We start from the raw sequence: 71,828 nt of genomic DNA, 5'->3' as shown, positions 1-71,828 counted from the left end.
GAACATTCCTTCCTTCTGAGATCCGTGGAATAATAACTTTCTTTGCTTCAAAGCAAGTTGCTTACCTTTCTGTTGTGCTCCCAGTGTCCTTACAACAATAACCTACAGCAATGTTCTATTTTCCTTTCCATTCCCCAACTAATGAATACTACAATGTCGATTCTATTTCTGAATACTTTAGTGTGTGCCTGCGCACGCACGTGTGTGTGTGTGTGTGTACCTCACTCGCCACTCGAAGTTCTGTTCCCCATCACTGGAACACTGCCTGTTCTTTCAGGACCTGCCATCATCTGCGGATGGGCATTCAATGATTGTATTGTGTGTGTGTGTGTGTTTCATTCAGAATCAGATCCGCTATCGTTGCTATAAGAGAAAATCTATGGGTTCACATCCAGTGCATTTGTAGATTTGCTGTTCTCGCCATGGGTGCATACATGGGACATTGTGTGTGTGTGTGTGTGTGTGTGTGTGTGTGTGCGCGCGTCTGTGTGTATGGGGATATTGTCTGTATCGGCTTTTGGTACTAATCTGTCCCTGCGGGAATTTGCGGAAAAAGTCATTGAAAACTTGCGCAAGAAATTGCGGCAGAAAACAACAAAAAATGCGGCGGAAAGATGCGGAACTTGCCAGGAACTCGCGGAATTATTGGCAGGAAATTGCGGATTTTGGCCAAATCACGAAATTTGTTGCATCCTTAGAATCGCTATTTGCGTACTGTGCAAATAATCCACGTACAGGATCATAGAAAGCACTGTATACTGCGTGAAAAGTGCAGAAAAATGTAAAAAGAAGTGCAGAAAACAACAAAAAATGCGGGAAATCGGGGACTTTTCAGAAATTTGCGGGTTTTGGCCAAAATCGCGAAATTTGTTGCATCTGTGGAATCGCGATTTCCTGGAGGGACAGACTAATGTTCAGGTCTGTGCTTGCATGTGTGAACATGAAATTGTTCGGTTCTGTGCATGCTATTGCTATGTTGTATATTATTGTATGTATGTGTGCATTTCCACGAACAGTGTAGATGAGCGTGGACAGTGCATTCATCCCTCATCAACCACTTCCCTTTTCAGACTTGGGCTTACGAGAGGTTTTTCTGCGTACCTCTCATTTTTGTTTGTTTCTCTCTGATACTGTATCGATGCCGGTACCTGTACCTCGATGTGTTCCTCTATCTGCAGTCGCCTTTAACCTCCGGTCAAGTTAACGTTTATTGTGCTCTATTTATCGTGCGAATCAAAATGAACATTAACCCTCATGCCACACAAGAGAGACGAGCCTGTGGGGTGTCGCAAGCGTTTATTCCAGCATGAACAATCATGAGCCTGTGATCGGTAATCAAGTATGACGTACATGTACTCAGTATGAGGTCATGATTATAAATGATGTACACATATCACGCATCAGAGAGGCAAGGACAGCAGAAGCGACCCGCGGGGTCGTGCGCCGTCGGAACGGCTACGTGTACTACTAGGTTGCTATGGCAGCGGAACACTAAATCTGAGTACACATGAATAGTTCAATGGTGCCGATGTGCGTGCACTATGCGGCGCCCATCGGCAGCACCCGTGCCTCCTGCCTTTTAAACGGTGCGGGAGGGTGGGAAACAATTTCTGCGGCGGGCAGGCACAACAAACAACTGGTGAATGTCTTTACGTGTTCCTGCCTTGCGAGGGTGGCCTTGGGTGAGCTTGCACCCAAGGCGGATAGGTGGCTTATACGGCATGCCGTACGCGCATCGCGGTTGCGAATGCTTGCGTGGGGCCCCGCGCGGGAGCCCGGCAGTGCGTACGACTTTTGCGGAGGTCGTATGAGACTTAGCCGGTTTTGGCGTGTCTGCGGACGGCATCTCCATGCGGGAGATGCGGCTCTGTGACATGTAGGTTAACTACGGTTTGCGCAACGCAAACCAACATTTAACCCTCATGCCACACAAGAGAGACGAGCCTGTGGGGTGTCGCAAGCGTTTATTCCAGCATGAATAATCATGAGCCTGTGATCGGTAATCAAGTATGACGTACATGTACTCAGTATGAGGTCATGATTATTATGATGTACACATATCACGCATCAGAGAGGCAAGGACAGCAGAAGCGACCCGCGGGGTCGTGCGCCGTCGGAACGGCTACGTGTACTACTAGGTTGCCATGGCAGCGGAACACTAAATCTTAGTACACATGAATAGTTCAATGGTGCCGATGTGCGTGCACTATGCGGCGCCCATCGGCAGCACCCGTGCCTCCAATAAAGGTACCGAGTGGCTTGCGACACGCAGGCTCTAGTAGTGCTGTGGCATGCCTGCGGCCTGTGAATGTACGTACGATATGCCCCGCTGGACCAGCGGCCTGCAGCCGTCAGGGCATACTCTGGGGCGCCTCGATCTGCCGTGTGTGTAGCTCCCCCGGCGCGTAAGGAATGACCGCTGATGCTTGGACAGCATTTGTGTAGGACAGCATTGATGTCGTTCGGCGTGAGATGGTGAGCATCCTGAAACTTGAAGAGGGGTTGCTCGTCATTGCTCCATTTGCTGGACCGAATGAAGCCTGCAGGGCTCGGACGGGACATAGTGTGGGGTCAGCGTAGCGGTGCAGCGCTACTTCCCCGCCTGCTGTTAATTGAGACGTCTTCGTCCTCTGGAGCTGCAGAGTGGCCTCCTGCTGGGCTAGTTGGAGGTGTTTGCGCCTCAGCGTCTTGAAGCCGCCGAGACCGTGTGGTGACAGCGACGTGTACTCACTCACACGCAGCAGGCCGTGGAAGGCTGTCGTCAGAGCAGCCCATAGCATCAGTCTGTCTGCCGGGGAGTACAAGGACAGATCCAAGAACTGACGGAGAGCCTTCAGCTGGTGGACGGTGATCGCTTGGCGCTGAGGGTGTGCTGACGGATGCCTGGGGAGCGACGCTCTCTCCCTCTCTAAGGCCTTGAGCAGGGCAGTGATGCGGCTTGAGGATGTAACCCCGACCGGGCCTCCCATGCGGAGGAGGTGGTATTTGACCGCGGCCAGGTAGACTCTCAGAGTGCTGGCACTGACTGAGTGAGATATTGCGGCAGCAAACAGCATGACGTTGTTCTGATCTGGGTGATGTGCGTCGCGGCGCATGCGACCCATGAACTCCAGGAATGCACGCCAGCCTGGGGCGTACGTGCGCTGTGCGCCAGTGGCTACCCAGTTGGCAATCAGGTGCTCTGCTCGCGCTGAGAGAGCGGCGGCTAGCGAGCCTAGGAGGACACAGGCACAAGCGCATGCAACACAAATGCATGCAACACAAATGCACACACGCATACGCCTGCACACGTGCACATTCCCTAAACAGGCAGCATGGCACGGCGGCCAAGCTGCGGTGTATGCATGCTGCGCCGAGTCGCCGAACGGCGGCCCGCTTCCCGGAACACACTGGCCCGGCGGCGTGGCTGCGGATTGTAAGCAGGGGACCCGTGGGTTATGCTAGTGGGAGATCTCCCCCCTGACCTCGGCGGGGCGTTCCTGCACTGGTTTGGCCGAGGTTCTCCCTCATCCCGTGGGGCTAATGCAAATGCGACCCGAGAGCCCCCCTCCTCCCCAGCCCCGCGGGCTGGGAGCCTCGGCTATTGGCCTAATCCATAGATACTTAGCCTTGCGGGTGGGCGCATGGAGTGGCACGTAAGCGTTGGCTTGCGTAGCCGTGGCTTGCGGCGGTAAGTGATTCTCCGGCGGGAGGTGGACATCCGGAGGGACGTTATGCAAGCGGGGCTGGCGACCCTGGACAGACACACAGAACAATAGACAGCGGGCGGCGAAGCCTTGGCTCGGCGGAGCCGTAGCTTGCAGCGGTAGTGTCTGTAAGCGATTCTCCAGCGGGAGGTGGACATCTGGCGGGATGTTATGCGAGCAGGGCTAGCGACCCTGGATAGACACACAGAACAATAGACAGCGGGCGGCGAAGCCTTGGCTCGACGGAGCCGTAGCTTGCAGCGGTAGTGTCTGTAAGTGATCGTCCGGAAGGAGGTGGACATCCGGCGGGATGTTATGCGAGTAGGGCTGGCGACCTTGGACAGACACACAGAACAATAGACAGCAGGCAGCGAAGCATTGGCTCGGTGGAGCCGTAGCTTGCAGCGGTAGTGTCTGTAAGCGATTCTCCAGCGGAAGGTGGACATCCGGCGGGATGTTATGCGAGCCGGGTTAGCGACCCTGGATAGACACATAAAACAACAGACAGCGGGCGGCGAAGCCTTGGCTCGGCGGAGCCGTAGCTTGCAGCGGTAGTGTCTGTAAGCGATCCTCCGGCGGGAGGTGGACATCCGGCGGGATGTTATGCGAGTGGGGCTAGCGACTCTGGATAGACACACAGAACAATAGACAGCGGGCGGCGAAGCGTTGGCTCGCGGAGCCGTTGCTTGCGGCGGTGGTGTCTGCAGGCGATCCTCCAGCGGGAGGTGGACATCCGGCGGGATGTTATGCGTGCGGCTTGCGAGCCTGGATATACACGCAGAGCACAAGACAGCGAGCAGGTCAGGCTCGCAGAGCCGTGCCCCTAGTATACGGGCAAACATACAACCTGCTAGGTAGGCTTAACGCCCTCTACAATTTGCCTCGGTAGCACGGCAACGCGGTGCCTGGCCCTTATTTTGTTTGCGCCATACGAGCCACGTGTGTCGCGTACATATGGAGCGCCCCCGAGTACAGCGGTCGCCGGTTCGGGGCCTGCGGGGTGTCGGCCACCATTCCTCCCAAAAAAAGGGGTGTTCTAAGGGGCCGGATAAGCCCGGTAAGCCCACAGAGTGGTAAGGTAGACCATGAAGGGTTCGCCCCGGCAGGGCATGGATAATCATTGACAGCGGAAACTGTAGGTGGGGGCTTGAATTGGCGGCTGGAGCGCTTGGCCAACTGCAGACGGATGCGACTATCCGTTGTCGGATTGGGCACTTGCGAGTGATGATGGGGCAGTCTCCGCGTCGGAACCAGACGGTGGAAGCGCTGGAACTGGGCCGGGAGAGTGCGTCTGCGATGCTGTTGACGCCGGCGACGTGACGGACGAGCAGGCAGAAGTTGTGGCGAGCGGCGAGTTGCATGGTGCTGCATATCAGGGCCATGACCCCGGCGTGTCGGCAGGTGCCGGACTCCCAGGCAGTGCACCCTGCTGAATTATCGCGGTGCAAGAGGTCCAGTCCTGCGTACATGGTCTGCTATCGTGTCGATCGTAATTAGAGAGAAATGGTAGGCCTGCTTGTCAATGAACGACTTGACGCTGTTCCCCTCGGGGGCGGACAGGTGCATGATGAGCCGGTGGCTGCCCGACTTCTTGGGGACCACGCCTACGCCAGGGGGCGCAGATGGACGAGTGGCGACGCGTTGAAGGGGCCAGGGGTGTGGCCGCGACTGCATTCCGTGGCCAGGTCCTGGTCGACGACCTCGGGGTGTGCTGCCACTGAAGACAAGTTCGGGCTGCGTACGGACACATCACGGGGTCCAGTGAACCCGATACAACAGCCGGCACGTAAATTGCTAATTAGAGAATGAACAAATGCAGGATTCGGGTGCGCCAGCAATTCAGTGTGTAATGCATCAATATTGATAGGGGTGTTGGGGTGTAATGCAGCAATGTTCATAGGGTGTTAGGGGGCGGGTGAATGCAAGAAAGTAGTGCCGGGGCTGATTGCTGTTCTCTCTTATTTCTTGGCTGGGCAGGCTGACACGGCGTGCGAGCCTGAGCAGAAGAGGCAGGCGTGTCGAAAGCGACATGGGCCGCTGCAGGCGCCGTGATTGTAGCGGCGGCAGATTTCAGTTGATTTAGTGCTTGCACTCTCTTTCGCCTGCTTGCCGCGAAAGGCCGAGGTGCACGCTCCGGCCAAGTGCCACCTTCTTGCAAATGTTGCAATTGGGGAGGGCTCTGCCAGGGATCGGCCTGGGTCCTTTTACAGGGCCTGGCGTGCCCGCGTGTCATGGTCCACGACTGCCGAGACAGGCTGCCTGTACCATACGTATTTGACGCTGCATCAGTGCAGCGGCGCAGCGAGGGTGATCGCGGATGGCGATCAGGCTAAAAATAGACCATGCCTCGGCCCAAGTGGCAAGGTTCTCAATTTTTCCTTTCGGTGCGCTTGTCACCGAAAGTGCCCCTTCCTCGTCTATACGGAACCTCTTAGGCAAGTTAGGGGCTGGCTCCCCGGCAGAAATAGGTTTGGGCGGGAGCAGTATTGCCAGATCTATGTACTCGATTCGTCTTATCCGATCGACTGTCTCCAACGAGACGTGCGAAATACAGGAGGGGTTACCCATGTGTGTATAGTGCATGAATTCATCAGCACACATACTGTCTTCTTGCTCCGTGGCGTTCTCCGGTGCGTTGCCGCTGAGGGCTGCTGCCACGATCTGCTGGATAGACTCCCTTTGTGCCTGCGAGAAAGCCATGGTGGGTGTAAGACTATCGCTGAGAGCGGAAGCTTAGAGGAGACAATTTCAAACAATTTCTGCGGCGGGCAGGCACAACAAACAACTGGTGAATGTCTTTACGTGTTCCTGCCTTGCGAGGGTGGCCTTGGGTGAGCTTGCACCCAAGGCGGATAGGTGGCTTATACGGCATGCCGTACGCGCATCGCGGTTGCGAATGCTTGCGTGGGGCCCCGCGCGGGAGCCCGGCAGTGCGTACGACTTTTGCGGAGGTCGTATGAGACTTAGCCGGTTTTGGCGTGTCTGCGGACGGCATCTCCATGCGGGAGATGCGGCTCTGTGACATGTAGGTTAACTATGGTTTGCGCAACGCAAACCAACATATAATAACACAAGTCGTGCTAGAGTGACGACATGTGCGTATAGTAGGATTGATGCGATGGGACGTTATAATTAGGTGGAACAGAACACACAATGGGCAGATTGATTGGGCATCATTGATTGTGCTCAGTCTAAACAGTGAACATAATAATTATCTCCAGTGACAGACTGTAGCGGCTAGCCTCCAATAGGTAGCTGGCACTAGTCGCTACTGCTTGTTTGACAGGTGCCGCCAGAACCCCTGTTGTGTAATGCTATAGATGCACATGCCCTATTCTGGGGCATACTGAGGTACTTTGATTTTGTTGACTGCATATAGACAGCATCCAATAGTAGTACTCGTAGACCTTGGCTCTTTGTAGGTCAACCACCATCGCATGGATCGATCGGTGACTATGCACTTGGAGGTTGGAATAGCTCGCGCTGAACAGATCTTGCCATGGCCCTGGGAGTGAACTCGCTTACTCGACTATCCCGGTTTTAGTTAACCAGCATGAGTGGTGCAATTTTTCCATACCATGTTGCGAGCTCACAGTTGTTTGGGCAGGTTTTGAGCTGCACCACGAAACAAAGCGAAATAACGGCGTGACTGTAGAGCAAGGAAGCGGCGAGACGGCACTTCCAGGACGAGACAGGCACTGGAGATGTGTTCACAGCACGAGCAACCTCTCAAACCCTGCCGGTACTCCACAGTTACAAGATAATGTCGGACTGGACGACGCACCAATGCAAACCTGCTACATCCACCCAGGCAGATAGCTGCCAAACCAGGCCAATGTCGACCCACTGCATACCGGTATATGTATGTCAATGTTGTTGTTGTTGTTGTTTATTTATTTTACATCGCATGGCAAACGGGCGGTTCTGCCCAATATTATGAAAGCGATGACAACCAGTAAGAAGAGTCAGAAATGAAGAGAAAATAAATGAAAATAAAAATACGAAAACGGAAGTAGCAATGAGGGGAGGCAGGGTCAAGACGAGCAGAAAAAATGGATCTCAAATTTACAAATCGGGTCATCGTAGCATGATTCTATCGAGTCTCATCAGCAGGTTACGAAAGCCATTACATTTAACCGAAGTAGAATACGCGTAGCATGCGTTTGAATTCACGGACAGATACTATGGACTTCATGCAGTCGGGCAGGCCATTCCAGAGTCGGCAGCTGGCTAGAAGCGGTCGGCATGCGCCAGAAGCACTGTGTGCCAGGGGGAGGGGAAGGTTGCGTCCCAATTGACCTCGAGTGGTAATGCCTGTCGGCGGGCCTTGCAATACAATTCGGGACGACAACAGCTCACTGACGATTCCAGAACGGATTCTAAATGTCAGGAGTCGGAGCTTGCATTCCCCTCGTTCCAGCACTGGGCAGACACCCAGCCTGGTGTATAGGGGAAGAGTGTGGGCCAATGGGTGCTCATCGGCCACGCAACGGATGCAACGTTTATCCAGTTTGGCTACTGTGTTCCGCTGCTCAGCGGACAGTCCTGGGAGAAACTCATTCGACGCATATAGAATATCCGGTATGACAAGGGCAGAGTAATACAGCATCGCCTGCCGCACTGTTAGGCAGTGCCGGATCTGGCGGAGGATCCGCAGCTTCATAGCCGTGCGTCGGACGATAGAGGTGACTTGCGGTGACCAGCGAAGATTTTCGTCCAGAGTGACTCCGAGGTAGCGAGCCGTACTGGTCTGGGCAAGAGGCGTGCCAGTGCAAGTAATGTGGAGGTCGAGGTGTGCCTGCCGTCCAGCTTTGATTGCAAGCACTTGCGTCTTTCCGGTGTTGAGGATAAGCCCTTTGGCATCCAGTAGCCTGGCGACAGCCGACACTGCTGCGGAAAGGGTGATGTTGATGGCGTGAGCGCTAGCGTGGCTCAGGTACAGCATGATGTCGTCCGCGAACATTAGTGTACGCACCGGGTCAGCTACTGATGCGACACATCTCGTGTAGATCGCGAATAATATCGGACCAAGCACGCTTCCTTGGGGGACACCGCACGTGCAAGCTGTTTCCTCTGAGCGTGTACCGTTGGCAGTGACCACACACTGGCGTCGTGCGCTGAGGTAGTCCGCAAACCAGTCCAGTGCCGTAGAGGAGACACCAAGTTCGAAGAGATCCTGGAGCAAGGTCTGATGTTGGACCTTGTCGAAAGCTTTGCTCATATCAATGAGCACCACGCCGGTATGCAGGTGCTGGTCTGCGGCTTCGTAAAATTGATCCACAGCCAACAAGACTGCGTCCTCTGTGGAGTGGTGAGCTCGGTAAGCGAATTGCTCGGCAGGAAGGAGGTCATGTTCGGTTAGGAGCACACAGAGCCTTTTATGCACAATCCTTTCCAGGATCTTTGAAACAACAGGGAGCAAAGATATAGGGCGGTAGTTCTTAGCAGTTTCGGGGTCTCCTGCCTTGAAAATGGGGCGAATATGGGCCAATTTCAGCATCATCGGAACCTTTCCCATGGCCAGTGACGCGTTCATCAAGATAGTCAGTGACGGAGCCAGGACCCGAGCGCAGTGTCGCAACACATAGCAGGGAATTCCGTCGCTACCCGTGGCCTTCCTCTCGTCTACCTTCAGTAGGAGAGCAAGCACTTCTTCGCATGTGGCTGGTTCGAAGCGGTTCAAGCCATCTGCTATACCCGGTCCCTCAGGTTGGGATAGGACATCAGGTCGCTGCGGATCGCTGACAACTGAACTGAATTGGGCATTGAGGGCAGAAGCAGTGAGCCGAGTAGGAGTTGACGATTTCTTCCGACCGCAGAGGTCGTTGAGGACCTTCCAAGCTTTCCGGGGGTTGGATTGACACGTGTCCAGTAGTTGTGTGTAGTAGGATGATTTCAGCTGACGAGCAAGCTGCTTTGCTGCTTTGCGGGCATCTGAAAATGTGTCGTAAAGTTCCGTGTCCGTAGGTTTTCGGAGCCAACGATGGTGGGCATGATTTCGTTCGTGGACTGCATCATGGTAAACGGCCGTTTTCCATGGGGATCTTGTGAGAATCTGATGTCTAGAGCTGGATAAGCGGTGCTCCTGGACAGGAGCATGCCTGTCAAGGAGTGAGGTGACCTTGTCATACCATAGCTGCCACATATCTTCCAAGGATTTCGCCGTGCTGAAATCTTCTAGACGAGAGTTGACCAAGTCCTGGCAGAGCTGCGGAAGATTTATTCCTCTGGTGTTTCGGCTAGATCTGAGTACTGGCACGGTTGGCATTTCGAAGGCAAGGGTAGCCAAGATGGGGAGGTGGTCACTGAGGCTATGCGGGAGAACGCGGCAAGAGCCCACTGCACCGTCCTCAGCCAATAGGAACTCTATGGTGGTTCTGGACCCACCACGTCCAACACGCGTCGATTCAGTGACGTGGTTCAAAATACAAAAGTTACCGCAGAAGTGTTGAAGATGCGTCAGCTGGGCGACTCTGGAAGACGATGTGTCGATATTGAAATCTCCGACCAAAGCAATAGGCGTGCCGGCCCTGGGCGCGTGGACTGAGTCCACAGCGTCAGTCAGCTTGTCCCAGTACGAGACGAGCGACCCAGGAGGTCGGTAGACTGTGCCGAGGATTAGCTTACCATTGAGGCCGTGAACGAGGAGAAAGAGAAGTTCAAGATCACCACGAGCAAAGTCCTCTAGCCGAGTAACATGAAGTGAGCTCCGTACATAGGCCGCTACTCCACCACCGAAGCCAGGTCTGTCTTGACGGATAAGTTTATAGTTTGGGATGTTGACAAGGCTGTCCGGGGTCTCTGAGGTCAGGAATGTCTCGGCAAGACACATTATGTCTATGTTGTGCTTGTGGATGAATTCCTCGACCTCGTCCTTCTTGTTAAAGGGGCACTCCGGCTTCATTTTCGACGCCGAGTTTTCGATGCCAAGACGAAGGTAGGTGAAAGAGAAGACCCCTCGAACAAGAACGAGTCTCCAGAAGCGATCGAGTCGAGCAGGAAGACGACTTTTGAATTTCGGCCGAGCGAGCGCTGATGACGTAATGAGGGATTAGCTTGCCAGTGGAAATGCATCTGCGCACATACATTCCACACACTTTTTGGCCAATTTTCAATCGAAGAAGAGGTTGTTTGCTATGTTCTCCCAAAGCCGTGAGCGATCCCGTCTTCTATACCCTTCCAGGTACCCTGAAGGTCCTCCAGAGGAGAATTTATCTCCATCGAAGCGTTGTTGATCCGCTAAATTCGTCTCGAGACATATTCACCTATACCTAGTGCAGTGCTGATAAATGTAGAATGTTGAATCTGTGATAATTGTCGACGATGGAGGGAGAGGCTGATAGCCGCTGTCGCAGGGAGAGTGAAGCTGCTGGAAGTAACAACGGGGAGCCCGTTTGTATCACCTGAACAACCAGACTTCAAAGCAGCTTGACCAAATCGGAGGGTGCCTCGTTGCTGATCGTGAATATTACACCGACATGATTTACTACAAGTATACTGGTGAGTTTTTATCTTGTTTTGTTCTTATGCTAGTACCCTGGCCTGGAGTGCTCGTTAGCAAATTCCTATTCCCTGGCGTTTTCTAAACATTCCGTGTAGGACTGAATACGTGATCAAGTATTCCGATTTGGGTAGATGTGGAATTTGGACAATTATTTTATTAAAAAAAATTCCAAATAGACCGTTTGTAGAGAAATGGTTGCCCAAATACAACAAAATTTATTCTGCAGTTCTACAACTAACTTGTACTGAAATCCAGTCAAAGTAAAAATGATTCTTCATGACAGTTGGGGTCAATGAAATCTGATCCAGGCATAACGAATGGTGACGCCTGCCACCCCGGGAACGAATGCCCATTTGGTGGGGGATACCAAAGTACTCGAAAGTAGTGCGTGTTTCAATGTGGCATGGAAGTTTTATATGATCTCTGGTCAATGCAACATATGATAGCCATCATGAATTGCAGGCCTCGAACGCAACTCCGACCAGAATTGGCAGTTCCCTAAGTTAGATGCTTTATAATTCCATGGCCCCAGCTGTAGTTATAGAGGTTTTTTTGCACATTATTCTTATAGTCGATAGGTTTATACTGATGGCCACAAACAACGGCAGTTCAAACTTCACTGATGTGTTCATGAGCTGAGAGATTTCTCTCCACTATTTCTGTTGTGCACACAGGTCTGTCCAATATGCATTGACCGTATTGGGTATGGTACCTGCTCTGAGAAGGGAATCGCTGGAGCCACAGTCCAACTATACAGGCTTTCAAGAAACAGAGAGGAGCCATCTTTGCAAGCTGATACCTGATGTGTACCGACAGAATTCTCACGAAATACCTTACAGACTACGCCTGGGGTATACTTCATAGTACTCCTTCGACTACTGTCCAGAATCAAGTCGACTGAAGCAAGTTCAAACAACTCTGGCTTCAAACTAGCCGTCGATTAAACAAACAAAACATTCTCTCATATACTAGAGCACTCTGACAACTCACGACCTATTCCTAACGATTGCCACCACTTATAAATATGTAGAATACTGATTGGAATGTGCTCATAATCTCAACAATTCAGTGCTATAATTATTTGAACTATGTGTTCCTTCCATAAATGTTGTATCCACATATAATCCACAGTGCTGCAAAGTTTCAGAGTTCTCAGGGTATCAAAAAAATTATTTCAAATACAGTGAAATTGTTCGTGTACATTATAGCGTAACTTGTAGTTCCCTGGTCCTTTTCTTTGCTATAATTCTTTTCTTTGCTTTGCTCTCTAGCCGCCAGCGAGTCCAACAGTGAAATTGTTAGTTCATATTTATGTGTGTGTGTGTGGGGGGGGGGGGGGGGGGGGAGGGTTGAACATAATTCTATATAAGGGACCTGCAACTGTAATACCACAGTACAGTAGATAGCAAATATGTAGAAAACAAAAATGCATGTTCCCATCATTGTACATGGACGGGCGCAGCAGGCCGAAGCTATCAGCAAGAACAGGATTTACAATCGCCTAGAGATACTTGAGCTATTCCAGTATTCTCCGTGAGCTGTCCGATTCCACAATGGTTCATGCCACCATTATTTCTGGTAGTATCCATGTGCATAATTCCAAGACCATCTCGGATTCTTCAGCAATTTGTGCCACGGCAAAAGACAACGCTTGACTCGGTCACTGGGGCTGTCAAACTTCGCATCACAAATGAACTTCAATTTCTCATCTGGTTCAAGTATATGTACTGCCATGACTTGACCATGCTTCATCCACAGCTAGGCGAAGATTGTGGCGTTGAAGTCCATAGCGCACCTTCTTGCCGCCATGCAGGAGAATGTTGAGAGAAGTGAACATATTTTTACTAAAAAAACAACAGCCACTGAAGAGGATAGCATTAGCAATAGCTTTGGGTGAATTTCCTGCAGGTACACGTTGTTGGTAGGTCTACTGGTCGGTCTCCATATCGTCAAGTTCAGAAATCACCTGTACTACACATCTTGTAGAAGGGATCCTGATCGAAAAAGTTTCTGATCATAAAATTCACTAAACTGAGGGCGAGACAAATAGTCAGTACTCCCCGATTCCGTCTAGCTGCTTTGATCAAGTGATGCTAACAAGCTCCCCGTTGTTACTTCCAGCAGCTTCACTTTCCCTGCGACAGCGGCTATCAACCTTTCTGTCCATCGTCGACAATTATCACCGATTCAACATTAATTTTTACATTTGTCAGCACTGCACTGGGTGAATATGTCTCGAGACGAATTTAGCGGATCAACAACGCTTTGCTGGAGATAAATTCTCCTCTGGAGGACCTTCAGGGTACCTGGAACGGTATAGAAGACGGGATCGCTCACGACGTTGAGAGAACATAGAAAACAACCTCCTCTTCGATTGAAAATTGGCCAAAAAGTATGTGAAATGTATGTGCGCAGATGCATTTCCACTGGCAAGCTAATCCCTCATTACGTCATCAGCGCTCGCTCGGCGAAATTCAAAAGTCGTCTTCCTGCTCGACTCGATCGCTTCTGGAGACTCGTTCTTGTTCGAGGGGTCTTCTCTTTCACCAACCTTCGTCTTGGCATCGAAAACTCGGCGTCGAAAATGAAGCCGGAGTGCCCCTTTAAGCAAGTGACAGATGTTGAGAAAACTAATCTGGAGGCCCGCTATCTCAGACTGAGAAGCACTACTAGCACTGGTGATCGGGGGTGGTTGAGATCTAGTACCTAAACTATGATGCTGATGCAAAGGGTTACGGGATTGAGTGAAAAGACCCGGAAAAAAGGGGGCGGCATTAGGATTAAGGTCAGACATAGGTGAGAATAATGGTAAGAAAGTTATAGCGTGGATATACTAGAATAGTTACCTTGCAGGACACTGTGGCCGTTAGCAGCTTTCTCTGCGGCAGCGGATCATCATGTTGACTGCTGCGGTTGTCGGCTGGGGATACTGCTCACGGGTGAGGACGCGGGGATGGAATGTGTGTTTACCTGAGGCCAGGGTAAAACCTTCCTCATCCGGAGACGCATGGGCCGCTTTGCCCCGGGATGCCAGCCGGAACGCTGGTATAACAGGTGTAGTTTGGCTACTGGGAATCCTGGATCCCTGCTTCTGCTCTGGTTGCTGCTGCTGTTCCTGCTGCTGCTTAGGCAGTGGTAGCCGCGGCTGCTGGGGATCGGCCTGCTGCCCTTGGGCTGGTGCATGACGTGCCTCGCTGTGGGGAGTTGCCGCACCAGTAATGCCATGTGCGTCCACTGTTCCAGCAGTGATGTCCGCGGACGCCACTTGCTGCTGCTGCTGCTGCTGCTGCGTGTCGTCACTGAGACCCATTTCCGGACTGGAAGTTTTCTCCTAGCCATGCTTCTTTCCCTTCGTACTCAGTACGGGGCAGTCCCTTGCCTCATGACTTGGCTTGTTGCAGTGCCAGCATGTTTTAGCCCGTCCTTTGTGCCATGTACGCAGTTTCAGCTGGCCGACTGCTACACACGAAGGTACGACTGTACGCGGTAGAATGGTGACGTACCTGGTGCCGGTTTCAATTTCGAAGTTCTCAACCCAGAATTTTCCTCGCTGAGGGACCCCTATCACTGAGCCAAATTTCAGGAATGAGGTTGCGACAGCACTATCCGACAGGGAATGGGGGCATCCAAATACATGGACGCTGACAACGTCAGCACCACTGATAGTTAATTGAACGGGCTTACCAGCAACAGAGATGCCTTGGGAAAGCACACGATCCCGGACCGCCAGGCTCGAGACAGTTACTGAACAAAATCCACGACGGCCGCGGAGGTCGATCTGCAGGATGTCAGAGACCGCAATTCCGCTGCTCATGAGGTTGTCTATATAGAACATGTGCTGGCTTGGCCAGTCATCTTCAAGCTTGAAGGCAAATGCAGTAGAGACTGCAGCTCGGTTTTGGCCTCCCGCCTCCTTTTTTGAAAAAAAAATGTCAAACAGATCCTGCAGGAGAAGACTGGGATGATATTGGCGTCCAGTGTACGGACACCAGTCACATTTCCTGCGTCTTTTGCAGCATACAGGATATACTCATCACTATAAAGTCCACTACTTCGTGATTTTTATTTGTAGAATACATGACAGTCGTATTCAGCCGGTGTGCCTCGCAGGACTGCGAGATGCTGCAGAAGACCAGGTTCGACCTTTCTGGACCGCCATTCACCGACGGTGGGCTACACGATGCTGGAGGAACTAGATTCCAGTGAAAACCCAAGATTCCTTTGCTCCTGAACGCTCCGACATGTTGTGATATCTGCCAGGTGCGCAGTAACTAGTATTTTCATCGCTACAGCGAGGACGACGCCGATCGGCAAACTCTCGCTCACAGCCATCACCAGCCTCTCAAAACCATCACTTGGCATCCCCCAGAGGTACAGGAGAAAGCCAAAACAACTCACAACAAACAAAAGCTAAGGACGATGGAAAGAGAGCATGTCAAAAAGAAGACGAACAGTATGAAGTTCAAATGGGTTTGAACACTCGTACCACCAACTATACCACTTTCAATAAATCGTGACGCCATTTTGTTTTTAAAACACGCATACGGTCCATTCACAATTCTCAAGCATTCTTGGCGCAACTATTTTCGTTCTCAGTCGACTTCTCGGTTTGACAAGGAGATGCGCGCGCTCTAACGTTCAAATCAGTGACTACAGTAGTATGCGCCTGTGCAGAAGACTACGACGCTGCAAGCTTACTTTCTCAAACCCGCGGGGGTGACATACATTTTTGTTGTGATTTTGACTTTCATTTCAAAGTGAGAAGAGCTAGAGCTAGCGCCACATCAACCCATCGCCTGGTCCAATCCACTAGTCACGTCACTAAACATGGTGCTTAGGCCAAACAAAGCATGATTTCCTTAGCCTCATAGGGTGGGTACCAGCCATAGTGCACAAATCAAAGTTTCAAAAGTTTATTTCCAGGTCTTACTGAGGTCGAGTCGAGCGAAGTTCCGGCGGAGTAGGCGAGTTGTTACTTGCTGCCAAGTCGGCGTGCCCGCCCTGAGTCCTTACTCACTGTAGATATAGGGGAGATGCTTGGGATACGTGATCTTGGCTGCCAGTGCCACAGCCGTAGATCTACGCGCCGCTGACCAGTCGCCAAACGTGCAAGATCATCATCACCCATGTCGGCACTCTGCGTGGCCTATTTATCTGCTGGTGGTGTTGTCAACTCCGCAGCCTGCAGCTTGCCAGCTTCAACGGTTTGTTCTACGCGTTCTTCACTGGTTCAGGTAAGCATTGCTGCCATTGCACAAAATACTTTGTGTACCCTATGGGGAGATACTGTACCTCAAAAAGCAAGGTTGTTTGAAACAAAGGTAGAATAACAATCACTGCGAGTTCCACATGCACTTCTGAGAGGAACTACAACAGACTTCTACTTGGCACCACCAAAGGAAAGCATGGGATAGCAGCGGCGGGTTTAGGTGGTGGTGGGGGGGGGGAGGGCGCCCCCCCCCTCTCAAAGTTTCGACCTAGGTTTCGAAAAATAAAAGGCAGGGCTATCTAGGCTCGGGGCGGGCGCGCGCGGCCTGAAACGACCGTCCAAAAGCGGTTGCACGTTAGATCTACGGTGCTGGAGCTGGTGTTGATTGTACACACTGTACAGTGTACAGAGTACTAGAGTGCTGGCAACTGAAATCCCGCCCCTTAGCGATGCGTTCACATTCTAGCGGTCTCTATTTCGTAGTTTTACTATCGCGTGTTGGGTCTTTGCGATGTGAGCGCACCGCTCAGGGGGTCGGATTTCAGTTGCCAGAACTGTAGTACACAGTCGACTAGCCGACTACTAGTACACTACACTGAGTAGTAAACAGTCTACAGAGTACAGTCAGTGAGCATGCACGCGCACGGCTACAGAAACACGGTGACCTGACTGTGTACACTGTACTGTTGTACAGTGTGATCCCTGCGCGTGCTGGGACGCGCTGGACCCGTCTTCAACGTACAAACATCGAAGAAAAGTCTTCGAGTCAACCAAAACACGATTCGAATGCCGAGGGCTCAGGCGTTCATCCTCGTTCGAATCGTGTTTCGGTTGACTGGAAGACTTTTCTTCGATGTCTCAGCGACATCCCAAAAGGCCAAGCTCTAGCCAGCAGAGCCTGGAATTTTTGCAAAGCGTTCCTGTGGCTGCGCAACTCCTGCTGCCGCTCCAACAGGAAACAGGGGGAGTGATGAATTGAAGTCGCTGTTTTTCCAGTTGAACTTTCAGAGCGGACTGACAGTCACACTCCGCCAGACGTGGAAGCACCTGTTGTCAGCGACTAGCCAGAACATGAAGAACAGCGCACAGTGGCAAGTGGACATAGTACCGCTGCCTATGTAAAGGATGCTTTGAGCGGTGAGAAATTGTTGGACTCGCATACATAATTGCAGTTGATTCACTCGCATAACGGCCAACAATTAATTAAAAAAAAATTTGAAGTTTTCAAGGACTACGTACAATTATGTTGCTGCGTGTACAGAAATACTGCTCGTGGTGTGTGAGATTTACGGCTCCTTGACATCGGTTTTCAAAACGGCTGCGTTGGGACAGTAGCATGATGTCATCTATCCCCACCCCATCCCGGCCGCAACCCTCCCCCTCAGGCGAATCCTGGACACACCACTGGATAGGCAACATCAGAAGATAGCACATGCACCCGAGCGCACTGACGTGTGAGTGCGTGCATGCGCTTGTGTACACGCGCTCATGCCCACGCACACATGCAAGCTGAAGTGTGTACCCACACATGAATGTGAGTGTGCATGTATGCATGTACCTTTGGTCCTTTGACGCCCATCACCGGAGGCTATGACAGGGATGCTAAAACAGAAACTATAGCAACTTTTGCTGGGATTGCACCATACAACAGCTTGCAAGGCTGAAGAATTGACCGCCACCACCAAGGTCGGCTGAGCAGCAGGGCCCCGCCGCCACTTCCCGCATTCATTCGGGAACATAGTGGACTTTCAAAAAAACTTTTCAGCCTGGTCTTCACCACACAGCAATGAAGTGGCTTTTCTGGCCAGTGAATCCCTACCTTTTAGTCCTTTTTATTTTTCCCCCGGGCACATCACATACTCCGGCATGCACTGACTGTTGGTAACCACCCAGGAGAATGAAAGAAAAGCCAGGAGGAGACGTGTGTGACAATCGTCGGGAATCGAACCCGCTGCACCATATGGCACACACACACACACACACACACACACACACACGAGCGCACACGAGCGCACACACACCATTGGACCATTTGACGCCCGCCTCCGGCGATGATAGCGATGCTACAGCAGAAGCCATAGCAACTCGTGCTGGGATTGCACCATTCAACAGCTTGCAAGGCTGAAGAACACCCCCCCCCCCCCCCACACACACACAGTCACACACACTTGCACGTGTAATTGCTCACTGCTAAAACTGGTCATGCGGGTCTCCTTCGGAGAGGGAGAGAGAGAGACTCAAAAGCCAGTCTTGGAAAGACGACTATCGAACTGCCCCGCAGCCAACACCCCTGAAATCTCCAAACTATGGGTGGATTTGGAAATGATCCCCCCCCCCCCCCCCCCCCCCCCCCCCTGTGGACTCACCACACCTCAGTAAACGCGTGAGCACTGTACAAGGTGCAGAAATGGATTGACGACATCAGGTTATCCATCTCGCATTCCAAATACAATTAGCCCTCCCCTCCCCCTTCTCCTCCCCCACTAAAGGTAATACTTGCTACTAGTGTGAGTGGCTTAATCAGAGTGGATCTGATGTAAGCTTCACTAGCACCACTGATTGCACAAGCGTAGCCAGAAGAAATCCATGGGCAAGAGGTATGTGTACTTGAACAAAAAAATGACATAATAATGAACCATGTACCATGAAACCAACAAAGGCAGGAGGTACAGCCTTACACCTTCAAGCAGCCGAGCCTGTTGGTGGTAGACCCAGCACTATCAGGCATAAGGGCACCCACCAACCGAACTATCTGGCACACACACACACACACACACACACACAAACATGCACACACACACACACACACGCACACACACACTCGTACACACACACACACGCACACACACACATACACATACACACACACACACACACACACACACACACATACACATACACACATACACACACACACACACACATACACACACACACATACACATACACACATAATAAACACATGCACACACACGCGTACAGGTATACATGCATTTGTACACATTGAACGACTAAAAATATTTTAAGTACAGTAGGGTGGAATTGGAAAAGAAGCTGGAAACGACTTGCAAGGAGGGTTTGCAATCACAAATGACGAAGGACGAACGTCATTATTGTACTTTTAATTTGTTCTACGCGCAGGTGAAAACAAATCATTCCGGGATTAAGGGCTTGGGGCAGGCACAAGCGTTAACAACAAAGGAACTGAGTGTGCCCTTGTGCGCATGGTAATACGCGTGTATAGCTTCGTAACAATCTTCAGCATGGTCGCGTTTCGCGAAGCCTGTTCGTCGCATCCAATACTGAAAAAGCACTGGGTCCCCACTTTCCATCAGGAATTTCGCGAGCAGCTGCGAGATTGTTTCGTAACCCGCTCCTCTCAGGTTGTCTCGAGTCTTTGGCCCAATGCCTGGTACTTTTTCGACCGACATGGTCATAGCGACATTCACCGGAGTTTCCATTAAACGAGTGCGTTTCACAGCGCTAAGCAGCAAAGACAAGAAACAGCAACCAAAGATTGCAGCAAAAAAGGTTCTCAACCCTTCTGGCCAATTGCTATGAAGTGCAGTAACTGTTGTAGTATGTGAAAGCCAAGGTTACTCCTTCACCCTGGATCCATGCATAACAGACCTTTAAAAAAGAGAATGTCTTAGAATACCAAAGTATGTGTGCAAATGGATCTCTCCGATTTCGCTCAAGATTTGCAGGTATGTTCCCTTTGGGGTGTAGCTCGACTGTGCAAAGCCCTTGAAAAAGTGTCTGAAGGGAACCTTGAAACTTGCATACCCCTCGCAAATGGCCGAAAAATCACAATATTTATGGGTCTACAAACGAGTCACGGCGCCACAGCGTACACGAATAAGCCACAAACAAAACTCCATCAAGCCAACTTTGCCTCACTTTAGAAGAGCAACGCCAGTATCCCAGAAGACGAGGACCATCACCCCCTGACGCCACAAATGATCATCTAGAAAATAGTCAATTTACAAGCGCTGATAAAACAGCCAGCTACATTCTCAATCGATATGCGAAATAAGCGCTTGAAAAGTTGAGAGGGCATGCGATTAATGCCCTACGCTTAGCTTGTCAATTGTACGGGACGTGAAAAGTGTACACGGAATTTAGGCTTGTCAAAATATAAATTAATGCTTATGTGATCAGGTGCTGCACGTGCATAAATGGAATGCATGCAGTTCCACTGTTACTGGTTTTAGCACTTCCTTCGGCGTTCAGTTTGCTGAAAAACTAACGCCGTAAATCTGACAACCAGTTACCTGGCAGGATAGAAGAAACAGCTTATCGCGGCTGAAGTGATTTGTCGCTGTCTTATTACCGTTGATGTGTTCCAGGATGTACTGGTGACCGGCGTTACCCCCCCCCCCCCAGCAAATGACATTCGTCCTTTCCATAAATTTCCATCTAATCCTGAACTGTGAAGGAAATGGACTGCTGCTATTCGACAGGAGGAAAGGGATGGAGAGTTTTTTACCGACACTACAGTGGTGTGTTCTGACCTTTTCTTGACAGAAGATTATCTACGGGGAGAAAATCGCTGAGCAAGGCTGGTGAAACATTTTGTAACTGCCGTTTTCTGGTCCACAAAGACAACAGCGGCTCATGCTAACCGGCGTCGCTCTACCTCGTGTCGTGAACTACTGCTCGGGAGCTGCCTGAAGACGTACCACTCGTACCTAGTGACTGTCCATACCCTGGAGGACGCATTCGACAGTATTCAATGCAATCTGGGTGACTGCAAGGATAAAGTAGCAGAATTGAGCGAAATGACTAAAAGTCGCATGTTTGGAGTTCTAGTATTCAGATTCAAAGACACAAGGCATCATATCAGTAACCTTGCACGACAAACTCGTTCGACGTTTCAAGCACTGTCTCAAGATAACATTTGGCTACCCAACAGCCACCATTTGTCACCGCCACAAAATGTTCCAGTCGACATCCGTTATAATCTTAGTCCTTACAATAGTTCACCTTATTTTGCCTTGTCTATAAACGTGTGCATGGCAGCCACAGCCTCCTCTTGGCAGGGTTTCCTTTGTGTTCAGGTCAATTATTAACCTTATGGCCTTGACCAGGGGATAGTACACCCTTTCACTCAGGACTTGAGTCACTTTTGAACCAACGGTCGCAGCAAAAATTGTTGATGGCGCAAGAAGAAGCTTGTCGATTGGAGTGACAAGTGATCATCGCTGCTTTTCCTTGTCCGTTTCAACAATACACTTCCTTCTGCAGCGTTGGGAGTAGTATTGGAGTAGAAATGGCCGAGGAGACGTCGCGGAGAGGTGAGCTTTCCAGCTCAGGTATGAATTTGGATATATTTCAACATGGTCGAGTGGAAAAATTCAAAAAGTTTACTTCAAGAAACCCAAAAAGGAAGATGGGGGACATGTCCTCGGTGCTAGAAGAGGTGTTCTACTATCTGCCGGTGTATAGTTCGTGCTAATTGAGGACGTAGCTGTCTTTTATCGGCACTTGTAACTTGGCCATTTTAAAGACGATCATTCGTGGCGTCAGGGGGTGATGGCCCTCGTCTTCTGGCATGGTGACGTTCATGTACGCTGTGGTGTGACTCTTTTGTAGACCCAAAGATAATGTGATTTTTCGGCCATTTTTAGGGGTATGCTAGTTCTTAGGTTCCTTCAAAACCATTTTTCAAGGGTTTTGCACTGTCGATCTATTCCCCAGGGGGAACCTACCTCCAAATTTTGAGCGAAATCGGAGAGATCCACTTGCACACATACTTTGGTATTCTCAGACATGCGCTCTTTAAAACCAGTAAGAGGAATCGCTTTCTGAACTACAAGCACGAAATCACGATTGAATTCGTAGCTAACTGGATAGACTACAGGGGCGTAGCTGGTTCCCTTTGGGAGGGGGGGGGGGTGCAGGGCCGCATAATATGTGTATGACAGGTGCATGTCACTCATCGTCAGTATGTGCATGCTGAATCTAGGTCGAAATGTTTAGGGGAGTGCACTTCCCCCATGCGGGCTACTCGCCTGGACTGCATCAGAAACATTGACTATTGTCGTCTTCAACTCGCTAAACAACTGCTCATCCCTATGGTTTAATGAGTGGGTGTGTGGAATATTTTCTCCTAGGTCACGCCTTGTCACATGCTTGTGTGCGTACACGTACAATTGTGGCAGCGAAATTAGTAAACAAAATGAGGTGTACTTACTTGTTTCCAGTCTCCTCGGCAGTATGTTCTTCGCCGCTGTTAGGTTCGGTAGACAAGAGACAAGTAGTTTATTAGTTAGAATACACGAAGTAGAAATATTGACAAGATTCAATCTGTAAACGACAGAGAAGACTTTCAAAGATATGCGTGCGTGCATACACAGTAGGGCTAAAGTTGTACGACATTACGTCATAACATAACACGCCCCTTCGAAAATAAAATTCCATGGGTGTCAACCGGACACAAAATAACAAACGAAGTAACATAATAATAATTATACTCTCACGCCCCTTCTGAGATAAAACCTGGTTTTGTCTCAACAACAATCAAAAAATCAAAAAATAAATATAGTCATAACAGACTCATAACAAGAAAACTCGAAAAGGAAGATGAGGGACATGTCCTCGGTGCTGGAAGAGGTGTTCTACTGTAGCGTATAGCGTATTCCCGTACGTTAGCATAACCCGTACGTTACTGTATTCCCGTACGTTAGCATATCCCCGTACTGTATCCCCATACGTTAGCGTATCCCCGTACACTAGCGTACGGAGTCTGCCTTTGCATAAAAGCTGCTGCTCACGATTCTTTTATTGCCAGTCAGTTAATTTAATAGCCAGTTAGTTAATTTAATAGCCAGTCAGTTAATTTAGTTGCCAATCAGTTAATTTAGTTGCCAGTTAGTTAATTTCGTTGCCAGTACATTTCAATTGCCAGTTACAGTGTGTTCACTGAGACCCGTGTGCATTTGCCTCCGAGAGAGACTGCGGCCCGCTACAAATTGGTGGCAGCGGTGGTTAAAGTCAACTTTGTCAGATTCGACCCCACCTGTTTTATGTGCTACAAATTGGTGGCAGCGGTAAATTCATTTTGTTTTATTCTATACCTAACTGTGTTACTTTACACGTTTCTCGGACCCCATGGCTCAACCCGCTACAGCTCCGTGCGACGAATCAAGATGAGAATCATGTTTCTTGCCTTCCTGGGCTTGGCCCTGCTTATTAGCCTGAAGCACAGTCAGGGTGCTAGCGTGGATCACCCTTCTCTCCGCACGGCACACACTGGAGACTCCGATGGCGATTCCAAGCGACCCGCTACCTACATGTATACTACCGGTGGTGATGGCGAAGCTGATGCAGACGACGACAGGCAGGCTGCTGACCAAGACAAGGAGTTTATTCCCCAAACCCAGCAGCGTTTGATTTTCGCCCGCACGCAGTTGGCAGACGGCCGAACCCTGAGTGACTTCAATGTTCAGCACGAGTCCACTATTCACTTGGTACTTCGTCTCCGTGGTGGAATGCAGAATTTCGTCACCACTCTTCCTGGCTAGACCATCACTCTTTACGTCGCGCCAAGCGATGCTATCGACAATGTGAAGACCATGATTCAAGACGAGGAGGGAGGTCATCTGTCTGACGCCGAGCTAGCCGCTCTGAGTGACCGGCTCAACCAAGATGAAGATAAAACCTGGCTCGCCCTCCGCCATAGCTCCAGCCGCCGCCGTGGTTACTTACGCTGATTCCAGGTATGGCATTTTCTTTCCTGTCTTCCTTCAGTCTTCCTATTCTCTTCAGTCTTCCTTTATGCGAGTGTGTGAATCCAGTTTAGTTTGGTAGGCGTCCGATCATGGTGAGCCACGGTCTACCCAGCTAACCTGGGACAATGTGTGTGACAATGTCCCGTATAGTGAATAGTGATAATTAATTAATTATATAGTATAGTGTATTCAGTTCGGTTTTTGAACTGCGATGTTCCTGGCGGGTTGTGCCAGCGTTGTGCAGCAAGAGTGCTGTGGTTTTTCAGGTCCTATTTTGAGGACAGTTCTTTCCCCTTTTTGACCCCGTGAGATCGTGTGAACCTGGTGTGCTTCTACTTTATGATTTGTTTATCAGTTCATTCTTCTGTCTATTCCAAACGTTATCATTTCCGATATTATTTGCCATACTCCGGTTGACGCTCTCCCAGTAATTCGCGATTTACTATAATGTTCACGACTCCATACCTGTATTATATTATTCAAGTCGTCCATCCATTCTGCCTATCTCTTATCGTCGAGTTTATTCCGACGCGACCATGCATGCCGCCAGTTTTTTTCTAAATAGCAGCCAGTTGTTGATGTCCAGCTATCACCTACATGTAGTATTCGAATCACGAGGACGTGATTGTATTTGAGAGGGGAGGTGTAGCGTATAGCGTATTCCCGTACGTTAGCATAACCCGTACGTTACTGTATTCCCGTACGTTAGCATATCCCCGTACTGTATCCCCATACGTTAGCGTATCCCCGTACACTAGCGTACGGAGTCTGCCTTTGCATAAAAGCTGCTGCTCACGATTCTTTTATTGCCAGTCAGTTAATTTAATAGCCAGTTAGTTAATTTAATAGCCAGTCAGTTAATTTAGTTGCCAATCAGTTAATTTAGTTGCCAGTTAGTTAATTTCGTTGCCAGTACATTTCAATTGCCAGTTACAGTGTGTTCACTGAGACCCGTGTGCATTTGCCTCCGAGAGAGACTGCGGCCCGCTACACTACTATCTGCCGGTGTGTAGTTCTTGCTAATTGACGACGTAGCTGTCTTTTTTATCGGCACTTGTAACTTGGCCATTTTAAAGACGATCATTTGTGGCGTCAGGGGGTGATGGCCCTCGTCTTCTGGCATGGTGACGTTCATGTACGCTGTGGTGTGACTCTTTTGTAGACCCAAAGATAATGTGATTTTTCGGCCATTTGTTAGGGTATGCAAGTTCTCAGGTTCCTTCAAAACCATTTTTCAAGGGTTTTGCACTGTCGATTTATTCTCCAGGGAGAACCTACCTCCAAATTTTGAGCGAAATCGGAGAGATCCACTTGCACACATACTTTGGTATTCTCAGACATGCGCTCTTTGAAACCAGTAAGAGGAATCGCTCTCTGAACTACAAGCACGAAATCACGATTGAATTCGTAGCTAACTGGATAGACTACAGGGGCGTAGCTGGTTCCCTTTGGGAGGGGGGGGGGTGCAGGGCCGCATAATATGTGTATGACAGGTGCATGTCACTCATCGTCAGTATGTGCATGCTGAATCTAGGTCGAAATGTTTAGGGGAGTGCACTTCCCCCATGCGGGCTACTCGCCTGGACTGCATCAGAAACATTGACTATTGTCGTCTTCAACTCGCTAAACAACTGCTCATCCCTATGGTTTAATGAGTGGGTGTGTGGAACATTTTCTCCTAGGTCGCGCCTTGTCACATGCTTGTGTGCGTACACGTACAATTGTGGCAGCGAAATTAGTAAACAAAATGAGGTGTACTTACTTGTTTCCAGTCCCCTCGGCAGTATGTTCTTCGCCGCTGTTAGGTTCGGTAGACAAGAGACAAGTAGTTTATTAGTTAGAATACACGAAGTAGAAATATTGACAAGATTCAATCTGTAAACGACAGAGAAGACTTTCAAAGATATGCGTGCGTGCATACACAGTAGGGCTAAAGTTGTACGACATTACGTCATAACATAACACGCCCCTTCGAAAATAAAATTCCATGGGTGTCAACCGGACACAAAATAACAAACGAAGTAACATAATAATAATTATACTCTCACGCCCCTTCTGAGATAAAACCTGGTTTTGTCTCAACAACAATCAAAAAATCAAAAAATAAATATAGTCATAACAGACTCATAACAAGAAAACTCGAAAAGGAAGATGAGGGACATGTCCTCGGTGCTGGAAGAGGTGTTCTACTATCTGCCAGTGTATAGTTCTTGCTAATTGACGACGTAGCTGTCTTTTTTATCGGCACTTGTAACTTGGCCATTTTAAAGACGATCATTTGTGGCGTCAGGGGGTGATGGCCCTCGTCTTCTGGCATGGTGACGTTCATGTACGCTGTGGTGTGACTCTTTTGTAGACCCAAAGATAATGTGATTTTTCGGCCATTTGTGAGGGTATGCAAGTTCTCAGGTTCCTTCAAAACCATTTTTCAAGGGTTTTGCACTGTCGATTTATTCTCCAGGGAGAACCTACCTCCAAATTTTGAGCGAAATCGGAGAGATCCACTTGCACACATACTTTGGTATTCTCAGACATGCGCTCTTTGAAACCAGTAAGAGGAATCGCTCTCTGAACTACAAGCACGAAATCACGATTGAATTCGTAGCTAACTGGATAGACTACAGGGGCGTAGCTGGTTCCCTTTGGGAGGGGGGGGGGGGTGCAGGGCCGCATAATATGTGTATGACAGGTGCATGTCACTCATCGTCAGTATGTGCATGCTGAATCTAGGTCGAAATGTTTAGGGGAGTGCACTTCCCCCATGCGGGCTACTCGCCTGGACTGCATCAGAAACATTGACTATTGTCGTCTTCAACTCGCTAAACAACTGCTCATCCCTATGGTTTAATGAGTGGGTGTGTGGAACATTTTCTCCTAGGTCGCGCCTTGTCACATGCTTGTGTGCGTACACGTACAATTGTGGCAGCGAAATTAGTAAACAAAATGAGGTGTACTTACTTGTTTCCAGTCCCCTCGGCAGTATGTTCTTCGCCGCTGTTAGGTTCGGTAGACAAGAGACAAGTAGTTTATTAGTTAGAATACACGAAGTAGAAATATTGACAAGATTCAATCTGTAAACGACAGAGAAGACTTTCAAAGATATGCGTGCGTGCATACACAGTAGGGCTAAAGTTGTACGACATTACGTCATAACATAACACGCCCCTTCGAAAATAAAATTCCATGGGTGTCAACCGGACACAAAATAACAAACGAAGTAACATAATAATAATTATACTCTCACGCCCCTTCTGAGATAAAACCTGGTTTTGTCTCAACAACAATCAAAAAATCAAAAAATAAATATAGTCATAACAGACTCATAACAAGAAAACTCGAAAAGGAAGATGAGGGACATGTCCTCGGTGCTGGAAGAGGTGTTCTACTATCTGCCAGTGTATAGTTCTTGCTAATTGACGACGTAGCTGTCTTTTTTATCGGCACTTGTAACTTGGCCATTTTAAAGACGATCATTTGTGGCGTCAGGGGGTGATGGCCCTCGTCTTCTGGCATGGTGACGTTCATGTACGCTGTGGTGTGACTCTTTTGTAGACCCAAAGATAATGTGATTTTTCGGCCATTTGTGAGGGTATGCAAGTTCTCAGGTTCCTTCAAAACCATTTTTCAAGGGTTTTGCACTGTCGATTTATTCTCCAGGGAGAACCTACCTCCAAATTTTGAGCGAAATCGGAGAGATCCACTTGCACACATACTTTGGTATTCTCAGACATGCGCTCTTTGAAACCAGTAAGAGGAATCGCTCTCTGAACTACAAGCAAGAAATCACGATTGAATTCGTAGCTAACTGGATAGACTGCAGCCTAGTACAGGAGCGTAGCTGGTTCCCTTTGGGAGGGGGGGGGGGGGAGGCACGGCCGCATAATATGTGTATGACAGGTGCATGTCACTCATCGTCAGTATGTGCATGCTGAATCTAGGTCGAAATGTTTAGGGGAGTGCACTTCCAGTAAGAGGAATCGCTCTCTGAACTACAAGCACGAAATCACGATTGAATTCGTAGCTAACTGGATAGACTACAGGGGCGTAGTTGGTTCCCTTTGGGTTGGGGGGGGGAGGCGGGGGGGGGGGGGGGGGGGCACGGCCGCATTATGTGTATGACAGGTGCATGTCACTCATCGTCAGTATGTGCATGCTGAATCTAGGTCGAAATGTTTAGGGGAGTGCACTTCCCCCATGCGGGCTACTCGCCTGGACTGCATCAGAAACATTGACTATTGTCGTCTTCAACTCGCTAAACAACTGCTCATCCCTATGGTTTAATGAGTAGGTGTGTGGAATATTTTCTCCTAGGTCACGCCTTGTCACATGCTTGTGTGCGTACACGTACAATTGTGGCAGCGAAATTAGTAAACAATATGAGGTGTACTTACTTGTTTTCAGGCTCCTCGGGAGTGCCTGCCACCGACGTATCTTGGAGGTTGAGATTAGCTACACCATCTTCGAGGCTTGAGCTTGAGCTTTCCCCTGGGCTGAATGGCAAAAAGAAGAAACAGCAACCAAAGACGGAAACAAAAAGGGTTCCCAACCCTTCAGGTTTACTGCTATGAAGTGTAGTTGCACTACCAGTATGTGAAATTCAAGGTAACTCGCTCACCCTGGATCCATCGCTAAAAGACTTTACCCGTAAGGGGAATCGCTGTCTCAACTTCAAGCACGAAATCACGATTGAATTCGTAGCTCTCCGGATAGTTTCAGCTGCGTCAGAAATATTGACTATTGTCGTCTTCAACTCGCCAAAACAACTTCTCATCACTATGGTTAAATGAGTCGGTATGTGGAACATTCCCCCTAGGTCGCGTATTATCAAATGCTAAGCAAGCTCGAGCTCACGCAGCCAAGGATTCAAAGTCTGGCAGCAAGCCCTCGCGGGATAAGTGTCCCAACTGTGGCCGCACCGCGCATAACAAGCGACCCTGCCCTGCTGCCGATCGCAAATGCAATGGCTGCCAACGCACCGGTCACTTTCTATCCATGTGCCCGTCGGCATCCAAGAGGACTGTCGACCAGCTGTAGCTTTAACGTGCTGCGGCCTCCCTTGAAGGAGCTACCATGGACATCCGGTTGAAACCAGTTGCAGAGACCAGCTGCGTCCGCACTACCCGCACAATACCGTTTGGCCAACCGGGATCAGGTAAAGTCCCAACTGGACAGTATGGTCGATGATCGTATTATCGAGCCAGTCACGGAACCCTCTTCGGCCCTATCAGTTACAAGCAACCTGGCGGAAAGGCACTGATCATGCTTTCCCTGTTGCTCTGTCCCGCCATCCAGTTAGCACACCCTGTTCCGACGATGAACTGGGTGAGAGTACTGCCTCTCAGGGCGCTGCTATTCGCTCGTGCACGCTCAATACGTCTGGTGACCTGAAGTACCACGAGCTCTGCTCTGTCTCCCAGGCCCCCACTGACTACCGGTGCCTAGTTCAGTTCATCGGTTTCCCTGCTAAGAGGTCCCTCATATCTGAGTCACTCCAGCCGTACTGGAATGGTCACGGTCACCTCTCTATTGTGAGTGGTTTAGTGATGAAAGGACCCCGTCTCCTGATTCCTGTCGCTCTCCGGCAACATGCCCTGTCTGATCTACACGCATCCCATCAAGGATTGACGAACACGAAGTCCGGTTCCCGGCAGATTGCTTTTTGGCCACGATTGTCAGCCGACATGGAGCACAGTGTCCGCAGTTGTGACAAATGCCGCCTGCACCGCGCCTCACAACCCGGGTCAAGAAAATCGTACAAACGTACTTCTGTGCGTATCTCGCGCCAGGTTTGAACAGCACTGCACATGCAGTTTTTGCGCAAACGGATTCACGTGACAGTACAGGACTCTAGAAGTGGACTTTTGGCGGCATATCAGTATTTGACCCGGGTCAACTGTCTTCATGTAAACGCTCACCTATTTTGTCTATCGTACAGACTTTCAACCCGGGATGAACTCGACCTGGGTTGAAATTTCTCAGGTAAACACAGCCTAACAAAAAATAAACACGAAATTAAAGCTGTGTGGACCCTGGCTAGCGACAGACGTTAGGCCTCGGTCACACTACGGCAAGTTTGAAGCTGGACGCAGCGTCAAGCCTCAGCACTTGACGCAGACGCGGGGTCACACCGTGTTTTTTTTTGCAGCTCATGACTGCCGCAGCCTGTCGCATATGTCTACGTCACAAGATCACCAGGGAAACTCAATGACGACACGGATTCCCTCGGAAACCGGCCTTTCGCTTATTATACAAAATATTGTCGGACAAAGTTTTCAAATTTTTCGTTGATTTTTGATTACAAGAAGACGAAAGGTCCACGCGTGCACGATCGTTGTTGTTTCTTTCCGAATTTGAAGCCATTTTCAGTTGTAGTGTCATGGATCAGGCAAGAACAGTCTGCATCGCAGCTGTGTTTCTCCTGACTTCGTCCTACTGGTTGTCCTTTTTCGGGCTCTTGACGACAACGAAACACTCACAAGTCAACAGGCTCCACTTGGCCGATGACCCACTCAAACAACTGGTCCTTTCTCGACATCATTTTCTTCTCATAAAACGCCTTGCTCTTCCGCCAGGTTCGGAGCAGAACAGCCTCGGCCTCGTAGGTCCACGGACTCATCTCGAAAAAAAGAGGGAACAAAACAGTTAATAAACCTTAAAGAGACGAATGTCGAATGACTGCTCAACTCAAGCAACTGTCTTGAAACTAATTTTACTTGAAACACACTGTTTTTCCGCCAAGCGTCACTCCCACCAGCGGCAACGCAGCCGGTTTCCCCACATAAGACGCAGCAGCGTCTGACGCTCAAACTTCCCGCGTTTGCGTCAGTTGCCATGGAAAAGCTCATGATTCTCCATCCAATCCAAAAAATCCAATCCAATTCTGACGCTGACGCAGCATTTTTGCCGTAGTGTGACCGAGGCCTTATAGGGGATTCACACTCACGGGTAAACCTGAGGTCATGGGACAAGGTAAAAGTTCAGACCTTCGGTCAACGGAGTGGGGGCTGTTCACACCCGTGGTCAGTTTTCCCTTGGCCACATGTTTGCCGCATGTTTTGCCCGAGAGGTTCTTCCTTTTCCCCAGTACCATAGTTTCCATAACTGGGGGAAAGGAAGACCCTCTCGGGGAAAAAATTGGCAAAGCCTTGGCCGTGGGCCGCAGGGCGTTTGTCAAGGGAAAAATCCCATGGCTATAAGACGCACACGCGTAGATCTTGTCTTTGGCGAGAACTCTGAACCCTAGTTGTACGAGTGCATCGCAACTTGCATTTTCAGACAGTGTCCATCGAAAAATCGTGCATGGCGAAAGCAAGATACAGTACAGAATGCACTACAAAAATGCAGTACAGATTATTTTTTTAGTTGCCCCGCCACAAGGTCATGGCCAAACGTGCGGGCAAGGGAAAACTGACCACGGGTGTGAACGGCCCCACTCCCTTGACCGAAGGTCTGAACTTTTACCTTGTCCCGTGACCTCAGGTTTACCCGTGTGTGTGAATCCCCTATAACTGAAGTAACGTCTTTTGCATAGCTACGGGAATAAACAAGATTTGGTGTACTCACTTACAGTCCATTCAGAAAAAAATGAACTTCTAGCTTTTGGCCATAAATGGGTCAAACGTTGAGTTTTTTTAGAATTTTTTTCTGCAATCCCATATGGAATCCTCTTCCAATTATGTTTCTGAAGTTTTTTTGTCCAAAAAGCAAGCCATAGCAAGAATAGGATTTCGGCCAGGTTTTGCCCCAAAAGCACTGAATTGGGAAAAACCATCAAAATCCAGGCCGTTTGACCCCGCCTGCAACAGTGCATTCTGCGGTTCGAACCCCAGTTCAGGCACCCTTTTTGGACCCTTTTTCAAATTTCAAAGTTCGCAGCACTGCACTGTGTACGATGAAATCACGAAAAATCGCCAAATACGGGAGCTCGCCAGAGCCAGGACCCATCTTTTTATGAATGGACTGTAGGTGGAGGCTTATTCTGATTTCCGCCGTTGGGATTGCCCTCCTTCCCAGATTTTGAGCTTTTCATCGGGCCGAATGGCAAAGACAAGAAACAGCAACGAAGTATTGAAACAAAAAAGGTTCCCAACCCTTCAGGCTAGCTGCTAATGCTATGAAGTGTAGTTGCACTACATGTACAAGTATGTGAAATTCAAGGTAACTCGCTCACCTGTCCGCCATCCCTAAAACACTTCACCGGTATGAGGAATCGCTCTCTGAACTTCAAGCACGAAGTCACGCTTGAATTCGTAGCTCTCTAGATAGACTGAATGAGAAAATATTGACTGTTGTCGTCTTCAACTCGCGAAACAGCGGCTCATCACTATTTAATTTATATGGTTGAATGAGTCGGTGTGTGGAACATTTCCCCCCTTGACCCAGCCTTGTCACATGCGCGACACAAGAACGGGGAGCGGTCCCAGCCTGGCTGAGTATCACTAGCAGTAGTAGTAGTAGTGCGTGCAACCCCTGCTTGACATTGTTGTTGCGTCAAACGACGTGCATGGTAGTATGATAATGACTGACTTGACGCAAATGCACTGAATACCACCAATCCATGTTGACAGCCAACCGTTTCTACCAGCAAAACACCTACATTCTTGCAAAGTAGATCTGTATACACTGAATGCCACCGATCCATGTTGACAGCCAACCGTTTCTACCAGCAAAACACCTACATAATCTTGCAAAGTAGATCTGTATACACTGAATGCCACCAATCCATGTTGACAGCCAACCGTTTCTACCAGCAAAACACCTGCATTCTTGCAAAGTAGACAGGTGCCAAGGCATGAATCATCATCGTGATCTATGACCTTTTTTCTCTGGATAGACTGAATGAGAAATATTGACTGTTGTCGTCCTCAACTCGCGAAACAACGCCTCATCACTATTTAATTTATATGGTTGAATGAGTCGGTGTGTGGAACATTTCCCCCCTTGACCCCGCCTTGTCACATGCGCGACACAAGAACGGGGAGCGGTCCCAGCCTGGCTGAGTATCACTAGCAGTAGCAGTAGTAGTGCGTGCAACCCCTGCTTGACATTGTTGTTGCGTCAAACGACGTGCATGGTAGTATGATAATGACTGACTTGACGCAAATGCACTGAATACCACCAATCCATGTTGACAGCCAACCGTTTCTACCAGCAAAACACCTACATTCTTGCAAAGTAGATCTGTATACACTGAATGCCACCGATCCATGTTGACAGCCAACCGTTTCTACCAGCAAAACACCTACATAATCTTGCAAAGTAGATCTGTATACACTGAATGCCACCAATCCATGTTGACAGCCAACCGTTTCTACCAGCAAAACACCTGCATTCTTGCAAAGTAGACAGGTGCCAAGGCATGAATCATCATCGTGATCTATGACCGTTTTTCTTCCACACCATGGACACGTACGTATTTGTGTTGAGCATGCATCCTGCGGCACTGCGGCAGCGCCGGCCGATCTCCAAAAGAATAACTAAATTACTATTTTACCGGTAGCCTTATCACACGACGGTTCGTGCTCACACGATATACGCTACTATGGTTCTACGATGCACGGCAAGACACTTCACACGACGACTAGCTTTGCAGACACAGCGCATACAACAAAGACACGATTGTAACAAGTCAGTTCATGAATAATTGCAGACCCAGCGCGTACAAGCCAATTCAAGAAACGAGAAACCGAAATCGAAATCGAAACCGAAATCGAAAACGCACAGTATGGGGGTCAGGGTGTTGCGGGCTACGATCTCGCGGGCTAAGAGGTATATTATGGCACCGCAGGCCGCGCACCTGAGGGCCTTTCTGGAAGCCTTACTCGATCGGATAGAGCGAAACTGAGCACCCTGGGATGCGAGCAGTTTTTAGTACTCCCGGGTCCAAAATCTCACCACCAGGCCGGGCTGATCAAAACGTCTGCCGGGTCTCATGTGTCTGCAGCCTACAAATGTGGATCTGCCGACACTGTGCTGTCGACGACATGTCCGGCAAGGCACCTTGCGTGAAAGCAAGGAACGCTTTTTTTTAGAAAGGAAGCTTCTTCTCCAAAATTTAAAAAAAATTGAAAATAATTATTCCTTCTGAAAATATCATCGCGCTCTTGACCTCGAAGCTGGCTGCTGAATGCGATTAGGAAAGAAGATTCCTGAAGATGCACCAGACTGATTCAGGCAAGCCGTCTGTCGTCTGGATATGCACTGTTGTTCGTCATGGTCAGCAATCTACTTCGTTCGTCCTTCCGTTTTCCTGACCACGACGATGACAAGCAGCTCTCATGCTCAGGTTAGTGCTACTTGTATGTCTGGGCACACAACACATCTGAGATGCACCCACTGACGGTATCGAACTGAAGAATGCAGCAAGGGTTCCTCGGATTCTCTTGATTTCGGAACAAATTTCCTTCACTTTCATTCACCCTCTCAGTCTCTTCCCCATGCCCTCCATGCATGCACAATGGAGCTTGCATTTCAAATGTTGTTTTTATACTTTGGCAGTGCCGCTGCTACACTTTCATATAGAGTGAGGTCCTGTAAATAGGATCCAACATTGTTGGTGGTGGTGTGTGTGTGGGGGGGGGGGGGGGGGGGGGGAGGAGGTATGTTTGCAGCCAGGATGTAGGAATGACACTTCTGCGCAGCAGGTGGCAATAGTCAGAACTGGTCACTCTAAAAATCTCATACCTGCCAACCTTTGCAAACCTGAGATCGAATGACATACTGTACCTAGGCATGAAAATGTATACAAATGTAGCTCGCGGTGAGGCATGGAACGAATGCACTTTTGGGTGCCTATGCCCGCCCTCGATGTCGGGACAGTCCCGGCCAAATCGGGATGGTTGTCAGGTATGAAATCCCAACCGAGAAAACCATTTAATTAAAAGATAAACTCGGCTGGAACGCCGCTTTTCTGAGAATAGAAAATTTGTTGTGCCACTTTCGGCTAGTCCTTTTTGCAAAAGTGATTCAGTGCCTCCCCAATGCTGTATGAGGGCCAGGACATAGCAACTTTCTGTATGCCGGGGGGGGGGGGTCATCGTCCGCAACATTGGTAGAGTTACGGTTACATTGTATATGTAGATAAATGTGCATCAGGGATTCATAGCACCCGGGGAGACGACATGAGACCAAAGTACCCAAGATGTTGTGAGTTTTGACCCCATATTGGGTAGTTCTACGTGATCTGTGTTCTGTGTAGCTCTTAATCACAGGCTTGCTCTGTTAAACCGAAACGTCTAGATCAGCAATTCTATAGACCTTTAGTATTCGATAACATGATTTTTGGACTCGCCTCCAGGGATTTGTCGTAAGCTGGGGCACGCGTACGTGAAACAAGTGGCAAGAAAGGCCCAGTTCGTACAAGGGAGTAGTAAAATACCGGTATTTTTCTACTCCTATGTTCCCACGCCGAGTCCTCTGTGCACTGAGTGCAGGTCTCTTGCCGCTCCCTGGTTCCCGGGACCCCTCACGTGATTGTGACGTTTATCGAATAAAGGTCTATATGCGGGCATGCATAAATCAACCCTTCCACAAGGACGGCTCAAACAGGCAGCCATGGAGTGAAAATTTCGCTCCTGGGGCAAGAGGTGAACGAAGGCCTCAATTTGCCAAATGAACCTTCTCCATCGAAACGAACGAAGGCGTCGAATAATTCTTTTACCAGTTCACAGTTCCTGTTCACGCGCACTCCCGGAGGGGGGGGGGGGCTACTATGCACTTGTAGTGACACTTACCGTAAGCCAAGTTGCACCTATGGAAGCCAAATGGAACACGACTAGTTGACTGTACAGACTACAGTACAGTATACATGCACATGTATACAGTGAAGATCAGTGCGTGCATGCCTGCCATAATCGTATGTTGACCTTCGTTCGAATTGAAAAGAGAGGGTCGTTTCGAAAAAGAAAAAAAAGCTCAATGGAAGTATGATGCTGCTGATAACTCAAGACTCACTGAAGTCGCCTTTCTGGAATGGATCATGCACTCTAGGTTCATCCAATTGGATATAGACTCAAATCATTGTTACACCATTCTTGTTTGATAGTCACACGAAAACGTTCTGGAATTGTTTCATTTAATTGTTTATACATTCTTGTTTGGTTAGTTATTCTACATCCCATAGCATGTACAATCCACCTTGTGAATAATGTACCTCGGGTTTACAAAACAACTCGCAAATAACGACACAATCTTCAGATCTAGTGACCATTTGATTGCATACTTCCAACCTCACGAGTAACAACAATACACCGATAGCGACACTTTTCTCATTCACAATCGAGGGTCAGTATTCCCCAGGTTGACTGCAATTGCCAATCAAACAGGAGGGGCGAAAGTCGACCACGGCTGAATAGGCGTAAAGAAAATGTATGTCATGAGCTAGATGGCAGAAGAAGGAAGTAGGTTTTCTGAGAAAGCAAGAAACAGAGGTGAATGAAGCACCAGGTCTGTCCATGCAGTGGATAGAATTATTGTATTGAAAGACAGGCTCTTTACGTCAGCTTGCTACTATTATACCTACATTTGCTGTCTGCCTTTTTCTCTGCAGGATTCTGAAAGCTGGAGCAGCTCTGCTTACCTCGACCACTGAACTTACAACTAATTTCCAACCAAGTTCAAGGCAGTATTATGATGAATCAAGCATGCTTGCCATCATTTCATCATTGCAAAGTACATCGACAATAATAAATTTGGTGCTGACTATGTATGATGTAGAGTGTGCTCTATGTATCTATACTACTGACTGGCCTACATTGTACTTATGTGGGCTGAGAGTAATCGATTGTGCTGTATGGCAGTTTACTTGCATGTCATAGATGTTCACATTGCACACAGCTACTGAATTGCTTTCTGTTGCACTGGCCTACTGCGGCCCACTGCAAATAGATTGTAGTGGCATGGGCCATGCCATAATTATAGTACTTGTAGTATACCGGTACTACACCAACAGTTTCACTGGTGCACTGTACTTACTGGTAGATCTACATCATGCACAGCCTTGTCACTGCTTTTCTCACTTCTTTTTATGAATTTACTGTACTGTACACATTTTGGCACAGCTCTTCCACAAAGAGTTACTAGTATTTTCTTCTGCATACCTACTGTATACAGTGACGTGACTGGTAACATCTATGGCTGTGAAATCACAAATTTCTGGGTTGACAGCCTCGAACCTATACGATTTGTTTCTAAGAACGTGCTATAACTATTATTCTATTTAAGTATTCTACTGTAGCTCGCAGGACATGGAGTGCAATTACGTAAAGTTTGGAACACCACTCTTCTGTGATTTGGATGTCAAATTATGAAATTCAGCGTGTGAGGTAAACCCATGCATGGCATTCACTGCTATAGTATGACTCGGGGTAAAGTGTTCCAACGCATACTCATTATAGTGAATAGTTGTGTGTCAGATAATCGGTGCCCAACGTTGTTGCTGCTGGATAAAATATTCTGAGACAACTGAAGCTACACAGCCATCTAATTTTCAAACCTGCATCGAAGGGTCCGTAACGAGATCTGCAAGGCATGATTCTATAATACCTGTACTGTAAGGCATGTATATATAACGAGGAAGTAAATCTAACCCGTTAACGGATGACATTTCTTCGTTATAATAAGATCCGTTGAGGCCATACAGTACTGATTCATAGTAGGTATCGGTTATAGCGTGGGTGTTTGAAAAACGACATTTGATTCTTATTGCCGATATTTCTTACACACGATAAATCACGTGTGACATATCATATGCACGTGTGACATAATACATGTTTGGCATGTGGACACGTACAATCATGTAGGTCTAAACAATCATGATACACACGGATCAGACTCGCGGTCGTGCTAGGCGAATGCGGAGCAGCAGATAGGAGAGAAGTCGGAAGAAAGAGTCGGACTGGACAGAAAAAGTGATTCTCCAATGCTCAGTTGGACATAACTCTCTTTTTGTGTTGAATATTATTGTATTGAGCATGCACAGAGCACAGATGTTATTACTATAGGCGATACACTTTGCACTAATCTGGCATATTTTGCTACACAAAATCCATTCTTAGGGCCGATATATTCTACTATGCGATAATACTGCTTGTAAGAATAAATATACACATAAAATAGGTACCAGCAGTGACACTTCCGTTGAGAGATAATATTCCTCCGCGCCTCTAGACAGCTGTTTCGCTCCCTGTCGGAGCTCATCAGTAGAGGATGATAATGATGATAATGGAGGAATGATCATTCTTATACACCAGAAATGGCGCAAGTGCGCGCTTTCCACATATATCAATGGCATATGCAAGCTGCTAAAATGGTAAAGTGTGAGAACAGCGATAAATAATCATAGTACGCGCTCATTGGTGGAGAAACACACCACACAAGCGACGAAAATCTTACTCGGAATACTGATGCCAATGGAAAGTACATGTATGTTGTTTATTATTATGATGTTGCAATGTCCATGTATGCAGGCGAGGCGAGACTCACCGCCGAGATCCCCCAACGCGACAGGCTCGGTTGCCGCTCGGTTTTAATGCGCCGTTAGTGGCAGAGCAGAGTGGACACGAAGAGTCGGTGAAGAAAGAAGGAGAGATGACAAGACGAGTCGGTGAAGAAGGAAGGAGGAAAGCAAGACACATCTGCAACATCTTTGATCAAACTGAGCTGAGCTGCTGATACGAAGCGTCGACCAAGCATCCCTGACTGGAGTGAATGCCCCAGCTGGCCTCTCGTTTGTCAGTGGTTGCTACTAGACCTGTTAGTATCACACGCACGACTACCAGTTTCCTGGTGTGCATCGACATCGGCATCAGTGGGGCCTCCCGCTGTCAATCCTGTTGACGGGCGGACAGGTCGGTGTGAATCCTGAACGGCAACCGAGCCTGTCGCGTTGGGGGATCTCGGCGGTGAGTCTCGCCTCGCCTGCATACATGGACATTGCAACATCATAATAATAAACAACATACATGTACTTTCCATTGGCATCAGTATTCCGAGTAAGATTTTCGTCGCTTGTGTGGTGTGTTTCTCCACCAATGAGCGCGTACTATGATTATTTATCGCTGTTCTCACACTTTACCATTTTAGCAGCTTGCATATGCCATTGATATATGTGGAAAGCGCGCACTTGCGCCATTTCTGGTGTATAAGAATGATCATTCCTCCATTATCATCATTATCATCCTCTACTGATGAGCTCCGACAGGGAGCGAAACAGCTGTCTAGAGGCGTGGAGGAATATTATCTCTCAACGGAAGTGTCACTGCTGGTGTCTGTATGGTTCGGCTGAAGAGCGCGTGGTTGTGAGGAGTTGGGAATGCAATGAATTGAAAATATGGCCGAAAGCTCTGTCGCAATATTTAGTTCATAAAATAGGTGTTATGATTATGAAAAAATGAGTGTTCATTCTTGTAGGCAGTATATTCTTGTATACGACCACACTATAACCGATACGCACTGTATGTTGTGTGTGGATATGCCGGAATCTTGCAAGGTCGTTAAACATATCTTCTCGTTAACCTATGAATTTTGGACAATCATTAAACTTGCGACCCGTTATAACAACATGTCTTGCAGTATTCGATGCTCTCTAGCAGGACATTCATCTGCCTCATTTTCTCTGTGCTGCATTGATGAGTGAAACAGCATGCTGTCCGCAGATTGAGTATTGTGTATAGACAGACGTGTATGTAGTGGTAAAGCTCAAATACATGTACAACATAACAATCAATATCAATCCCCGTGTTCTACAACAGCACAAACCCAGCACCGCAATTCTTAATTTTGGGCTGTGGTGTTCTTAGTATTCCAGGCTGGATGTTCTGTAGGCTTCCACGTTATTGGGCGCACCACTTTACTGTGCCGAAGAATATTTTCAGCCAATGAACCCAGTGCTTGGTGGCAGATGAGTGCCATGGAACAGCCTTTTGCATGTGGCTTTCACTACATGCACATGTACTTCAGTAGAACGTTCAATTGATGCGGAAAAATCAGACGAGGACGTTTGCAGTTATGAGCAAGGTCCCCACGAATGGTCATGTCACTTCACAGAATACATGAACTGATAGAGTAGACCTCGGTCCCCTCAGAGAACGCCTAGGGAAGTCGGTTTCAACTGAGGACATGTCCAAAGCCATGCTAAGTACTTGAGCTGCTCATGAACCCCACAATTATCAGGCCCGCCGGAACCGGTCTGGTTGGTCAGGTTATCACCGGACCAATTTGTTAGCCACCAACAAATGTTTCCTGCTGTGGAGGACGTGTGTACCCGCCATATCACACACAAAGTATACAAGGCCATTAAACTACCGGACCGATCAAAAACTGCTTCCGGCGGTACTGCTTATAGTACAGGTTTAAAAAGCGGCTCCATTTTTGTCATACATCAAACCAACTCTGTCATTGCTATGCTACTCAAAAAGAGTAGTGATGTTTATTTACAAATGAATCACAATGCTATCAGAGAAATTCGATATTCTCCAATTTTAGGGGCACTGCAGTACTATGCAAAAATTAATGCTGCTTGGTCATTGTTATGAAGCAGTCACCTCAGCACAGCAATGAAACAGGCTGATTATGTGAACGAGATTCACGGCAAATCTTCTTCCATCACTGCTGTTCAGTTTTGAGTGGTCCACTGAGGCAGGAAAACAACCTGTTCGGTCCTTTCATACGAGAAACAGAAATTGAACATGTTCCAGGGTGGAGGTGGCGAGTATCGGCAATGTAATGCACCTTTAGGCCGACACGACCATCATTCCGACATGGATTCTCAAACACATTCGCTCGTGAGAGTGCCTCAGAGTGGTATTCATCAACAGATGGCTATCCTGTAAAACACATGAAAAGACATAGCAGTAACACAAAGAAACTTAATGTTATAGAAACGAATTCGAAAAACAAAGTCTACTGAACCAAGGTGCAACCACACTCCAGGAGGCAAGCAAAAGTGCATATACATGTAATCCGAAGGTTGCGATGCCTGTATGTATTGTATTTATGTATTTATGGATTTTCCACAGGCCTTAGCCTAAATTGAGGGAGTCTCTGTCATGCCACACTGGATACAACATGCTACCAGGATCACTTTCCCCAGTATTGATGATCTTTTCTTAGGGTGTTATATAAAACACATCTGTAGCCACTTCATCTTGCTCACGAAATCAGACACCACCACACAAACGGGCCCTTCGGCTATTATACTTTGGGTGGTGATGTATGATATTGATAATCTATTGATACTAGGGCTGAAACGATTATATCAGTTATCCGTCTAATCGATCATTACAAGGAAACAATTTCGATTACGCTGTCTGTTTCGATTACGCGATTATAAAAAAAAGAAACGTCTGCAAGAATCAAAATATGTCATGTACAGCACTACTAGATACTGTACTTTGTCCTTTTCCTCGTTTCTTTTTGTTGTCCATATGTTTTCCAGTAGGGCTATGAAAAAATAAAATAAAAATAAAAAACTGACTGTCTGCACCTGCACGTGATGTGCCACTGCATTGTGTAGAGTACGCGGCTTATCTGCGTGTGTGTATGTACATGTGTATGTGTATATGTCAACACGGCATGCTTTGTGCTGGTCTGGCGCGACAATTTCTAGGATGCAGTAATCGATATCATAATCGATAATCAAATCGATACAAGGGCAGGTCAACCGATAGTTGAAAAGTGTAATCGTTTCACCCCTAATTGATACCATATCCAAGTCTGACTCTCACCGTGAGATCCTGGCAACAATATTACCTGGTACATGACATATTCAAACACTGACATAAGCATCTTTTCGGAACAACACGTGTGCCTATCTGCTAGTGTAATGTGACACACATGCAGAATCAGTCATAGCTAATTTTACCCCCTCACTGTTGTATGCGCAGACTCCACTTCGTGGTGTCAAGTACTCTTCTTTCGGTGGGCTACTCCACTAAGGCGCTTGTCTTAAAGGACTCACATTCATCCTGCAAACCTACACGACTTGCATAGTTTTCACTGTCGGCCGAAGTGCGTGCATTGCACACATTGAGATTCACTCCCTCCGTACAGGCCAGTACAGAGCTGTCCACCAATTAAGTCTGCTTTGCGTACTCAGACTTCTGATTTTCCGTATCTTGCAGTGTTTTGCGTACTGCCGTGTACATTGCGTGCATACTTGCATTATAACGTTTTTTGACACGCATATGCATGTCGGTGGCTGCATTTGGTAGTGTAAAACATGTGTGACTTACAAACGCTTTGGCAAGACTATTCATCGCTCAGCTTACACCTGATTTAGGTACCATTGCCTTTGGGTTATCCGTCATAATAATAATAATAACTTGCAATGCTTCTACACAGCTGATTGATCTTCTTCGATTTTCTGTACCATTTGCTCAAATTCTGTAGTGCGAACAAGGAGTGATTTTCCGTACAAATACAGAAAATATGGAGGGCTGGTACTTGGTAGCACTGCTAGTATGGTAGTGCCAGGCTAAGCTAGCTGGAAGATCAAATACTTGTTTGGTTCTTTCAGTCATTTTCACGACATATTTTCTTTATCATGATCCCGGGGTGTGGCGTTCTTACGAATGCGGAAACTTATTCTTTCTAAACGAGTCTCACGTGCACTGTGAATTTGTTGTTCTTTTATTCACAATGCCATGTATCGATTCATCGCTTCTTCGCACCTGAGATCCTGTGCAACAGCGATTTAAAGATTGGCTTTATCAAATAGTGATCAGAGAGACAGAGAGGATCAGTTGTGGCTGCTGTGACAGCATAGAGTGTAGATTGGTGTAAACATCATTATTGCCCAGCAGAACAGTATTCATAGGGACCTGCGTTTAGCCATTAAATTTTGGAAGCTATTTTTTAGAATTTTTACAGGCCCAATAAGCCTGAAGAGGAGAACACCTAACTTAGACTGTCCTAACGTTATCGAACGCACTGCCAAAGTATAAACAACATACTCGATTGTGCATGCATGGAGGGCATGGGGAAGAGACGGAGAGGGTGAAAGTGAAGGAAATTTGTTCCGAAATCAAGAGAAATCGAGGAACCCTTGCTGCATTCTTCAGTTCGATAACGTCAGTGGGTGCATCTCAGATGTGTTGTGTGCCCAGACATACAAGTAGCACTAACCTGAGCATGAGAGCTGCTTGTCATCATCGTGGTCAGTAAAACGAAAGGACGAACGAAGTAGATTGCTGACCATGACGAACAACAGTGCATATCCAGACGACAGACGGCTTGCCTGAATCAGTCTGGTGCATCTTCAGGAATCTTCTTTCCTAATCGCATTCAGCAGCCAGCTTCGAGGTCAAGAGCGCGATGATATTTTCAGAAGGAATAATTATTTTCAATTTTTTTTAAATTTTGGAGAAGAAGCTTCCTTTCTAAAAAAAAGCGTTCCTTGCTTTCACGCAAGGTGCCTTGCCGGACATGTCGTCGACAGCACAGTGTCGGCAGATCCACATTTGTAGGCTGCAGACCCATGAGACCCGGCAGACGTTTTGATCAGCCCGGCCTGGTGGTGAGATTTTGGACCCGGGAGTACTAAAAACTGCTCGAATCCCAGGGTGCTCAGTTTCGCTCTATCCGATCCAGGGAGTCGTAAAAGCCGGGCAAAAGCCGGGCTTTTACGACTCCGTGATCCGATCGAGTAAGGCTTCCAGAAAGGCCCTCAGGTGCGCGGCCTGCGGTGCCATAATATACCTCGCCCTAAGGGCCGGGTTCCACTGCGGCTCCGCGGCTCCGCTGCTCCGCGGCACTTGGCTGCATGCAGCGGAGCAGCGCGGTTCCACTGTCACTCGCCATTCGCGGTACCGCGGTCGTGGTCCACACTTTTTGATGACGTTTCACCTGCCTGCGCGCGCGAAATCAAACAAATCCTCGTGTTCTGGCCTGCGCAGCGAATTAAAATTTGAATTTTAAAATTCTGGCGTACAAAACAATGCAAAGTACGGGAAACAGGTCGAGGCGCGACCGCGGCTCGCAGTTTTTGGTCAAGAATCGTAGCAAAAGCTCGCGGTGAGCCGCGGACTCGCTGCTCCAGCTCGAGCCGCGGTCACTATGGTAATGATGACGTTTCAAGCCGCGAAAGACGAGCAGCGGGGCAGCGGAGCCGCAGTGGAACCCGGCCCTAAGGGCCGGGTTCCACTTCGGCTCCGCGGCTCCGCTGCTCCGCGGCACTTGGCTGCATGGAGCGGAGCGGAGCAGCACGGTTCCACTGTCATTCGCCATTCGCGGTACCGCGGTCGTGGTCCACACTTTTTGATGACGTAACGTTTCACCTGCCTGCGCGCGAAATCAAACAAATCCTCGTGTTCTGGCCTGCGCAACGAATTAAAATTTGAGTTTTAAAATTCTGGCGTACAAAACAATGCAAAGTACGGGAAACAGGTCGAGTCGCGACCGCGGCTCGCAGTTTTTGGTCAAGAATCGTAGCAAAAGCTCGCGGTGAGCCGCGGCCTCGCTGCTCCAGCTCGAGCCGCGGTCACTATGGTAATGATGACGTTTCAAGCCACGAAAGACGAGCAGCGGAGCAGCGGAGCCGCACTTGGCTGCATGCAGCGGAGCAGCGCGGTTTCACTGACACTCGCCATTCGCGGTACCGCGGTCGTGGTCCACACTTTTTGATGACGTTTCACCTGCCTGCGCGCGCGCGAAATCAAAAAATCCTCGTGTTCTGGCCTGCGCAACGAATTAAAATTTGAATTTTAAAATTCTGGCGTACAAAACAATGCAAAGTACGGGAAACAGGTCGAGCCGCGACCGCGGCTCGCAGTTTTTGGTCAAGAATCGTAGCAAAAGCTCGCGGTGAGCCGCGGACTCGCTGCTCCAGCTCGAGCCGCGGTCACTATGGTAATGATGACGTTTCAAGCCGCGAAAGACGAGCAGCGGAGCCGCAGTGGAACCCGGCCCTTAGGCTCAGATTTCATATAAATCGATGATCACCCTGGTGATCCTGTCGCACAGCCGAGAATCCGTGACATTCTCCCGTCGTGTGAAAGGGCTATTACGGACATGATTTTAATCATTTTATGCATACATTTTCATTCACTTTTCATCATTTTGTCGGAACTAGGTCTCCGGACCTGGTGAGAAGGCAGAAATACCTGTTCACTTGGTGAAGTAAAATACAATAAACAACAACAACAACAACAACCCATAGCCATGATAGCAGCGGGTAGCAAAATAACCATGGTTCATTTGCGCCCCTGATTGTCTCCACCTCCAGTATGGTTGGCAGGGAATGTTCAGACTTCAGTGTTCCTGAAGACCCTGGCAAGTCTTGTTTGCATTCAATTATTTTTCTGTGGTGATGAATCACCTGCACTGCGAGATTTCGTTTTGCTTGATGCGATGGACTGTCACTTGCCTCGATTCAGAGAATCAGAGGCATTCGAGCTTACCCCGCAGGCAAATGCCCTTCGCAGTTGATTGCAGGCTGTGGGCTGGTCAGCAGTACAATCTGCCTCTGGAGTCTGGTATCATACAGTATAATTATGTACATTGTACGTGTTCATTTACAGTAGTACAGGTCAGACCTCGTTATACCGTTATCTCTGGTGTATAGGAAATCATTTCATGTTATAGCGAGGTTGATGTTACATGTATAGTGAGTTAGGCACACCTACATGCAACATGTATCATGTACATGTACATGTATGTCAAAATGACGCTCTTTGCTTACTGATTACAACTGAAGCGCTAATGGTCCACTCAGACTCCGATCAACTAGCTAACTAACTGATGACTTAGGAAATATGAAGTGTGTGTGTGTGTGTGTGTGTGTGCGTGTTTGTGTGTTTTTACTGAACCATGAGATGCTGCGCAGCGCGGGCGGTGGCATATTGAATGGAAGTGGGCCATAGCGTGTGTATGTTCTAGTGTGTCTACTGCATGTGTTCAAAACACTACTTGTGAGTGAGGGTGAGAGAATGTGTGTATAATGGTGTGAGCATGAGTGGATTAGGCACTTAATTTTAGGTCCCCAGCTCTATTCGATTCGATTTTATTCATACTGGAACTGCCGTTGCTGCATAGACCCAAGTCTGAAGACTTGGCAACTTCTCGCCTGCACGTGACTCGCTACGATTCTCCTCAGAGTCAGTACTTATCACCTTACTCCCCCTTATGTTCAGGCTGCCCGTTTTGGAGCCATCAGTAGCCTGATGACCGTAGTAATATTTGAAACTCGGAGTTCCGAAACAGCTTCCAATCTACTGTAAAACCGGAAAGTTTAACGACCAAAAAGTTTAGCGTTTTTGTAATTTTGGCATGATACCGTGCAGAAAGTTTAACGATGGCTACCTGGCCACCCATCTGTATGCACATCTTTACACAGACATCTCAAACCGCGTTCGTGATAACGTTTCTTCAAAAAACGAAAAATGTGGTCGTTAAAAACTTTGTGACTCGTTACACTTTCTGGTTTTAGAGTATTTCTCTTGTGTACAAGGTAGTGGTGAAACGAATGTCAAAACCTACTAGCCGAATATTGTTCGGCTTATCGAACGAATGAACGAATATTCTTTTGGTAACAGAAATGACATCACATGCCCTCCTCCCAGTCATTTGATGGATATTGTCATTATTATTGGCTATTACAAACGGTAGCGCCACATATAATGTACTGCCACATGTCATAAGGCTACTTTGAAGTTCATACGTGTTATGTGCAACATTGGCAGTCCAGTATGGCCATACATGTTCATGCATGCAGTACGAAGTCGCAGGCAGGCTGCACGCACTGCACTGTGCCATGTTCGGCGTGCATGTATGTACAGGCACTGTATTCGAAGTGACGTAACGAATACTCGAATGTGACTTAACGAATAATTATTCGAATGTGACAAACCGAACGAATGTTCGAATATTCGAATACTAGTTACTAGTATTCGTTTCACCACTAGTACAAGGCTCTGCCCTAGATGGGCATTGAGCACTCTTCCGACAGTGGAGCACGCTACTTGATTACTACATGTATGTCCATGGTGGAAGTCCTCTCTCGCCAGATGAATCTGTCAAGGTGCTCGGAGTGACGTTTGATTGCAAGCCTAGCTATCAACTCCACCTTGGCTTCAGCAAGTTGCATCACGTGCCAAGCAGCGGCTGCGCCTCCTGCAGCGGCTGCGCCTCCTGCGGAAGGCAGTACCCTCCGCACCCCTCCTCAGCCACGCGGGCAGGGCGACTGTCTACAAAGGATTCGTTCGGCCAGTGCTGGAATATGCCCCCTTGGCGTGGATCGGTCAGCTCCCTCACACCTGGCCATGCTGGATGCTGTCCAGCTCCGCGCCATAATTTATGTCATTGGCCCTGGTACCATACTTCTCAGCCTCATTGTTCGGCTAAAGGTCTCTGCTATCTGCCTGTTGTAAAAACTGATGTGTGGACAGGGACTGCCTCAAGTTGAAGCCATGTAGGGGTGAGGGGTGTCACTGCTGTATTCCTCCGCCAACAAAACCAACCTCAAACGCGATTGTCGACGTACGGAATGCTGCCGAAAATCGTCCAGGGTGTAGGCTGGTACTGTGACCTCGGAATAGATACTTGTTCGTGGCATTTGGACTCTTCGTTGCCTGAGAAAGCGTTCGGCCAGGACAAGAACTGGAATGATGCCCTCGCACCTCTCCTCCTCATCGTCGAGCAGGGCCTCTAGAATTCGTGGCACATCCCTCCCCTCATTGGAACTTTCCGCATCTGAGCCTTCCAAGTTGGAAGATTGTCGGTTTGCCCTTCGTAGATATGTTTGAACTAGCTGTCAGGTCGCCGAATGACTGAATAACTTTGTCAGTTGTTGTTTTGGTTTGTATTCTTTATTTAGAGTGGGAAGTCCAAAACAGGCCCTAGCCTAACAGCAATGGTCCCACTAGTGAGGGAATGCTGTATAGTTCGGTGCCTTGTTGTCGCACTATCTGACTGTATAATTATATCGTCTGTTAGTATAACCAGTAACGTATAAGTCCTATTTTCTTTACAAGAAAAATTAAAAAAATGAGATATCAGTTGACTACAGCGAGGCAATGGTCAGCCTATTTCACATAACGCAGCGCATTTTTAATTCTGAGATAGAGGTCGCACTGCACAAGTTATACGGAAGGGAGAGCCAATGAGAGTACAATGTAGACAAGAAAAGGGGGAGATCGGAGAAGAACAGATAAACGAGGGACGGGGAGCGAGACCTGGTCACGGGTACATGTATTTCGACTGAGGTGAGACCAATCATAATACTTTAGGTGGTTCGGGATTTGAGAAGGAATATTGTAAAGCAGGCATAAGTGGTCATGGCGGCGGGTGGATAGACTGAAGACAGTATACAATTTTTAAAGTAATTTTCGGTGGTGAACTTCCAATTTGGTGCGTCGGATCTACTCACCTCTCACCCCTTTATCTACGGCATCTGAGCATTGATCCTTGAGTGTGGTGGCGTTCCTACGGATGCGGAAAACTCGACCTCCAGGCGAGTCGTCGCGATTTTTTCGCTCAGCGATGGTCAGTACAGAGAAACGATACGTCTTTTGTGTGCTTCCATTAGTTTTCATTGGTAAACGATGCTCTATTGGCGAAGTGCAAGCGCCCGCTTTGTAGAATTACTTGCCACAAGCCGAATCAGCTGCGTGGCAAACAACACTCAACAGCGGAGAATCACTCAGATGAATGGTATCAGCGATTTGTCATCGTTCATCTACACATGTGTACGAATAGGCGAGGCCGAATCTACACTACAGTACAGAGTGCAGTCATGTAGAGAGCGGCATGATGCCCCATGGCCCATGCACTCAATGCGAATAATTATAATGCGATGTGCTTCGGTTTGGAGTTCGCGGCACTGCTTTGAACACAATCATGACTGTAATGTACTGTCGCGGACATGGAAATCCAGTCGATTGACCGGGACCGGCGCCCTCAGCGCGTACAGAACGTCGTCGATGCATGCAGCGCACATGCATTGTCGATACGATGCGACCAGCAGCAGCGCGTAAAATAATGCATGCCATGGCTGCATGGCCAGCGCCCTGGGGCCGCTACATGTAGACGTGCGACCGGATTTCCATGTCCACGACAGTAGATCTACCATGTACCAGACTCCTCTTTACTTTTCTGAGTTTTCAGTTTGTCGCCTACTGCCCTGTGGAGTGTATACTGTACATAATGTACTGATGTAGCTGTAACACTGTAAAGGTAGATCTACACCTGGATTAGGCTGGAAGGCACGAAATCCCTGGACTACATGTACAGACTCAGTACAGACTCAGTATACATGTACTGCTAATGAAAGTACAGCTCTCAGGAAATTGTGAAAAATTATAAAACCCAGAGTGAGTTAGAAGCCTGTGCTTTTGGCACTGGTTCTACCTGGCAACAATATTGCTACACACCAAAGCCACACGGCTCCGCACGACCGAGACCCGTAGAAAAGATAATAATCATGTCCAACCGAAACTCTTATAGTTATAATAGACCGATCCCCTTATTATTGTCTGGGTTCGAGCAAGGGGGCAACTCCGCAGTCGCGTGGGATCCTGCTGCACACACGCGACCAACCTCACCTCGGCTGTGCGTGACTTCTCGCATGCGAAGTGCAGAGCACGCGAAATCTACACGCAGTGCAAGCCTGTCTACAAAAAATGCCACAAGGACTTTTGATTTGAGCTGTTTTGTTTTTGTTTAGATCTTCCTTTTTACAACTTCAGGATGCCTTCTCAGGATCATTGCTGCGCTCCTCACTGTCAGAACAGGAGGACGAAGCAAACAAGTCATTTCACTCCTTTCCTCGTGTGGAGCCACAGCGGCCTGGAGCAAGCGGATCCAGGCTATTCCCCCTGAGGAAGGACGTAGTTTTAGGGTCACTCTGAATATTTGAGTTGCAGCGATCATTTCGATCCCGAAGTCGAAATCGTTTTGCCCAGCTCTACAAGGGCAGGATGAGTCCAGGAAACCAAACAGCTGTCCTACGGTACCAGGTTTGCTTTTCGCAAGAGAGTGGAGTCTGGACGCTCTGCTCCCCATGCTCGCAAAACAGTATTTGCTGAGCCTAGTGCAGTTCGGTCATGGAAGTGCAGCGTCTGCATCACGAGCTCCCCATGCTCGCAAACCAGTATTTTGCTGAGAGGTAACAGCATTTTGAGTTGGAAAGGAACCTGGCTTAGTGCAGTTTGGTTCTGTAATGGAAGTGCAGCATCTGCATCAGGAGTTGGCAGCAAGTAGAGCTCGTGTACAGAGTCTCGTGGAGCAGTTGGACGATGGGGTGAAGAAAGCCGAAAAACAGCTTACGTACAATAACATAAAGAATGACTCTGAGCCGCTCCAGTTTCTGACTGGTTTACCTTCAAGTGTTTGGACCGCTCTGTGGGACTTTTTTGAGCCTAGCCAAGAAAATGTACTGCGCCGAGCCAGATCTGCGAAGACGGAAGCTGAGGGACGGCGGATACAGTTGGAGGTGGCCGTAAATCGCCAATGAGCATGTAATGGAGGATCAGCTGCTATTGGCATTGATGTGTCTAAGCCTGGGCCGAATGGAACAGAAGCTGTCATGCGTGGCACAAGTTAATCATCCGTTTCACGGTATATACTTATAGCTAGCTGAGCTGGAAAGATGTCTTGTTCCTCCGTTTGGGCATGATCCCCATTTGGGCGAGCTGGCGAGATGTTCAGTCATCAATGCCATGTACCGCAAGACATTCTGCATTGTGGATGAAATAGTTCTATTTTGCCATGCACTTAGGGTTCTCGCACCGGCACAACAAGACCCAACAGATCCGTGCGCTCTTATTTTCTCCCATGGTAACATTGCTGATCACAACACCCGGTAGCCAGTCGCAGATGCAAACAAATCAACCAGGTTCTCTTACTCTTTTTTTCCAATACTGAAACCAAAGGTATACCAATATTTGCATCGAATGCAGTGATGATTTCAATACTGTCCACTAGTACAACGCATCACCAGACTGGCATATAATCATGATAATATTATCCATTTCGCAATCACTGTCATTGCTTTCTTAGATCTTCAATCATCAATATCGGACCATAAACCGTCTATCATCTTATATTATATCATCATTAGTATCCTGCTGCTATCCTCCTCTAACGATGAGCTCGAAGAAAAGAAACAGCGGTCTAGAGGCGTAAACAATATCTGTCAACGGAAGTGTCCTTGCTGTGCTGGTGTGTTTATGCTTCGTGCATTAGTTCGATCCAAGAGCGCATGGTGGTGGCGGGTTGAGGATGTTAAATATACTAGAAAATAGTTCACTCTGAACATGCAGGGGGGTATATTCATAGGTTGGAAAGAACCGCACACACACTTTGCTGCAGACAGCGGCAAGCTTTGGCCCTCGTGCTTCGAAGAGGGAGGAATCCACTGCGCTACGCTTGCGATTAACAGCAAGCTTCGACTTTTCAAAGGTACGACTCATCATTGGCTCTGGGGTAATGTTCCTGGAACAAATGCCCCATTGCCAACTGAGGGCCAGGGAGCACGCAATCTGCCTTCCTGGGCGAGAAGTGTTCCAGCACAAGAAGCAGCACGAATACATGCTGACAAAGACCATCATCACCACCAGCCGGCACACAGCACACTGTTCTTCAAACACCATCCACTCCGTCCATGTGTTTGCACTGTCCTCCTCTAGCTCTTCACGCTCAACAAATACCACGCACTGCTCATCGTTTTTTTATGCTTCCTCTGGGTTGGCTAGCCCTTCGACTTGACAAAACAGCGATCACCACTGCACTGCTATCGTCACCTCATAGCAGTCGCTTCCACCAGTGGCTTTTCCTGTCTTTGCAAGGTGTCCAAGGATGGCTGCTGTTGTCACTACAGGCAAATCAGAAGTACTTTAGTGGCTGATGTCCAACCAGATCGTTGGAAAATCGATTTTTCCACTTCAGGGCTGCTGATCGTGACTTGGTGACTTGGCAGCACCACGGTTGCCTTCATAGAAGATGGCTCTGGAGAGGAAAAGACAGACCAGAAAAAGGTTACTATTATCTTCAGCACCGATCGCAAGGAGAAAGCAATAATATGGTCTGCTGTAGCCTAGGCACAAAATAAATCTCACAACACGATTCGCGATTCGAATATTTCAACAACAAAAAAACTCACCTCTGGAGTACTCCTGTTTGTGGCCCGAGATCGTTCCCTCCCGCGCCTTGAAAAAATCCTGCAGCGGCATCACAGTCCATGTCTCTCTCGGAGACTCTGCTCCTACCAGCAGGAGGTTTAGCACCGCTCGAAGCCATCGCAAACTACTTGAACTAAGCAGAAGACATTCCAAAACAAACCTGAAACACACTGTCAAAGATGCTGTCACGTTCAAAAACTAGCTCGATCGCGAGTGAGGTTGCCCCCGTGCTCGAACCCAGTATAATAAGGGGATCGGTCTATTATATATTAGTCTTACATGTAACGACCTACAATTCCTGCAGTGCACTCCCAGAACGGTTCGTCGGAAATATTTGGTGAGAATGGAGTTTGCTTGACTCTGTAGAAATAGTGTTCTGGAAGCCGGCCATTTAGGAGTGAGAATCTTCATCAGTCTTTGCAAGTGCAACCGCTGTCCAGTCAGACACAGCCAGCGTGACAAGATGGCCATCGGTGGCTGCTCGCCATTGCGTTTTCTCGCAATCGCTTCAACAGTCATGTAAGTTCACGTGGGTTAGATTGATTAGCTTGAGGGTGCTTTCACGTGCAGAGCTACGGAGGGGTTAGGATGAGAATGAGCGCGCTCGTACCGTACATCTATAAACAACGCGGTCTGCTGAGGAAGAGCGGTAGCACGTTTATTTGAAGAATGTTGTGTTTTCCTGCCCCATTCGTTACTTTATCCATCCATCCATTCATTTATTAGCTTGAGGGTGCTTCACGTGCAGAGCTACGGAGGGGTTAGGATGAGAATGAGTGGGCTCGTACATCTGTAAACATCGCGATCTGCTGAGGAAGAACGGTAGCACGTTTAGTTGAAGAATGTTGTGTTTTCCTGCTCCATTCATGACTTTATCCATCCATCCATTCATTCGCCCAGTTTTGCAATTCTTGAACACTTGGATGTACATGTCAATGCAGGGAACACAATGATTCACTTTAGGAGACTTGCATTCATTACTTCATCACCGTGTATACACTGGGCACGATGATGTGTAAGGAGGACTTCCGTTATAGTGGAAAAACCCACCGGCCCGTTAGTGTTCGCCCTGCAGAAGTCTGACTGTACATTCACTGTAGTAAACACAAAGAATGCAGATGGATGAAGACTGAATTATGCCCCTGGCCTCTCATATTGTTCTTGAATCTTTTCTCCCCTTCCATCTTCAGCAGAACATTGGGCATGATTGCCCGTTTGGCTTGCGATGTAAAATAAAAACAAATAAAAAAATCGAGCAGGACGAAGTGTTACGAGTTATGACTAACTGTTCACCAACTTATCCAGAACTTTCTTTTGTACCATAATTAAATTGGCTCACCGTCCGAGTTCAAAAATACAAAAATACAAAAAATATTGCTAGCAAGACCGTAAAAGAACGGGTAAAAATGATGATAAAATGCCAAACTATACGAGTACAGTGAGCTTGGCTTATAACGACACTCGGCGGCGGGGCATCAAGAAAAGTGTCCTTATTCGTGAAGTGTCGTTATACCCGAAGTCTCACTATATATGTACAGTGGTCCCTCTATAATCCGGCACCATTTGTGCCACGGAAATCTGCTGGATTAGGGAGGGTGCTGGATTAACAAATCGGATTTACTGCTGCAATGTGCATGAAAAGGACATGTTGGCTACTGAAAATTGTTCTGGTTTATCGAGGGTGCTGGATTATAAAGTGCTGTATTAGAGAGGGACGACTGTATTACAGTGGGATGGGACTTTGCTCTGGGCATGGAAATTCTGTCGTTATTCGTGATTTGTCGTTATATCCGCAGTCGTTATTAGCGAAGTTGACTGTATATGATCGTGTGGCATGGGTGATCATGGTTGCAAGTACATGTAGTACAATGTCATGTGATGAACGTCTTCAGTGATGGCATCGTACTGTTTAGGTTATCAGTTCCGGAGGGCGGTTACACGTGTGGCCGCTAGGCTAGGGTTTACCGGGTGTTAGCGGCCGTCGTGAGTTCCCTTCGGGAACGGACACGATAATTTCCTTTTACTTTACACGTGTAGCGCTGAAATCCAAACAAATTTCCAATCTTCAGAAACTCAGAGATAGAAATGACCCCCGCCGATCAAAAGAAGCGAAGAAATCAGGATCCCCCTCCCCCCCCCCAAACACACACACACATACATGTACATGCATAACTGCACAAGATAAAACATCATGATAATCACCCCGGACCGGAAAGTCGTGCCATGTACCAGTGGCTTAGCTCGGGAAAAACTGAATGCTGAAACTCAATTTCCACGATTCTTTTTCTATACCGACTATAGGAGCCTCAGGGAATAATTTGCTTTCAATCTTTTGATGAAGAAAGGAAAAGGACAAATTGTTACCAGTTACTAGTATGACAAACTGTCCACCAACGTAGCCAGATCTTATACAGGATCTTATGCACGATCTTATCCTTGCCGTTTTGTGCCATTTTGTCGCACTCGCTCACTGTATAAGATCTGTCTACGTTGGTGGACAGTTTGTCATAACTCGTAACAATTTGTCCTTTTCCTTTCTTCATCATAAGTATATTGGCTCACCATCCGAGTTCAACTTTCAATCTTTTGCGTAGCATTTTGCTATTTAACATCAAACTTGAATAGCAATTCCAAAATGTTGCGAAGTTGCAACTTTCTTCAACACTTGACAACACTTGGGAACGAGCCTTTTAAAAGATCCTGTTTTATTTATTCTTCGTTTTCACAAATCACAGATTTTGCACGCAACCGGTTGACGTTTTCTGGATGCTTGAGCTCTATCGTTTCGATAACCAAGAAGTGTCCGAGTTCAGTGCACGCTGTGTGGACGGTTCGCCGAGTGGTTTCTACTTTGAACCAGGTTTGCAATCCAGAAAGAGGGGTTTCTACTTCAAAGGTCAGTTCTAATTGTTTGGCGCCCACACGCTCGTGTTACTTAGTTCGTTTGTGCCTGCATCTATGTGTACACATTTAGGTGTGTGTGTGGGGGGGGGGGGGGGGGGGGTTGGAGGGGGTGTGCTTTCGTGTTTCTGTACATGTGTATGCTTGTGTGTGTACGGGAGAGGGAGAAATGGCAACGTGATTGCGACAAATTTATTTTGAAAACTGTGTGTTTGTGCTCGTGCGTGGGTGGGTGGAGAGTGGAGATGTTTTTGTGTCTGTGTGCATCAGTGGGTATGAGATATGTGTGTTGTGGGTGGGGGGGGGGGGGGGTGGAGAGGTGTGGCGCACATTCGTGCGTGCCCTTTACTTGCCTTGATACCTGAACTGGGGACCGTGGTTTGGCTGCGTGGAATTCTCTATAGTAGTAAGCAGAGCATGTATCAGATGTCGCCAAATCTGACAACCCCAACAAGCATTAAGGGTCACTGGGAAGCAGGGGAGGGGAACGGGTGGGGGAGGGGGCCTGTAACGGCTGGATCTAATTCCACATAATTATAGTCTGGTGTCGGAAATCCTTTTTTCTTCGCCTTTTTCTCATATGGATTTTGCGGTGTGATCAGGTAATGTGTGTACTTGTGCGTTTGTGTCTGGGTGTGCGTGCATCTGTGCACGTGTATGTGTCTGTTACGCCCAGGTGGTGGTCTCTGTGCTAGCAAGGAGTCTTGTCAGGCTCGCACGGAGAGTGACCTAGGATCTTCCAATAGCTGGGCTTCTGCTATGAGTGGATTTGGACTGGTGTCTAGTAACGCAAGCGAAAACAACGGGGTCTGCATGTGGAACCATGTCTATTTATCGGTATGTTTCCTGTGTATGTGTGTGTGTGTGTGTGTGTGTGTGTGTGTGTGTGTGTGTGTCTGGGTGTTAGCGTGTGTGTGTGTGTGCATGTTGTCACGTGGGCCCCAGAGGGGCCCACGTGACCCCTGTGGCAGTGGCTCTACAGGAAAGGACAGGATGTGTGTGTGTGTGCTTGTGCGTGCGCGCGCGTGTGTTTGTACTAGCTACCAGCTAGTTCGGTTAGTAGTAGGGGTGAAACAATTATACCGAATATTCGAATACTCGTTTGGATTTTTCAAATATAATCGTACTCGGAATAGATCAGAGTACTCGCTCATACATGGTACATGCAATACCACAGAAGTCTGCAGTTTCAGAGCAGCAGTCAGCAGATATTGATGTGCAGACTGTGTGATGAACAGTTGTACACGAGTCGAGAGCGGCCCAAATGACCCACCAACCAATATACCCGAGAAAAAGAACTGCCAATCGGTTCAATCAGGGTTGTATCATGTGATTTTTAAGACGGTTGGTACATGGTGTGCGATTTTTAGGATATCAAGAATACTCGAATACTCGAATATTCGATCGGAGAAAATCAGAGTACTCGAACTCGGGATCTCAGTGCCAACTTTCACCCCTAGTTAGTAGGTACACTAATGCCTGATTGTGTTTGGTCTGTTGCCAACAGACTCGGCTGCTTGAAGGTGTATTGTTGTATCTGCCACCTTTGTTGGTTTCAGGGTTCATATTATTTTCTATTTGAAGTATACCTGGTAACCATGGAATGCATCTGGCTAGATTAATTCTTGTGTAATCAATGGTGCTAGTGAAGCTTTTATCAGATCCACTCTGATTTAGCCACTCACATTAGTAGCAAGTATTACCTTCACTGGGGCAGGGGTAACTGCAGTTGGATCCCGGGACGGATACCCTGATGCCGTCAATCCTTTTTCTGCACCTTGTCCTCACCCACTTACTGAGATATGATGAGCCCATATAAGTGGCATATAAGTGTGTGTGTGTGTGTGTGCCGTGTGTGTGTTTGTGGAGGCCTCGCCGGCCATGAGTGTCGACCCGACGACGATTGCTCTACATGCCCAGTGGCGGGCCCTTCTTTGTCGACCCCTCGTATGAGGCGACATGTGACCGCCTGACGGCCATGTTCAGGACAGTACAGAACAGGTGTATGTGTGCTTGCGAGTGTGCGTGCGTGCTTGCGAGTGTGTGTGTGTGTGTGTGTGTGTGTGTGTGTGTGTGCGTGTGTGTGTGTGTGCGTGCGAGTGTGTGTGTGTGTGCTTGCGAGTGTGTGTGTGTGTGTTTGTGCGAGTGTGTGTGTGTGTGTGTGTGTGTGTGTGTGTGTGCGAGTGTGTTTGTGTGCATGCACGTATGTGTGTGTCAGCACACGAAGCACAGAAGCCATATAATTTTTTCTACTAGACCTTTCAATCCATTACTCTTCAGGTCAAATACAATGGTGATTAACAAGGTAGCAAGCAAGTCCTTATAACCGGCACTTTGGTGGGCAGAGCATTGACAAACATAGCACTTGAAAAATAGCGCTAGTGGCGCCAACAGCAAAATTGGCGGTCAGAGCATAGACCAAATAGCACTTTAAAAGATAGCGCTAGTGGCGCCAACTACACAGTGAGACAATGAAAATTTCCAGTATCAGACAACAGTGGAGACCACAGTACTAAAATGTCAAAACAGTGGCAACTTTCGCACATACTTCTTTGGCACGCACAGCTCAGGCTTCAGCTTGGCAATGTACACTGCCTCCAGCACAGCAAGGTGAGATTTGTTGCGGGCACGCGCTTGAATTGTGAAGTGAGAGTGGGTGCCATGTTTGCAGACTGCTCTTAGGCAGGCTGGTGACGATGTCAGGTGACGGAGCATCGCCGAGTCCTTCTTATTATCGTCATTGTCCGTTGGTCCATTCCTGTGGTAGCTATTGTGCATCTCAGTTGTGCCGCTGGCGACTTCTCTGCCGGGCGAGGAGTCACACACTGTTCCACATGCCGATCCTGTATCAGTCGCTTGTTGCAGAGCGTTGTTGCGGAGATGCAGTCGTTCACTTCGTCCCGTGACAGTTGCTGGTGGTTTGATCGGTGTTGATTTTCTTCTCCCTTTCTTGACGGTGACGGTGATGTCCTTGACTGCTCGGCCTCTCCCTGTCCTAACCGGTGTTGTTGTTCCTGTAACTGTCCGTACGAGTTTGTTGGGGATATGCTGCTCTATGCAACAATAGCTACCCCAGGAATGGACCAACGGACAATGACGATAATGAGTAGGATTCGGCGATACTCCGCCGCCTGATATCGTCACCAGCCTGCCTAAGTGCAGTCTGCAAACATGGCACCCACTCTCACTTCACGATTCAAGCGAGTGCGTGCAACAAATCTCACCTTGCTGTGCTGGAGGCAATGTACATTGCCAAGCAGAAGCCTGAACTGTGCGTGCCAAAGAAGTATGTGCGAAAGTTGTCACTGTTTTGACATTGTAGTAGCGCGGTCCCCACTGTTGTCTGATACTGGTAATGTTCATTGTCTCACTGTGTCGTTGGCGCCACTAGAGCTATCTTTTAAAGTGCCATTTGGTTTATGCTCTGCACGCCAAATATGTTGTTGGTGCCACTAGCGCTATTTTTCAAGTGCTATTTTTGTCAATGCTCTGACCACCAAAGTGGCGGTTATAAGGACTTGCTTGCTATCTTGTTGATCACCATTGTAGTCGACTTGCAGAGTAATGGTACGAAAGACCTAGTGAAATTATATGGCTAAGCGTTCTACATGTACTTGACGAGTTGCCAAACATTTCAGAGCATTTTGAATATGCGAACAAGCGAAAGATCATGGATTTACTCTGAAGCAGGGATCATGTTTTTTTCCCATTCATGAGGAGCGGACGGAGGTGAAACTCACAAGCTGAAACTCACAAGCTGAAACTCACAAGCTGAAATTCACAAGCTGAATCCATCACGTCGCCGACCACCACGCCTATAAGAGGGGTCTTGCTTATAGAAAAGAGATGGGAAAGACAACACTTGAAACACGATCATAGAGGTCTGGCAGGACTTTTCGCCTTCATCAAGGCCTCGTGCGTACGACGGCGGGCGCTGGCCTCAGCGCTACGCACCTTGGCCTGCGCCCTTGGCAGTGTGCACTCGGCCTCGATTCAGCCGTAAAGTCCTGCCAGACCTCTATGATTGTCTACTTGGTGGCCTGAATGCCGTGTTCAGCAGAGCATTTGCCAACGCTGTTCTATCAGGGTATGAAATCGTTATACATCATCACGCGGGTATTCCAAATTCACAGCAAGATCCTAACGAATGAATTTGGAGATGATTTCCAATCGAGTTCCTGAATTATCCGTTACATTCGAGGACTGTTAATAGTCAACGACGACAGCTGTCTGACGATTATCATATATGGTATGCCAAGTAAGGTGCAATTACATTATAGATGTGGGAAGGCATTGCACACCAGTTGTATCTAGATTATACTGCAATGTGTACACGGTTGGCCCTGAGCTCTGTAGGAGCACAAGTCACAGGTCACCGTACACCGTACAACTTTGAACTTTGTCAGCAACTGCTCTGCAATGCCCTCCCAAGTCAAGTCACATGTTATTCAGCGTATCCTCTACTGGTTGAATAGTTCAGCCATTTCCTGTGTTACCTTTCCGTTTGTTGTTTGGTTCAGTACTGCAGTGGAGACATGCATTATGGCCAGCAAACGCAGCCATATTCCTCTGGCCACTTGACCGTCGTTGCCGTCCACGCACAGCTGCGGAAAGTCCACAACCTCAACGGGTGAGCAATTGGGAAGTATTAAGTTCATCCTTTCTTCGACGGTTTTTCCGCAGAGAACAAGCGATATGTATGAAATCAAAACTGTAAACTAAGCATTTTTCTCAATGTGAAGACATACATTCCATGTTTATTCCCGTAGCTATGCAGAAGACGTTACTTCAGTAACGTCTGGCGCTAGCCAGGGTCCACACAGCTTTAATTTGGTATTTGTGTGTGTGTTTGTTTGTTTGTTTGTGTCACGCCTGGCGCTATCCGTATCTGACGGCAAAAAGCATAGGATGTTATAAATTTTTCTATTTTTCCTTTTTTTCAGGCAAATCCTGGGATTCGAACCCGCACTATCGCCCTACATGCATTCCCCCATTCACTTCGCATTCATACCCATTCTCCCAAGTTGCTTCACGTTATTATCTTGCGTTTGAAAGCCCTATTTAAATATTGCGGGCAGCTGTATGTGGCCAGCTGTGTTTGATGGTACGGGAGACGGTGTCGTACTACCCTCGATCGTACCTGTCCCGTACCTATCCACTACCGTACCGTGCGATCAAAGACGGCTGGCCACAATGCATATTCAAATAGGGATTTCAAATGCAAGATCACAATGTGAAACAACTTGGAAGAATGAGTATGTATGCAAAGTGTATCGGGGGATGCATGCAGGGCGCGCGATAGTGCGGGTTCGAATCCCAGGTTATGTCTTAAAAAAAAGGATTTTTTTAAAGAATTTATAACATCCATATGCTTTTTTTTGTCTAGGTCATCAAGGCAAAAAAGCATAGCGTAGGGCCCTGAGCTTCCAAGCTCTCTCGTTACATTGACTTCGTGTTCAAATTGCTTTCGAAATATTTGCACTCATAGCAATTATACTACTGTCGTGGACATGGAAATCCGGTCGCACGTCTAGCAGCCCCAGGGCGCTGGCCATGCAGCCATGGATAAGCGCTACATACATGCATTTATCCGCTGCAGCGCGCTGGTCGCATCGGATTAAAATGACTCTGTGCACTGCACGCAGCGTTCTGTACGGGCTGAGGGCGCCGGCCCCGGTCAATCGACTGGACTTCCATGTCCACGACAGTAGTAGAGTACATTACGTCATCCACTAGCTGTTCACTACCAATTGCGTTCGGCTGTTTCCCTTTCCGAAAACAGTCCTAGCCTGTCAGGCCCTTAGCGGTGACTCCTGGGTGGCTTGCAGGCCGAGCACAACACATAGGTATTAGGTTCGAAGGCAACATTACCCATCAAACACAATCAGTGGTGTTTTCGAATGGTACCACACTAAACTCCGTCTGTGTGGCAAATAAAAATTTGGGGGAACAGACTGAGGAGGGGAGAATGGTTTCACTCCAGGAGGAAGAGTTGTAGCTCGTTTCTGAATTCAGATATTTGCTATAGCCGAAGCGGTTTGCATGGTTGATCGGTTACGTATCCTCTTAGCATAAATGAGCGTGTAGTTGTTTACACAACGATATAACGATATAATTTATAACACTCGCTTACACTGTGAGGTCTGCGTGTAATGGATGCATGACAAGGTTGTTCTCCGTGCCTGCGCGGACTGCGCAGGTTGCGCATGCGTGCATTTGTACGCATTCTTGTTGTTCTGTGTTCGCCTTATCGGTTCGCCTTGCGGGTTTTCGGTTTCCGTGTTTTGCTGGCTGGCCTTTGTGCGTCCCAGTAGGATTCAGGACGATTTTGTTTTTTGTTTTTTTTTGGTTTTGTGAGCGGATGTACTTCCCGCGTGATATTCAGGTTCAATCCTGTGCTTTGTTTCAGGTAAAGGGCCTGTGGTTATTCAGGGTAGCGCCCTGTGGCTTTTCTACGTTATTTTTGTTTGCGTATTGATGACCGATTTGTTTGTGTGCTATCTGGTGTCCTCATTGGTAGACTGCCCCTGTTTCCGTAGGCGTGTTCAACCTTGCTGTTCTGCCATTCCTTCTTGTGTTTTTTGTCTGATTTTTGGCTCCTGGTATGGCTGAGATGTTTGCGTCAGTCCGTGTTTCTTTCTGTGTGTGTCTCTGTGAGTTTTCGGAGCCCCATCGGCTGCGTGATGGTTTTCCGGACAACTCCTGTGTTGCCAGATGACTGGTCACCCGGTTCAGCTGCCGCGGTCTTCGCAGTGCCGTCGGTTTGCCTTGGCTTCGCACCAGGGCAAGGTGGTTGTTTCCCGGGGGCCCACGCCTGAAAGTATAGCGGTTCCCTCTATGGGTGGGCCCAGTCTGTTTTCTTTCCACCCATTTGCTTTGGCTTTTCCCCGTTGTCCGGAGTTACTATCTTATCCTACTGTTTTGGCCCTGCATGTTTTGTTCATACTTGCCTGTGTATGCTGCTCACATTTGATTTCTTCTTCTCCTGTCTTTCTTCTCATTTTTTTCTTCTCTCTCATCCTCAGGAGAGGATGCATTTTTGTGTGGTCGTATGTTGTCGGTGCCTGCGCGGACTGCGCATGCGTGCATTTGTGCGCATTCTTGTTGTTCTGTGTTGGCCTTCTTCTTGAGACTCTCTTTGGAGTGAAACCAAATATTCAGCCCTCTGAGTGTGGTGTAGGTGGGATGTACATGTGGTCGAGAGAGTAATCGGAAGGGCCTATCGTCTGGAATTAAACCCCCCGACGACAAGGTCATGTTGCGGCCCCTGTATAATTGTAGCATGGAGTGGTGGAGGAATAATGAATCCACCCTGGAACATTGAGCAGAGGATAGCATGCATCCATTGTACAGTACTGAAGAATGAAACCCCACCCTGTGTGAGACAAGTTAGCCGCCTTCACAATTGCTTATCTCTGTCTTTGCAGGTCTAGGGCTGCTCAGCGCCCAACATGCATTTGACTCACGTGATCGGATTTTATCGAGTAGTACATTACGTTGCGTGGTGATTGTTTCAGGGTATAATCAGGCCTCGCTTATCCGGTCCTCTTTTATCTGTTTCCCTCGCCATCCAGAAGAAAATAGCTGGTTACATATTTACAGCATACGTGATGCATACAACATAAACGGTGTTCGGTTATCCGGTTCCCTCGCTTATCCGGATTTTTTTGTGGAAAACGGATGTGTGCGGTTAAGCGAGGTCTGACTGTACCCGCAGTCACGGGATATACAAGAACGGCACATAAAATCAGGGTACATACTTTATACGCTGTAACAGCTCGATTAATAATTAACCGTTACGATTCCAGTTAGCTGAGAAACTAAAAATGTGACAGTTTCAGCCCAAATATTCGTTCACAAGTATTCTGATTTTCGTTGGTTTTGAAACCGACAATGATTTGTTGTGTCTTGTACATTGTACAGAGCTAGAGATATCTTAGTCAGCGGTGAATCGGCGGGAGCGATTGCAGTGTACGAACAGAATGACTGGATAACGTATCAGTTCCCTTTGGCACACATACTCCGCAGGGTACGTCCAGGTCTGCAGCAGTTTAACAAGGGGATTCAAATGTATCGAAATGAATCCCCCAAATGTCAGTGAAGCACTGAACCAATGTACGGGCCCGGCGGAATAGTTGTTATATGCATGGCCACGGGCCAACTTTCAGGCCACCGAGTCTTGTTTGCTCTCGACGAGATCATGCATACCCTTTATATTGGTTGGTTGGTTTTTATTTCACTTCGCACATTCAAACGGGATGACGACCCCATAAAATGACGGCGAAGGCTTAGCCTAGAAGTAGCTATGGAAGAACATAGAAAAAGCTATGGAAGCACATACTATGATAGTAAGAGAATAGTAATACTAATAACTGCGAGTAAACGGGGGAGAGAGAGAATACGATGTATCTATGATACTACGTGAGGATTACTGAACTGCACGGGGAGGGAGAGCAGAGTGATCAGCAGCAACTCGAACTACTCCCTACAGGCGTATGGTACACATGCATGCTTAAACTCAGGTAGCCGGGTAATTGTGCGGACCTCACCAGGGAGAGCGTTCCACAGCAGAGCACCAATATCATACACAGAGTGTGAACGGGCATGGCATGTCCGAACCAGTCAAAAACAGTCTGGCATGTCTGGCGCACACCGGATTATTGCACTCCCACCAAAAAACACCTGCGACTGGACATTGAGAGGAGGTGAATCTTGTTGACGAACCACCATACGTTTCGGCTGAGGTGTCTGTCTGTTCAGATTTGGGCATCTTGTCTCTGCATGGGATCTCCATTGACACTACTGTCCCTGAGTACATGCTATTTCCATCCGTACATCCATGCCCTCGGTTGGTTGGTCTATTAATTAAAGTCCGTGTATCTTTACCAGTTTATCTTGCACAGCAGTTGTGTTGGTGTGCTGTCCATCTGCAGGGGCTACTTCTTTCCCCAAGATGGGCTTCCCCTCACCTATCAAGAATTCCTAACTAAGCTACCTGCACAGAGGAGAAACAGTTCCTTGTACGACCTATACAACTCCACTGTCAACGAGCTTTGCGGAGACGCCAACCATTTGCAAAAGTATCTGTGTGGCCCGGCGAATGTCTACTTCTTGCTGAAGTATATCAAGGTATTGTTGATTCTCTCACCGTCCAACGTTTCCCGTTAGTAGTATGTATAAAGCCGGTTCTGGGTAATTTTTCACCTTTGACCTTTGGGCCAAATAAGGCAGACTGTGTTGGGCGCGCTTGGTCTGGCCCCGGGACTAGCAGTATGTGACTTGCGCAACACAGAGAAGGCCTGATGCTGAAATCAATACCCCAATGCGATGGAAAATAGTCACGGAGCACCAGCAACTCCTGGGCGATCGTTCTCGAGTGCCTCCTGGCGGATTGAAACCACTGCAATCGCTGTTTCCTTCGCAGAATTTCAGTAAACTCGTCATCCAGAAATTCGTGCAGAAAGCACCAGCATCGCGCCGTCCAGTTTGCTGATCTCTCTCGCAGTCGTTCACGATGTGGCGGTTCACGAATCAAGATTACAAAATAGATCGCCGAGAAGTAGTTGATCGAAATAAATAACCACCCCTATGGCCTAAGGTCGCCTTTCAGGCGACAACCTGGCTGGAAAACTGAAGCGCAGAAAGGGTGAATTGTTCTGCTGATACTGTGCGTGAATGGTGCGGAGTTCTCGGAGCCGCGATCACGATGCGTCATCGCTACATCAAGCTTATGCTAGTAAAGCTCCTTCACAAGATCTCCCATCTCCGGCTCCGGGGCCAGTGGATTCGTAAAAGTATTTAGAACTACTACTACTAAACAGGGACGAGCACGCATGGTTAGACATGTGTCGACATATCATGTCGACAGAGATCTCAGATTCAGTACGCGCCACCCCTAAGGTCGACTTTCAGGCGAAAACCTGGCTGGGAAACTGAAGCGCAGAAAGGGTGAACTGTTCTGCGGATACGGTGCGTGAATGGTGCGGAGTTCTCGGAGCCGCGATCGCGATGCGTCATCGCTACATCAAGCTTATGCTCAAGCTCCGTCACAAGATCTCCCATCTCCGGCTCCGAGACCAGTGGATTCGTGAAAGTTACTAAACAGGGAACAGCACGCGCGTACGCATGGATAGACATGTCGACACAGGTCTGATTCAGTATGCGCGCGGCACACGGTGATGAGAAGTGATTTTTTATGCGTGGTGGTGTCGCCTCATTTGAATAGACCGATCCCCTTATTATACTGGGTTCGAGCACGGGGGCAACCTCACTCGCGATCGAGCTAGTTTTTGAACGTGACAGCATCTTTGACAGTGTGTTTCAGGTTTGTTTTGGAATGTCTTCTGCTTAGTTCAAGTAGTTTGCGATGGCTTCGAGCGGTGCTAAACCTCCTGCTGGTAGGAGCAGAGTCTCCGAGAGAGACATGGACTGTGATGCCGCTGCAGGATTTTTTCAAGGCGCGGGAGGGAACGATCTCGGGCCACAAACAGGAGTTACTCCAGAGGTGAGTTTTTTTGTTGTTGAAATATTCGAATCGCGAATCGTGTTGTGAGATTTATTTTGTGCCTAGGCTACAGCAGACCATATTTCTTTTTCCTTGCGATCGGTGCTGAAGATAATAGTAACCTTTTTCTGGTCTGTCTTTTCCTCTCCAGAGCCATCTTCTATGAAGGTAACCGTGGTGCTGCCAAGTCACCAAGTCGCGATCAGCAGCCCTGAAGTGGAAAAATCGATTTTCCAACGATCTGGTTGGACATCAGCCACTAAAGTACTTCTGATTTGCCTGTAGTGACAACAGCAGCCATCCTTGGCCACCTTGCAAAGACAGGAAAAGCCACTGGTGGAAGCGACTGCTATGAGGTGACGATAGCAGTGCAGTGGTGATCGCTGTTTTGTCAAGTCGAAGGGCTAGCCAACCCAGAGGAAGCATAAAAAAACGATGAGCAGTGCGTGTTATTTGTTGAGCGTGAAGAGCTAGAGGAGGACAGTGCAAACACATGGACGGGGTGGATGGTGTTTGAAGAACAGTGTGCTGTCTGCCGGCTGGTGGTGATGGTGGTCTTTGTCAGCATGTATTCGTGCTGCTTCTTGTGCTGGAACACTTCTCGCCCAGGAAGGCAGATTGCGTGCTCCCTGGCCCTCAGTTGGCTATGGGGCATTTGTTCCAGGAACATTACCCCAGAGCCAATGACGAGTCGTACCTTTGAAAAGTCGAAGCTTGCTGTTAATCGCAAGCGTAGCGCAGTGGATTGCTCCCTCTTCGAAGCACGAGGGCCAAAGCTTGCCGCTGTCTGCAGCAAAGTGTGTGTGCGGTTCTTTCGAACCTATGAATATACCCCTTGCACGTTCAGAGTGAACTATTTTCTAGTATATTTAACATCCTTAACCCGCCACCACCATGCGCTCTTGGCCGAACTAATGCACGAAGCATAAACACACCAGCAAAGCAAGGACACTTCCGTTGACAGATATTGTTTACGCCTCTAGACCGCTGTTTCTTTTCTTCGAGCTCATCGTTAGAGGAGGATAGTAGCAGGATACTAATGATGATATAATAGAAGATGATAGACGGTTTATGGTCCGATATTGATGATTGAAGATCTAAGAAAGCAATGACAGTGATTGCGAAATGGATAATATTATCATGATTATATGCCAGTCTGGTAATGCGTTGTACTAGTGGACAGTATTGAAATCATCACTGCATTCGATGCAAATATTGGTATACCTTTGGTTTCAGTATTGGAAAAAAGAGTAAGAGAACCTGGTTGATTTGGTTGCATCTGCGACTGGCTACCGGGTGTTGTGATCAGCAATGTTACCATGGGAGAAAATAAGAGCCCAAGGATCTGTTGGGTCTTTTTGTGCCGGTGCGAGAACCCTAAGTGCATGGCAAAATAGAACTGTTTCATCCACAATGCAGAATGTCTTGCGGTACATGGCATTGATGACTGAACATATCGCCAGCTCGCCCAAATGGGGATCATGCCCAAACGGAGGAACAAGACGTCTTTCCAGCTCAGCTAGCTATATAGTATATACCGTGAAACGGATGATTAACTTGTGCCACGCATGACAGCTTCTGTCCCATTCGGCCCAGGCTTAGACACATCAATGCCAATAGCAGCTGATCCTCCATTACATGCTCATTGGCGATTTACGGCCACCTCCAACTGTATCCGCCGTCCCTCAGCTTCCGTCTTCGCAGATCTGGCTCGGCGCAGTACATTTTCTCGGCTAGGCTCAAAGAAGTCCCACAGAGCGGTCCAAACACCTGAAGGCAAACCAGTCAGAAACTGGCGCGGCTCAGAGTCTTTCTTTAAGTTATTGTACGTAAGCTGTTTTTCGGCTTTCTTCACCCCATCGTCCAACTGCTCCACGAGACTCTGTACACGAGCTCTACTTGCTGCCAACTCCTGATGCAGATGCTGCACTTCCATTACAGGACCAAACTGCACTAAGCCAGGTTCCTTTCCAACTCAAAATGCCGTTGCCTCTCAGCAAAATACTGGTTTGCGAGCATGGGGAGCTCGTGATGCAGACGCTGCACTTCCATGACCGAACTGCACTAGGCTTAGCAAATACTGTTTTGCGAGCATAGGGAGCAGAGCGTCCAGACTCCACTCTCTTGCGAAAAGCAAACCTGGTACCGTAGGACAGCTGTTTGGTTTCCTGGACTCATCCTGCCCTTGTAGAGCTGGGCAAAACGATTTCGACTTCGGGATCGAAATGATCGCTGCATCTCAAATATTCTGAGTGACCCTAAAACTACGTCCTTCCTCACGGGGAATAGCCTGGATCCGCTTGCTCCAGGCCGCTGTGGCTCCACACGACGAAAGGAGTGAAATGACTTGCTTGCTTCGTCCTCCTGTTCTGACAGTGAGGAACGCAGCAATGATCCTGAGAAGGCATCCTGAAGTCGTAAAAAGGAAGACGTCTAAAAAAAACAAAACAGCTCAAATCAAAAGTCCTTGTGGCATTTTTTGTAGACAGGCGCTAGGCTTGCACTGCGTGTAGATTTCGCGTGCTCTGCACTTCGCATGCGAGAAGTCACGCAAAGCCGAGGTGAGGTTGGTCGCGTGTGTGCAGCAGGATCCCACGCGACTGCCGAGTTGCCCCCTTGCTCGAACCCAGACAATAATAAGGGGATCGGTCTATTGAAGGTGTCGTGGGAGCGTCAGGCGAAAACACCTAAAGCCACCATTCTGGCAGTCGTACTGCACGAGGAGGAGGCGAAGCCGATCGTCCAAATCGCGCCTATGGAGTGTAAAAATCAAGGAAGCGCAGCGTAGCTTGGAGGAGATGGAAAAAAATGTCGACGTTTTGCAGGGGGATGCACTTGCAGATGCGCCCTGGGACACCAACAGCGATGAAAACTAGAACTAGTAGAAGGTCAGACCAAGAAACGACACAGTAGTTATCTATCTACCGTCTCTTGGTTGATTTTTTAGTACAGGTGCTCCTTTGTACATAATTATGCTTGAGTTTTGAAGTGAAGCGCAAATTTTAATAAGTCGGACCATGTAGAATACTGGATATGGGGATCGTAAACATAATATTGAAGATGTTGGTGTTTTTTACAAGTTCTTGCGCCTCACTGACAGGCTTTCCAGGCCGGAAAAACTCAAATTTCCGGCATAGTGCTACGGTGTGCGAGCCACCCAGGAGCCAAACAAATGCATTTACATTTTTTCACATTTTCGTGCCCATTCTGTCCGTGCGCGGGACCCAAACCTAAAACAAGTCCAGAAGCAGCCATGGGTGGTGGGGTAGGGCCCCTCAACGTGGCCCTGGAATCTGTCACAACGGAACGAGTGGGCGTTCTTTCACGGACTCCCACAGACCTAAGTCAATTTTTTTAGGTTTGGCACGTGCTACGAGGTCGTACCTTTGATACAACATCCAGTGCTGGGACCTCCACAGCAAGCCATTTCCACAGCGCTGCACACCAAATCCAGGATGCCCTCAGAAACCGGCAAAGACTGCCACTCACGTTTCACTACTGCCTAGTACTGAATCCTACCTGACTTCTTGACACGACTCAAACTTGCCAAAGTCACTAAATCAACGTCAACTACAATAATCAAGCCACATATCTGCAACGTCACGAGGGTGCTGGCAAAAGTCCTGCTGCACGGCGGCGTGCAGCCCAATACGTGGTTTTTTAACGTGATTTTTTGGACTTTTTTGGACTTGGGGCAAAATTCTGCACACTTTCGCGTGTTTCCATAATACGACAAGTTGCGCACGGTCTGCTCACATTCAAATACAGTGCTGCCAACAAATGACAGCATGCAACAAAAAAATCTTTCCTTGCAAGGGCACATTTTCGGCCATAACTCTTGAACGGCTGGTCAGATAGGGACACAGTTTTCAGAGAATTTGCAGCTATTCATGCTCTTTCAACTGACGTAGCACTCAATATGAATTTACAAATTCGATTTTTCAGCGAATTTTTGGGTGATGTGCCCCCTTAAACCAGTGAAAATTCAGTTCTTGTTGACATCATCATGATTTCATCAAGCTGGTATCCGATGAGAGACTGCAAAGTTTACTCTTCGAATACAATGTACGTGTGAGGATGGATTAGCCCATGACCTCTTCCGTGACACACAGTACGAGGTGGAGTTATCGGACGCTCTGATGTACACTAATGCCCCTAATGATTCCAGATAAGTAAGCAGAGTTACTCTGAACTAAAACTGTTACATGCACACTACCTTCCTCTTCTCCATTGCAATGGTGACAACAGGGTTCAAATCATCATAGTCGGCCTCATGACGCGTGCGTTTGGTCTTCGACTCGTCACGAAAGCTGCGATCACGCACTGTGCAGGTGCCGTCTGCGGCCACATTGATGGTGTTCATCTCGACGTTGACCTTCGTGATGCTTGTGGGCACGGCCTTCAGTTTCATCGGGGGCGACTCCACGATTTTTAAATCCGACAAACGAATGCAGATGCTGACGTTGATCATGTTGATGATTCTCATAAATTCAGGCACGTCGATTTCTTCTGTTTCTTGAAATACGTTCTGGATGCGTGTCGTAATTCTCTCATCAACATACTGGGTGGCCCGGACATAATTCTCCTTGGGTTCTAGCATGAGATGCAATAGCACGGAATCATCGGCTTCGCTGAGATCACCGAAGTCGGTTACATCAACATCTTGTGGTAGGAGAATTGGACATTGGCCAGCACCAAACTTGCCATTACTGATTCGAATCAGAAACTCCCCAATGGCGCTTGGTGTCATATCTTGACGACTAGCCAATCCATCGTCAATAATATCCTCCAACTCGTGCCTCGGTGTGAAGCACTGTATTTTCCTGATCTCAATCTGCCGCTCTGATGACACACGGAATAAAAGGAATACATTCCAGTATAATGGCTGCTGGGGTTGGTGTGAGGGCAGGTCCTCCTCATCAACCGGCGGGATAAACGGCGTGTCAGTTGTCAACCAACGGATTGGTGTGCTACATCTGGAGCTACTCATACTGGTTGATAAAGAGACTACAGTTGAATGAGTAACTAATCCTCTATGTATTCGGTTATAATGTCAATAGATTGATGAGGTTAAGGGTCATCCTGAATGTAGGTGATGACCTTGGAGAACACGGTGAAAACAGTGGGCGCCAAAACCAAATAGTTGCTCGCGGCATGCCGTGTCTTTTTTGTTGTTGTTCGCATTCGGAATCTTTCGATTGGGATACATCAATTAGTTTTTCATCTATGTCCGTGATCGAAAGGTCCATGAGGTGTAGAATTATTCTAGCTTTCCTCTCATATAATTCTTTTCGACATACATCATTAAATTTCTTACTTGGTCCGCCCAGTTAAAATTGGCGCTTATCTTCTCACTTGTTTTTTTGGTGTTCTGCCTGTGCCATACGGCATGGAACCGCCGATTCACCATCCGAACATGACCATTGACCATTGCATCCGACGACATGGCAGCACAAACCATCACAGAAGTTGCGATCAGTTCGTTTGAGTCTTTTTGACGGAGCTGCCGCCGACGAACACTTCCGTCAGCGCAAGAAAACACTGCAACCTCCGCTCGAGTCCGTAAAATAGGTCAGGATGTTCGCATTTCAGAGCGATGGAGAATACAGTTTCTGTCTACTTCCAGCTGTCTGATGGCAAGGACTGTTTACTCTGGGGAGGTATAGAAAAGCTGAAAAAGCGCTTCGCGAGCTTGAATTTCAGTGCTTGCACAGTACAGCGCCTAGTGAAGGGCTATCACCAGCAAATCGCTGACGAAGAAACTGCAGCTCATGTCGATGTCTCCAGTAAGTGAGACCAATCCGGCGGACACACTTTGAAGCTCACAGAGGACAGGGCAAAGGAGCTAATCAAAGGAAACACCAAGTCCTGAGAGAAACACTCGTGCAAAGGACTTTCAGGAAACTAGCCGAAAAGCCTGGTGCACGGCGTTGTAGGTGCAGTACGCACAGGTGCTACATCAAGCGGAAGCTATCACTGCGCTGCATGTACAAGCACCAGCGGCTCGCGTGGGTACGGGTGCTGATCAGCAAGTCCGACAAGCGCAAGAGGCGATTTGAAAAAAGGACACTGATATGGCGTTGCCTTTTTGTCTCAAACAAAGTCGCATTATTGCGACGAACGGGGATAACACAGTCAACATGCGGGCAGTCTCACTCAGCTTCTGATGGGAAGGTGAC

The 71,828-nt window shown here is 48.1% G+C and overlaps 2 protein-coding genes and 1 long non-coding RNA gene across 5 annotated transcripts; 1 reads left to right on the top strand and 2 right to left on the bottom strand.

Moving 5' to 3' along the window:
* Positions 1–18,982: 18,982 nt before the first annotated feature.
* LOC135812133 (uncharacterized) lies at positions 18,983–32,483 on the bottom strand. Of its 2 annotated transcripts, XM_065325460.1 has the most exons (6): positions 32,303–32,481; positions 28,524–28,622; positions 27,091–27,126; positions 25,895–25,930; positions 22,596–22,631; positions 18,983–19,882 (listed from the first exon to the last, which is right to left on the bottom strand). In XM_065325460.1, exons 1-6 carry the CDS (start codon positions 32,311–32,313, stop codon positions 19,552–19,554), a joined length of 549 nt encoding a protein of 182 aa, XP_065181532.1. In that variant the 5' UTR covers positions 32,314–32,481; the 3' UTR covers positions 18,983–19,551. The 2 variants fall into 2 exon arrangements, with proteins under 2 accessions (XP_065181532.1, XP_065181533.1); XM_065325461.1 differs by lacking the exon at positions 25,895–25,930 and having other exon boundaries at positions 32,303–32,483.
* An 18,477-nt stretch (positions 32,484–50,960) lies between these two features.
* Positions 50,961–52,491, bottom strand: LOC135812132 (uncharacterized). The gene is made up of 2 exons (XR_010552757.1): positions 52,226–52,491; positions 50,961–52,071 (listed from the first exon to the last, which is right to left on the bottom strand). It is a non-coding gene; the product is annotated as an uncharacterized LOC135812132 (long non-coding RNA).
* Positions 52,492–52,519: 28 nt separating this feature from the next.
* LOC135812131 (uncharacterized) lies at positions 52,520–62,299 on the top strand. Of its 2 annotated transcripts, none has more exons than XM_065325459.1 (5): positions 52,520–52,763; positions 54,980–55,140; positions 55,822–55,982; positions 59,674–59,775; positions 61,813–62,299. In XM_065325459.1, the coding sequence occupies exons 1-5, from the start codon at positions 52,708–52,710 to the stop codon at positions 61,861–61,863; spliced, it is 531 nt and encodes a 176-aa protein (XP_065181531.1). In that variant the 5' UTR covers positions 52,520–52,707; the 3' UTR covers positions 61,864–62,299. The 2 variants fall into 2 exon arrangements, with proteins under 2 accessions (XP_065181531.1, XP_065181530.1); XM_065325458.1 differs by having other exon boundaries at positions 59,666–59,775.
* The last annotated feature ends 9,529 nt before the right edge of the window (positions 62,300–71,828 follow it).

This window comes from Sycon ciliatum, chromosome 3 (assembly GCF_964019385.1).
Source record: "Sycon ciliatum chromosome 3, ocSycCili1.1, whole genome shotgun sequence".
Lineage (NCBI taxonomy): Eukaryota > Metazoa > Porifera > Calcarea > Leucosolenida > Sycettidae > Sycon > Sycon ciliatum.
Note: the sequence above shows the minus strand (reverse complement) of the source record. Positions and strands in the feature narration are given on the sequence as shown.

What these genes read in the sequence shown, in the direction of transcription:
- LOC135812133 (XM_065325460.1), bottom strand. An exon ending in GCCGAGGGGACTGGAAACAA is followed by an intron (nt 25,931 to 27,090) that starts GTAAGTACACCT and finishes CGAACCTAACAG; the next exon opens with CGGCGAAGAACATACTGCCG. An exon ending in GCCGAGGGGACTGGAAACAA is followed by an intron (nt 22,632 to 25,894) that starts GTAAGTACACCT and finishes CGAACCTAACAG; the next exon opens with CGGCGAAGAACATACTGCCG.
- LOC135812131 (XM_065325458.1), top strand. Translation starts at nt 52,708, where the DNA reads ATGGCCATCGGTGGCTGCTCGCCATTGCGTTTTCTCGCAATCGCTTCA. An exon ending in GCAATCGCTTCAACAGTCAT is followed by an intron (nt 52,764 to 54,979) that starts GTAAGTTCACGT and finishes CACAAATCACAG; the next exon opens with ATTTTGCACGCAACCGGTTG. An exon ending in AAAGTCCACAACCTCAACGG is followed by an intron (nt 59,776 to 61,812) that starts GTGAGCAATTGG and finishes GAGTTTTCGGAG; the next exon opens with CCCCATCGGCTGCGTGATGG.